The sequence below is a fragment of the Heterocephalus glaber genome, unplaced genomic scaffold (assembly GCF_053883595.1).
Source record: "Heterocephalus glaber isolate CG9 unplaced genomic scaffold, H.glaber_assembly_v1.0 deba00001555, whole genome shotgun sequence".
Classification (NCBI taxonomy): Eukaryota; Metazoa; Chordata; class Mammalia; order Rodentia; family Bathyergidae; genus Heterocephalus; species Heterocephalus glaber.
In genome coordinates, this window is record NW_028258346.1 from 13,392,716 (window position 1) to 13,464,804 (window position 72,089).

Sequence of the window (72,089 nt, forward strand, 5' to 3'; positions counted from 1 at the left end):
ACTCAAGGTAAATGAAAAAGAAAGTAAGCTAGCATTCTTATTGGAGTTTTGCATTTGGAGAAAAATAAACATATAAAGAAGGTAATAAGATCTGCCTGAGTTTCTACTTTGCCAAGAAAATTTGCCATCCCGATTGAGATATATTTCATAATTCTGGAATTTTTAAAGTAAAATCGCACACTAAATAATTGTGGTTGAATGTGGTTCCATCATTCAGAGCTTTTTATAAACACATACAGATACGTAAAGTACATTAACCATGACTGTATTTATTCATTTCAGAAAAAACATTTCTTTACGTCATATCATTTGGAAATATGAAAACATCCAGACAAAGTTAATTTTGTTATCTGATTTCTAAAATGTAGATTTCAAAAATGCACATGTGATTTCACCACAAAGAGCCAGGATGCAAAAGCAGATTTAAATGGAGAGAATGAAAAATTTTGGCAGAGTCATTTAGTAATATTTATCTTTACTGTTACTCATCAGAAGAGAGGATTTTGTACAAAGCTCACAGTCAAGAAATCCCTTTCCTATTCTTAATCCTAGCTTTACCAGAACAGATCATTGCTGAAGAACTTGTTTTCACTTTCCCTTGATGCCCATAGGTCATGAATTAAATACCCACCAGGATAAAAGTGGAGGGTGACATTTATTCCAAATAGTTTTTAAAGCATGGTGATTTTCAGGCCTTGGCAATTATGGACCCAAAATCTTTAATATCTTTAGAACCATTTGTATATGAGAGTTCTCCTTTTGTATCAAGAGAAGATTATCCAAACAGTCAATATTGCCAGTATGTTTTCTGCAGATGATATTGGACTGCCAAATGTTCTGACCAAGTTCTAACACCGTGGAGGGCAAATAAGTCTGAGAGAGATCTGCTGTTCATAGGCAGAGGGGAAAATCCATACCAGGAAGTTGCACCTTGAATATCTTTTGCTATGAAATTGACATTTTGGTCACTATTCTTTGTCTTCTTTAACACGTTCTGTTTTCACTCCACGTGAAATGATGATCTTCATTTTTGAATCATCTGGATGAGTGGTCTAAGCTTTGGCGTGTGTGGTTTAAAGGCATTCATCACAGCATGGGGAGAAAATAGTAAAACTTCTATTTAGATTCATTCTCGTCTAAAAAGTAAGAAAAATAAGTCAGTATTTAGTACACAGGTTGGCATTGGCATGGGCTTATAGTGCATAAGTAAATGTACATTTATGAGGAATATTGTGTTAGTTAGTTTTCTATTGCTGTAACAAATACATAAAATAAGAACTTACAGAGAAAAAAGGTTCATTGTTTCGGAGATTTCAGTCCCTGGTCAGGCAAATACATCCCTTTTAGTTCTGTAGCATAGAGAGAGAGCTGAGCATAACTGTAGTCTGTGGGGGCAGCAAAGGCATCCACCTCATAGGCTGAATATGAAAGAGCTGAGGAGAGCAAATTCCCATAAGCCCTTGGAGGCCACACTGCCAATGACCAGGAGGCTCCTAGGCCCCACTCAGTGGCCCCACTACCTCTCAATACTGCCATCTCAAGACCAAGCCTATAACCCACAGGCCTTTGTGGGACAGTCCATGTACAAACAATAACAAAAATATACTCAAATATTCACCCCACTAAGTTTATTGGTACATTTCAAGTATAAAATACAGTTACATTCATCATTGGGATCTTGTACCTTTACATGAGTGTCTTGGTTCTTATTTTATTCCCCTTCCCCTGCCCTCCCTTCACCCCTTCCACCCTTCCCTATTTGCAAAGACTTTGTTTCCATTTTTTTCCTTTTCTCATATTTTTTTATTTTCCCTTCTTTCCTTTTCCCTACCCCTCCCATTTCCCTTGCTCCTTTAGAACTTTACTTCCTATTATACAATATCAATTATACATTTTTAAAATTACAATATCAAGATCTAGGAGACACTACCACAGATTTTACAGAATTTAAAAGGATATAGAAAGCATACTACAAAAAATCTGTTTTGAAATAAATTTGACAACTTGTATGAAGTACCTTGGAAGACAAATTAATGAAACTGACTCTGGAGGAAATATAAAATTTGAATAGCACCTATTAAAGAAAGTATATTCCTAGCTTGAAAATCTACCTATATGACAACAATAGGGTCACATACATTTTAACTGGTAAATTATATCAAACATTTAAAGCAGAAAGTAAAGGAACACTTCTCCCCTCATTTTAGGAAATCAACATTGTGCTAATCCTCAAACTGGATAAAGATAATAGAAGAAAAAAGTATGAACATAGAAATTTGTTTAACAAAACAAACTATTAGAAATCAGATCTGGCAGGATGTAGAAAGTGGTTTTATTATAAGGATGGAAGTGTTGGTTCAGCATTGGAAGATCCACCCCCACAAATACTCAAATATTTTTATTACAAAGGCACAGAACAAATAAAGGACATTCATCTTTATCAGTAATTAACCCTGCTATGTAAGAAAGTGGACCTGAGAAAATGAGCAAAACCTCCCTGCTACAACCTCATTCTATGAAAGAAGAAGTTTATTTCTGGTGGATCGCTCGTAAAAGACTGTCTTTCAAGAAGGTTGTTTGTGACGCAATATTTTGTGCCTGAGTGGGAAAAGTTCTGGCTTTGTTTCTGCAAAGACTTTTATTATAGTCTCCAAAATGAGCTCTACCCTAAGGTTTGTGCATTTGTGGACTCCTCTTCTACACAGACTAGCACTGACATGTAGAACCCATAGAATATAGAACAAATTACAGTGTGCAACTTACAAAGCTCAGCTATGGAAGGCATTGAGACTTCTACTTTGCTTACTTGGACCATATTTTCTGGGAAATCCAGTGGCTATGTCATGAATACACCAAAGTGAGCCTACAATGAGGAACTAAGACTTCCTAGAACATCTAGTAAGGAACACAGGCCTCCTGGCAACAGTGAACCAGTAACTGACACCTCCTGCCAGTAGCTGTTGAGCAATCCACCGTGGAAGGGAATCCACCATGCCCAGTCAAATCCTTAGCTGAGAGTGGACCTCCCCAAGGCCTTGGCCACAACCTCAGGAAAGACCCTGAGCCAGACCATCTGGCTTTGCTACTCCCAAATTACTGACTCGCAGAAACTCTGAGCTAATAAAGGTTTATGGCTTTTAGCTGCTAAGTTTTAGCATAATTTGTGAGTCAGCAGCATGTAATTAATGCAGTTGTGTTCAATAATTACTCTTCCTGTACAGAATTTGAATACGCATATAAAACACAAAATAGACCATCGGAAAACAAGGATGAACTTAGATCCCCTTCTCTAACATTTGACATTTCAACATTCCTAAAATCCTAAGAAGGAAAATTAATGATTAAGCTTAAGGGAGATAATTCATTTCTTTCTAGAATCTCAAAGAACAGAGTCAAATTATCATGGTAAGTTTACGATTTGTTCATTCTCCCAACATTTGCCAAAATGTTCATATAATAAAATTTCTGCTCTTCTGATGTATCCCAAAGGAATAACTCCCTAGTTTTACTATATTAGTCAATGAAAGTAATACAAATTTAGTTTCTGCCTCTCTGAGGCCTATTTATATTGTCAGTTTTCTATCTTTTAATCCCTTTTTGAACTTGAAGGAAAACTGCTATACTATATGACTGCATCAATCTCATATTCCCACAGAAGTTAAATATAGTTTCATTTATCCCACTGTCACATGGTCTAAAAATTACTAATTAGTTTCCAAACATTGATATCCTCTCTGAGAGAACCAAATGAATCTTGGAGAAACAATGCTTTTGCTTTCCCTTTGTTGTTCCACAGAGTGACTAGAAATACATTCTGCCCACAATAATGTCCAAATCGATAAATGTGGTCAAGTAATGAAGTGAAATAACAGTAGACTCTGGTAAGGAATTATGCTAATATCTAATAAAGTTGAATAAAGTAAATCACCACAAATAAAACTGTGTAGTGGGTAAAATTCTGAACACAACAGCATAATATTGCACCACTAATGTCTTGGTTGTTTCCACATTGGCATTATACTATAGTGTCAGTATCAATCTCTGCCAGATTAACTTGTTATCATCAAAGTTTATAGATATATCAAATAGCTGTTTGCCTTTATAACAAGGATAGAGTGAAATACAAAGGTCAATTCCTTAAGTATCAATAAATATCGTTTATTTAGGAGCAGCAGTGTTGTGAAGTGTCCTACTTACATTTGAATTACCAAGTTTTTGAAGAGACCCACACTATCCACAAGAGATCCTCACCTTCAGCTGCACATTTGAACCACAGGTCATTAGAGCCAAAATTTCACAGGGGTCCTCCTCTATTACTGGCCTAAAATCAATAAAGAGACAAGGACAAATCAATTGAGCCAATATTTCTTGTTTTGTAATATTAAAACAAAGGGATCCATGCACACTGGTTAGTGTGGGTGCTGTATTGGGCCCTATGAGAACTTAATGAAAAGGCAGAATGGAGGACGATAAAGAGAGAAACAGATTCTTGCAGAAATGGAGAGCTGAAAGCATACTAGAGACATGTGAGCTGAGTCTTGGTTCTTGGACTTGCCATTCTGAGTTCCATTCCACATGAAATTTGATTGTATTTCAATAACTGTTCCTCTGAATCTTTGCAATAACTCCCATGTGCTTTAAACTGAGAATGTTTGCATAGGTTTTTATTCCTTTATCAAACAAAAAGCTTTGTCTATAATGTTCCTTTGAGTTAAATATAGAAGTGAATAAAAATATAAAATGAGTAACTATCATTAAAAGTGAATGCAGCTACTTGAGAAGAAAAAAATGAAATAAATTGTCACCTAATCCTCATGTCTCATGAAACTTTACTATAATGTCATCGCAAATTCAACACAGGCGGATAGATGATAGATAAATTAGATAGATAAATAATTAATTTATAATTCTAGTCATCAACCTAGACTACTATCCTAAAAATCCAGATTGCCTTTTGGGCCTATCTACCTAATTTCTAATGATACTTATATTAAACAAATTGTAATTACAGTTGATTATTCCTCCTTGATCACATATGCTCCAATTTTTTTCTATCTTGGGTGACCTCATTGCCTTATCCAAGATGAAATCTAAAAATCACGCTTGACCTCTTTTACTCCCTGTTTTATCTACTATTTCCCTAAAACCTGCCCTCTAACCTCAACATTTTCCTGCTATGCACTCTCTTCTCCAAGCACTACTACTTTAGGTCATCATTTTATCTTTTGATGTCAACAAAGTAGAGATAAATATCCTTGCTTACCTACTTTTAGGTGTACATTAGATTAGAAAAACAGCTACTACTTATTAGGACTTGACTAGTGAAAACTGGAGGTAGCATAAGTGTTATTTATTCATTGTTTCTTCTAAAATTTACCCCCTCTCTTTCTCTCTAAAATCATTCACTGTCTCCACTAAGATTTTGGGTCATTATTTCTTCTACCATTCCTCATTTGTACTGTCAATTCACTCTTAAATATTTCCTTTTGTTTCTCATCTTTGTTGCTCAACTTCTAAACTTGATGCAATTTCTTTTTTATTCCTTCATAATGTCAACTTTCACATACAAGACTATCCCAACACTCTGGTGTTGACTTTCTTTCCCACAGCTATTTTTTCCTCAGCCACATATTCTTTATTACATTCATTTTAATATCCCACTTTCTCACCATTACTCCCTTATTTCCATTCATCCTTGCTACTGCACCAACTCTAAAATTATTTTAGCAATATTGAGACCTTCATTGATCCTCATAAGATTCCAACTCTCTTATTCCCTTCCTCATTTTTCTTTTTACCTGGCATAGGTCATATTCTATATCATGGTAACTGCTTTTTTGGTAGACGCACTAATTGGCTTTTATTTCCTACCATCTCACTGGGTTTGCAAAATCCAAAGTCATAGAGATATGCAATTATTTTGGTTGTTGGCTGGTTGGTTTTGTTTCTTAAATCAGAAAAAAAATGTATTACCCTTTGGAAAGAATGAAAAGACAGAAAGAAAGAAAGAAAGAAAGAAAGAAAGAAAGAAAGAAAGAAAGAAAGAAAGAAAGAAAGAAAGGAAGAAAGGAAGAAAAGGGAGAAAAGGAAGACAGTATGAAATACTTTTCTCTGTACATTGTGTTTTACCTTAGAGTATAAAAAGAATTCATCTGTTAAGCTCAAATGAGCCCTTAGGGCTACAAATAAACTTGTTTTTTTCTAATCCACTCAATTTCCTATTATCCTAGATAGCTATTTCATATTTCCTCTTGTCTCTTAGAAACTTCAACAGTCCTCTCCACTTACCCAGCTTAGAAAGAAAAAAATACAACCAGGAGAGCAGCTCCACTTGCATGTCTGTAAGTCCACCTGCATCTGACTGTGCACATTTTGTCTTTCCTGCCACCTAGAATGAACACTATGACCGTGTACCGCCTAAGACTCACCACCTCCCTGTGTACTGGCATCTGATAAACACAAACCTAGGGATTCTCAATTCTTTTCTTACTGGACCTCTCTGCAATTTAGACTCTACTTCTTGAAACCACTCTCATCTTGTTTTGGGGGTTTTCATATTGTGTTTGTATTCAGACTTCATTAGTGACTCCCAATTATTCCATCTTCCACACCAAACACTCTATGGCCATTTTCCAAACATTCAGTTCCCGTAGGATGTCTTCTCTCTTATAGTCAACCACTAGCTAAATTTTCACTCATTATTAATTACATGTTTATGATTCCCAAATCTGTATCTCCAAGTTTGACATAGGTCCCTAAATCATGACTTACATAATCACTGTTTCACTCAACATATTCACTTAGTTATCTAGTTGGCATCTCAAATTCGTTATACAGAAAATCAGTCTCCCTACTCATCCTAAAATATTATTCTTATTCTACTTTAATTTTTTCTGACTACAGTAAATAAGTTGCATCTCTCTTGTTCATTTGGTGAAGATGTTGGGAATAATTAATAATTCCTATCAATTTCTCTTAATATATAATCTAAACTATCTTTTAAGTTAGTGAAAACTCTAAAATAAATTCAAAATTTGTTAATAGTCTATTAAACAATATTCCTCACTTCTTCCTTTGCTATCCATCATTTATTCTCCAACAAGCAAGCAGAGGTAATCTTTGAGAAATAATCACATAATTCTCATACTCCAAAGCCTGCATTGGGTTTCCCATTTCACTGTGAATAAAACTAAATTTCTACAGTGACCTACAAGGCCCAACACAATTAATGCCCCCTCCCCTCTGTGCTCTCATTGACCTCTGACTTCTGAAAGGGCTGAACATACTCCCTCCTCACCAACAAGCTTTGGCACTTGTTCTTTCTTCTCTTGAGTTTTTCCACACACATCTGCACTGATAGTTTGTCCTCTTCCTTATAGCTTTTACTTACTCAGATATCAACAGAGGAGACCTGGCCTGACCACTTTATGTACAAAGACAAACTTAGGCATATCTCATCCTACAGCCAAGTTATTTGGCACTGCATCTAATATATAATCCTGGTATGTATTAATTAATGAATACTTATTGAATTAAATGAAGAGTTAATGAATAGACTCAAGAATGACACAGCTATTCAGGTATTAGCACTTCATAAAAAATTTTACCTGTAAACTCAACAACATTTTGATGAAGTAAGCAACCTCAAATTTACCTCTACAGGAAGGAAATACAAAAAAGTTTTTACAAAAGTGTTTACTTCTATCAAGTCTGGTAATATAGACCAACAGCCTAAGTAAAAATAATCCTACCAAACAGCAATGGAATGGACCTGGGTACAGGTTCCATTGATGATTTCATTTACTTCAAGGCCTAACTTCAAATTCTACATAAAATCTATCAAGATTGCAATTTATTCCAAATGAATTTTAGAAAAATAATGGCTAACGATGAGTCTGAGGATTAGAGAGGTAAAAACATAATTTATTTAGCAGCCAAACATAGATTTTTCTCTCCTCCTGTAAAACTTGAGGATCTCTAAAATATCCAGTGCATGAATAAAAGAATTTCCAGATTTCAGTAAAGAGAATATCCATGGACAAGCGTGAATTTCTTCAGATAACTAATGTGAATCTACTCCAACAAACATGGATTATCCAGTCTTCAAAATTCTAGATAATGATACAATACAGTTATCTTTATTGTGAAAAACTTTAAATAATATCAATAATGACCATTAAAAATAAGAAAAAGATGGGCAAGAGATTTAATTCAGTGGTTCCAGCGACTGCCTCACAAGCGCAAAGTCCCGAGTTGGATCCCCAGTACCCCTAAAAAAAGAATGAAAAAAGAAAAAAGAAACAAAATGGCCTTAGCTTGTGATTGAAGTATTTGCAAGGTGAGCCTTTCTTTTAGTTGTTTGCTATCAGTAGTATCGCTAACAAAACAATTAAAAGGTACAGAAGCTCCATCAAGTAGTATGAGGTGAGTTTGAGCAATTGTTCCACCAGTCTTTTTTTTTTTAATTTCTTTACCAGAATCAACTCTATAAGAATTCTTTCTGTTCAGGAAGAGAAAGCCAAGTGCCTATACATAGACACGTCAGCAAATATAAAAATGGTAATGCACAGGTAAATTTTCATCTGTAGGCTAATGGTGAATAAGTTCATTAAAATAAGCAAAGGAAAGCACAGGTTCGCTTTACTTATCATCTTGACAATAGTAAATGTATATGGTAAAATCTACGGAATGTTAACAGAATTCCTGGAACTGAGCTACACGTATTTTAAATATTTTCTCTCTTAATTTAATAAAATGATCTATTGCTAGGCGAGAACACAGAGGCTCAGTGATTTTAAGTAAATGGCCCCAAGATGCAGGGTTGGTGAATGGAAGACCTCGACTCACGGGGCCGTCTCTACAATCCGAGGCTTCTAAGCATGACACTGTGCCCCCAGTCTCCAGTTGGAGGTGAGCACTGACATACTCGTGGCAATTAAGTGAAACTACAAGGAAGTTAGGAGGTAAATTCCAGCAGCTGTCCCCATAATATCAGGATCCAAGGAATGGGGAAATTATATGTATTGTGACCTAGACAAAGGAGAACAATCAGGATAAAACTTTAAGGCAGTTATAGTCAGAAATAAATAATGCCCTCAAAGAGCAGTAGAGATGCCCTTGTCATCTTATCAAAGAGAGACAAGAAAACTCACTTTGAAGCACAGGGGAGAAACAGTAAAGAGGTTTAGGGACAGTTTCATAGAGGAACTGAGGTTTGAAGGATCAGAATCATTTTGACACCAATTCAAGAGAAGGAAAGGCATTCCCGAGAAATACAAACACCAGAGCAAATGTAGTTCTTGGTGAAGAACAACCCAGCAACATCAGGAAATTGGCGGTGGAGGTGGTAGTGGGCATGGGGGGTTGGTGTTCTCGAGAGAAATAATCTCAACCAGAAGGCTTGTTGAACTACCACATTTGCAAATCAATCAATGTACATAGAACCTTGCAAATCATACCCTAGATTTAAAATAAAACAATTATGAAATTTGTCCAAAGTATTAGAGGAGTCTCTAAGAAAAGCCACTTGACCTTGCATAGATTCCAGAATTTAAAAGTGATTTATTTTGATTGAATTGACAGAGATAAAAACAGAAGCAGAAAGCAGAAAAAAAGAAATTGGAAAAGAGAAAAACAGGAAATGAGACTAGCAGGCTTTTTTTTTTTTAAGCAGGCTTCTTTTTAAATGAAGTTATTCCTAAAATTTCTTTACATTTATAGCCTTTAATTCCTGTACAGTTTTTTAAGTTTTTATTTTTTTATTAGTATATGTTTGGAGTACAATATAAAAATTTCTGTACCCCAAAAATCTTATTATTTTTTGGCCTAAAGAAAAGCAATGTGATTATAAGGCAGAGTTAGAATTAAGAAGAGATTTTATTGTTTTTTTATGAGCTCTGGGTAAACATAGACAATTCTCTCTAAAGGTAAATATTTTTAAATCATGAATTATGGTAAGTCTTTCCTGACCTGAAATTTCCAAGTCTTTTGAAATTCATTAGTTGCTAACTATAACTCATCCAGAAATAAATTAACTATGGCTTTGAAATTTTCAGGACACTGGAGAGCCAAACACATCAGGATAGAATCTTTGTCCCATGCTGATGGGTAAAAGTAATCAAAAGTAAAAAGTACTTTACAATCTAGAATGGTTTTTATCACAAAAAGATAGCATTCTATACCCAAATCTGCCTTTGTTTGTTTTAATATTAATAATTAAAATTTCAATATTGCTGGGAATAGAATAGTAAGGGTTTTAGTTTATGTTGCTAAAAGGTGACACATAAACTAAACAATCAAGATTTGATTTGTAGAAGGGGGATATGCTGTCAACTGAACCTATACCAGTGCCAATGTTTATAATCCAATCAAGTGATTATACCAAGAATATTTCTTGCTGTTTGGAGTGACCACAAGAGATAGGTAGAATTGAGCATACAGAAGAAAGAACTTGTGCATACCAGTGAAAGCAGCAACATCAATAGTTACTTCATTTTCCTTCTCTGGTTATTAAGTTCCTACATGTTTTTCAGTGTCTACTGCTAGTTTCTGCCACTACACAGTAACTTTTCAAGGAGGAGCACTGTGACTCTCAAGTTACTATATTTAAACCACAATACCTAAATATAAATTGATATTCAGACAAAATTGATTAATTCCATAAATATTCTAAAGATACAAAATAAAAGGATTAGGGTGTACCTTCAGCAAGATGACAGAACAAGAAGCACCAGATTCTCCTTTCTCCCATGGCAACACCTACACAACAAAAAACACAGGCATCCCTTTTGTGAAAAAGCCAGACACCCGTGAAGAGCCTCCTGCATCCCAGGAACTATGAAACCAGCCACACTGAAATGACAAGGAAATTTTGTGGCACCCCACACCACAACCTCTGCCCTAGCCCAGTTCCACACGATCAGGAGAAAATTCCCCATTCCCAGATTCTTCCCAGGGAAAGAAAGAGAAGATTGAAAAGCAGGTGTAACATTTCAACTTTGGAGGAAAGAGCTCCCCGGGAGTGATTTCGATCTTGCCTTAGAAAAAGTCTAAATACCTCAGGGCTGTTCAGAACAAATAGAACAGCTCGGTGGTATGCTGTGCTCCAGAGCACTTACAGTACAGCAAAGGTCAAAGCAGTTTAGTAACTTCTCTCCCAAGAAAGAAAAAAAAGAAAGAGTATGTGTCTAACATTGTAGCTTTGTGTGGCGCTGCCCAAGGCACTAGATTCTGCTCCACCTGGGTCAGAGTGCGGGAGGACTTGCATAATCTGGATGGCTAGGGGCTGCTAGCAACAAAAAGCAAAGGAGTAACATGCTACTGCTGCTGCTTTGTCAAAAGTCAAAGAAGAAAATTTTGAAAGCAACAAGAGAGTGACTCTTTGCATACAAGCAAATTTGAATGCGACTATCAGTTGATTTCTTAGCAGAAACTTTGCAAAACTTGTGAGATGGTATACTCAAAGTGCTAAAAGAGTAAAAGTGTCAAATAAGAATATCATGCCCAGCAAAATGGTCTTTTAAAAATAAACAAAAGTTGAGGACATTTATCACCACTACATCAACGTTATAGGAAATGCAAGATAAAACCTAAACAGTAACAAAAACTGTGTGAAAGTATAAATCTGACTGTGGAGGTAAATATGTAAACAAATAGAGAATGCTGTGAATCAGTAATAGTAGTTGTAAATCAGTTTCATTCTGGTATAGAAGGTAAAAGACAAAAATATAAAATGTAACAATAATTTTTAAAATGTTAATAGGTACATAATATAAAAATACCGCAGTTAGGAAAGTTGAGGCAGAAGAATCACAAGTTTGAGTGTTGCCTGGACAACTTAGCAAGACCTTGCCTCAAAAAAAAAAATGTTTTTTAAGGCTAGGAATGCAACTTAAAGGTGGAGAATACCTGGGTTCAATTCCCAGTACTACCAAAAAAAAAAACAAAGAAAAAAACATGACTTTGGGATAGCAAATGCATAAAGAAGAAGGAGATTAAAAACGTAGTTTCATACATGTGGGGACAGTTACACGGGACTGAGTCCTTCACGTACGGGGTCTGACCTCATTTCCACATAGGTAGTAGATTCCAGAACACCCTGCAGCTGACCACTGGATGGTCAGTTTTCGTCGACATTCCACAGATAGGGAACATGGATACAACACAAGGACATTACATACATGTATGAAAATGTCACATGAAACCTATCATTTTGCACAATTAACATGCACTAATAATTAAAATAAAATGAAGAGTTGACTTGTGTGTGAGATGTGAAAAAGCACTTTTGGTCCATTTTCAATTTCCTATTAATTCATAATTTGGGGTAAATTTCATGTTATGTGGTTTTCTTACAGCATAATAAAAAAGCAATAAAATGACCTTAAAATCATGATGTGAATGAGTAAAATGAAAATAGATTTACTGTTCTTTTTTTTTGAACCCTAAAAAGAGAAAGGACTCCTCAAATTTTGAAACAATAAAATTAAGACAAAGAATGCCATGTGCATGACTGAATTACATTTTGGAAGTAATCATCAGGAAGTCAGGTGAAAAAAGATGAATAAGTCCAAGAAGACCTTCAACAAATACTTCTTGAAAAAGTCATGAAGAATCATACCAACACTAACAGAGGTGAAGTAAAGAAACAAACTTCCCAGCTCTTGAAAAGTTTTGCACTCAAAAGGGCTGAAGACCCAGCAGGAATTAAGCCTTCATCCCTGAAGCTAGGTCTGGTTAATATTTCATGGAGTCGCCTCTCTTCAGAAGCAACCAAATTAATTCAGAGGCTACACAGGTCTGAGAGCACAGCTTCTTCATATACACACTTGACAGAGCCCCGGCTTCCTGGCAAAGCTGTTGGAGCCCTGTCAACACAGAGGCATTGCCCTGGAAGATCGTGCAGCATCCTGCTGTGGGGGAACGAAGCAGGGAGCATACTTGGAGAGCAGCCCCGGGAAAAGGAATACATCCAACATACACCCCGGAATCCTGTCCATGCACAGCTAGAGTTCGCTTTCTAAAGTTCTTCACTTGTTTATTTGTTTGTTTGTTAAACCAGGAGATCTAGTTCCCTTTTCAAATAAAGTTCTCTTTGGAAATCCACTCTACGAAATAGGAAAAAATAGACTGACCTGGGATGGAACAAAATGGGGAGAGCAAAGCCTTGCCCACCTGCCTTGCTTTGTGTGTCCCCATAGTGGTTCTTACGTTGTTGCTGAGCTCTAGGGCTTTGCAGGACAGTTTGAAGAGGAGGATATGAGTGATTTCTATGAAGCATTCAAAAGGGTTTCTTTTAGATTTACAGTAAAAATTAATGTTTTCATATAAATAAAATTAAAGCTAGAAAACATACATGATAATTTTTAAGTAATGACATCGTTCCTGTCAGATAATCTGATAGGTAGCTGTGGAATGCAACACAAAAAAACCAGAATTAGCTATTTAATTTTACTCACAAAATATTTCATAGTATCTATGATCCACCAGCCCTGAACCAGGGGTGGGTCACATAGATTGCTTGAAGAGCCCAGTGTTCTTCAGATTTTGTGAGCAATATTGGTCACATTCATGAAACAGCCCAAGAATCTAAACATTCTGTAACAAACCAGCTTGATTAGCAGGAGTCTGCTTTTTTCCAGAAACTCCTCTCAAACTGTTTTAGAAATTCCCTGGGACACTTTCCCGTGTAGCTCCACCACATCTAGTTGTCCCCATCATTGCACTGGGAATCATACACTGCCGATGGCTTCAGGTGGCAACCTGAAAACCTGCTGGAAATGCTGGTCCCCCTAACCTACTCCCTAACACTCACTCAGACCCCAGCTGTGCCTAAGTCAAGTCCAGCCTCTGATGCTGCTGAAGAAAAGACACAGCTCTCATTGTTGGTGTCGTCAAAGCAGCAGATCTGTGTGATCCTGATCCTTTCTGTCCATAGGCCTGGGCTTCCCCTCACTGACCTTATGCAGAGCTATCTAATTACACAGGCAGTGATGGATCCAGACAGGGACAGGCAGAGTGAGCTCAGCTCCCATTTCACACTCAGTGGGGAGGCTGAGCTGTAACAGCACAACTCCATGCCACCAAAGGACCAGGTACCTTTAGTGGGGAGGAAATTCACTGAAAGGCTCCATCTGCTCCTGTATTAAACACCTGAGAAGCTGTTTCATATGGCAGGGAGAAGTGGAGAAAGGACGCAAGGGAAAAGAATTGGAATACGAATTACATGGAAGGAAAACCCTGAAGAAAGAAAAACCATTTAGAACATTGTACAACAGTTCAACTGAGAAACCATTTAGATGTAAACCTAGTAAGGATGGAATTTTAAAAAAGCTGAAATGTGGGTAATTAAACCCTTGGGAAATAGCAGTCAAATCAAGAAGAGCACATAGTTGATAGGCAAAACTTGCCAATGTGATCACATTACTGAGTCATGTTTTGTAGCCAAGACGATAAATAAGGCAAACAAATTTTTTTTTCAGAGATTACTGATAATGTTTTTGTGAATCTTGGAAGCTGCTCCTTTCTGGAAAGATTATGGTCGGTGCAGGCAGTGACTTTCAATGACTCTTTTGCTGTAAAATCAGCTGCCGGTTTGCTTGGAGCCTGGCTACTCGAACCACAGCCCGTGAATGAGCATCCTCTGGGAACCTGTTATAAATGCCGGCTCAAAAGACTCAGCTGACACCTCCTGAGCTGGGCCATTCACATGCACACTACAGATTGAGAAGCAGCACAGGTGAAGATTAAGAAGCAGGAAAACTTGAAAACGCACGTGTTTCCTCCAAAACACACGAAGGTTACCCCAGTCAGAAATCTCAAGTTAGTGTAACTCGCAGGTGAATCCAGCTCAGGAAAACTAATAAGACATCTAAACATAGCCTGAAAGCATCTGAACAAGACAGAGTTGAATGGCATTCAGCATTAAAATACAATGTAAAACTTAAATGCAAAAGGTGAAAGCTGATGTGCAAAGAACTACAGAAGTATACTCACAAAGGTAGCATTCACTAGGGCAAAATGATTTTAAGGAAACATGACTATCACTGCAGCCACACACACATACATAAGACATCACCACCAAGGTGACAAACAACATAGAAATGACAAGTAGATTTGGGTTTCCAATTCCTCCAGAGATCCTTGGGTTTCCAATTCCTCCAGAGATCCAAAATTGCCATCTGCATAATATTTGATGTAATTAGTTATAGATACAGTTAAGTAAGTCCATGTATCATTTACCTTTTGGAGTTCCTTTGAATTACTTTATTCTTTTCCAAAGGGAGAACCCAATTCATCTGCAGAATCTGGCTTAGTCTCCTATTTATTTTTCCTGGAGCAGTGTTTCTTAACCGTGATCCCTAGACAGATCACCTGCAGAACCTTATGAGAGTGCTTTTCAAAAACCTGTCTGCTGGATTCAACTCCAGATAATGATTCATAATCCCCATAGACCAAGCCTAAGAATGTACTTAATAAAATGTAGGTGATCTTCATTCAGTCACCTGTTTCATTTATTACATTGCATCTGGCATTGTAAAACGAACAATGTAAATACTCACTAACTGGATGTAGGAAAGAAAAGAACAGTCTTTCCTAGATAAAGTGATCAGGAAGGCCTCTCTGTGGAGGTGACTGGAGCACTAGGAACTCAGCCTAGATGCAGAGAAAACCCGTTTATTTTCAGCAGTAGCATCTGTGCAGTCCCCAGTGTACAGATGCTGCCTTTGGGGACCCATAGGAGCTGGGTTGATCTGCTGCTCAGTGTTACAGAAGTCAGCTCTGGACATTGTCGATGGATGTTAGGAGTCATCATTATGAATGTCTGGAACTGGGAAGAAGAAGATGGCAGAAGCAGACAACATCTGAAGTGACTACCCATTCAACACAATGAGACAACCAGCTGGCATCCTTAGAACTGTTTCAGGAAGTCCTGGAACTAAAGGGTCTATAAAGAACAAAGCAAAGAATTCGATTAGTAGCTCTCGCTTGATGCTCACCTTTCTCTCACTACCTCTCTGCTCATCTCCCTCCCTCAGTACATCGCCTGAAATAAGAATGCCACTGGATCTATGGGATATAAGCGGCTTCTTAAGGATCTCATCATTTGAGTAGAGGTGGGTTTGGGGAATATTCCATACAGATGCCTGAGTGTTATGACTTGTGTTTAGGTGTCCCCGCAAAGCCTCATGTGGATGAGGTGGGGCTTTCTTTTCCAAAGGTGGCTGAATCTGAAATGTGTGATGCTGAGATTAAGGGCCTGTGGTTACTAAACCACTACACTTGAGTGAGTGATTGGTTTGGCACCACCATAATCCCAGTGCTTGGTATATGTGCTGCTGAAGCGAGTGCTAATCCCAGTAGTTGGATGGGATAAAAAGGGCAGAAAGACGCTATTAAGCCCTCTTGGTTTTGCTCTCTTCTGCTACCTTGAACTGTTGTCCCTTGGCCATGCCACTCTGCCTTGGAGCCAGCCAATTATGGACTGAAACCTCTATGAACTGGGAGTTAATAAACCTTTTCCCATCTAACTTTGGGTGTAGTGTATTTGGTCTCAGCACCAAGAGAAAAGTAACTAACACACTGGACATTAGGTTTGTAGACTTAGACAAATAAGTACTCCTGACAGAGTGCCAAGGAGGTGAGCCTCTTGGGCCACCATACCACCACCCCAGAGCACAGAGGAGGTGGGCCATGAGGGTGCCAGCACCCCCCCTCCCCCACTGGATCCACACCGCAGAGTTGCAGGTGTCATAAAGGACATTGTTCTGAGCTTCAGAAGATAGAGTAGAAGTGAACAAGAGAAAGAGGGCCATTCTGAGGCCCATTGATGAAAATTAAAGCCCACTGGAAAAGTGAAGAAAACCTCTGCAATAAAGGCACACCAGACTACCTTAGTTGGGGGAGCAGCAGTGTGGACCAGAGAAGCATGGCTGCAAGCAGATCCCAGCCAGTTCTCTGCCCTGACCCCAGAGGCTGGGGAACATCAGCCCAAGCCAAGGGCCTGCCTGGAAAAGAGCTGCACAGGCACACAAGCAACAGCCAGAGGTTCACCCCAGTACCATCAGTAAGTGCATGAAACCCTAGCCAGAAGCTTGCTCACACAACAGAAATTGGGGTGCACAGCCCCCAGCCAAAGGCCCTCCCAGACAACAGCTACATAGGGGCCCTAGCCAGAGGCACACCTAGATACCATCCCAGGTGTGCACAGGCCCCAGCCAGAAGCCCACCCAGACAACAGGTCAGCTCAGGTATCCAGAAGGCCACCTTTCTGAACCCAGGAATTAGTGTACTGGTGAGCAGCAGAGAAAAGGCAGCTCTGTAGCTTGCTGAGAATTGCAGACCACTGAGTGAGCAAAAAGTTGCTTCAACAAAGGCACAGCAGGCTGCAGCTGTTGAAAGGAGAAGACATATAAACAAGTCTCAAAACCAGACTTCCAGATCACCTAAGGCAACCCCATAGGGAAATGAGATGGAACAATCTGATACTCAACCACCTGGACACCCTGAACTGGCAACAAAAGCAGATCTGGAAAAAATGAAATCAGAAACAATTTCTCAGATAACACCAGAGATTGTGCCCATAGTACAAGACATGATTAATAAATCTAGAAAGGAGCTCAGGAACATGATGGAATCCTAACATAGGAAACAAATGAATCCATAATAGAGATGCAAACTGATTTCCAGGAGATTAAAAACTCCATTGAAAGTTTACGTAGCAGAATAACCCAATGTGAGGGCAGAAATTCAGATATAGAAGAAAAGATTGGAATTAGTGACCAGGAAAAGAAAAATCTCTTTAAAATAGTAAGGGATCATGAGAAATCAATCCAGCAGCTACTAGACGATGCAAAGAAGAATAACATAATGCTAATCAGAGTCAGTGAAGAAAAAGGAGAGAGTGCAGATGACATTAAAAAAAAAAAAAACTGTTCACAGAAGTGAAGGCGGAAAACTTCCCAAGAAGGGGAAAAGAACTTGACATACAGATAAGGGAGGCATATAGGACTCCAACTAGCTGTGATCAAAAAAATCTTCACATAGCCATATAATAGTTAAGATTCCAGAAACCCAACAGAAGAACAAAATTCTAAAAGTAGCTAGAGAAAAGAAACAAATCACATACAAAGGAAAGCCCATCAGAATCACAGCAGACTTCACAATGCAAACCCTCAAGGCAAGAAGAGCTTAGAGTGATGTATTTCAAGCCCTAAAGGAAAACAGCCTCCAACCCAGATTGATGTACCCTGCAAAACTATCTTTCAAAATTGATGAAGAAATAAGATACTTCCATGACAGAGAGCACCTTAGGAACTTCATGAATACCAAACCAGCATTCCAAAAAATTTTAGGCAATATCCTAGAAACAGACAATGAGGATCATAAACCCAGGAAGCACAGCAGAATGAACCCATTGGGTGCAACAAGAAATTAAATGCAAAGGGGGAGAATCCAACAAAAAGAAAAAGTCATGACAATGATAAGTCAATATACATCAGTTATAACCATCAATGTTAATGGTCTCAATTCAACAATCAAAAGAAATAGATTGACAGAATAGGTCAAGAAGCAAGATCCAACAATATGCTGCATAAAAGAAACACACTTAATTTAAAAAGAAACTCATAGACTGAAAGTTAATGGGTGCAAAACAATACTCCATGTAACAGGAACCTGAAAAAAAACAGGAGTAGCTATCCTCTTTGCATATTAAATGGATGTCAAACCAAAATCTGAAATATTTCTGATCCCAAGAATTTCAGGTAAGGAACAGTCAACCTGTATGTACAAATCTATTGTGAACATATGTTTTCATTTGTCTTAAGTAAAAACTTAAGAACAGAACTGTTGGATCTTTACAGTAATACAAGAAATTTCTACATTGGTTTCCAAAATGGTTTTATCATTTTACATTTGCTTTAGCAGTATTAGAAAGTTCTAACTGGTTCACACCTAAGCTGACATTTGTTCTTTTAAAACTTTTAACTTCATCTCCCTAATGAGTGTATAATATGATCTTGTTATTGTACTGATTAGTATTTTTCTGATTCTAGTGTGGCACACCTTTCATTGTGCTGTACTGGCTCTTTATCATCTTCTTGTGCCTACTTTTTAATTGGGCTGTCTATTAATGAGCTGTAAGAGTTCTTTATATATTCTGGTCATAGGTTATATGTATTATAAATAGGTTCTGGTTAAGTACTACTTGTCATTTTCTTAATGATGTCTTTTAAAGTTCTAAATTTTGATGGAATTTCATTTATCAATTTTTTTCTTTTATACATCATGTTTTCTGTATCCTAGGAAATTCTTACTTACCCTAAATTCATGAACATTTTCCCTTATAATTTCTTCTTAAAGTTTTATAGTTTCAGTCTTTCATAGTTAGGTTCATAGATCCTTTCAAGTTATTTTTATGTATGGAAGTAAAGGGTTGAGGTTAATTTTTTACATACGGATACCAGGTGTTCTAGTACCATTTGTTGAAAATATTATCTTTTCCTCTTCTCTTGAGTTGAGTTTATGTTCTATAAAATGTTAATATTAAATAAACTTTCAAAAATCAGTGGACCATATATGTGTGGTTCTATTTCTAGATTCTCTGTTTTATTCTATTGATCTATATGTCTTTCCATAAGCCAATATTGCCTTGATTACTGTAGCTTTAGAAGAAGTCTTAAAATTAGGTAATAAATGTCTTCCAACACTGTTATTTTTTTCTTTTCCAGGTCCTTTGTACTCCTACATAACTTTTAAATTTCAATATCCAATTTTTCATTTATAGCAAGTATACATTGACCTGAATTTTGATATATACCTTGTGTTTTCTAATCCTGCTAAACTCAAATACAAGTTCTAGGGGCTCCTAGAGATTTCTTAGTATTTTCTCTGTAGATGATCATTTCATCTACATATAAGGATTTTACTTCTACCTTGTCAATCCTATGCTATTTGTTTATTTTTATTGCCAGACTATTTTGGTTTGGGCCTATGTTTCAAAATTTAATGGACAGACGAAGAGTAGGTATATCTGCCCTGGTTCCCCACTTTAGGGAGAAAGCATTGTATCTTTTCCACTCATATAAGGTATTTTTGCTGGAAGTATGGAGTACATGTCTTTTATCTGTTGAGAAGATTCTGTTCTACTTCTAGTCTCCTGATAGCTTTTACCACGAATAGCTATAGAATTTAGTCCAATACTTTTCCTGCAACTACTGATGGAATCATACATATGGCTTTTTCCTTTCCTTTGTTAAAATGATGACTTAGCAGGGATGGATCTTCCAATGCTGAACCAACACTGCCATCCCTATAATAAAACCACTTACTACATACTGCCAGATCTGACTTCTAATTGTTTTGTTAAACAAATTTTCATTCGTGTTCGTACTTTTCTATTATCTTTATCCAGTTTTAGTATTAGCACAATGTTCATTTCCTAAAATGAGGGGAGAAGTGTTCCTTCTTTTTTCTGCTTTAAATGTTTGATATAATTCATCAGTTAAAATGTATATGAGCCAGTTGTTGTCATATAGGTAGGTTTCAAGCTAGGAATATACTTTCTTTAATAGGTGCTATTCAAATTTTATATTTCTTCCAGAGTCAGTTTCATTAATTTGTCTTCCAAGGTACTTCATACAAGTTGTCAAATTTATTTCAAAAAAGATTTTTGTAATATGCTTTCTATATCCTTTTAAATTCTGTAAAATCTGTGGTAATGTCCTCTAAATCTTGATATTATAATTTAAAATAAATGTATAATTCATATTGTGTAATAGGAAGGAAAGGTCTAAAGGAGTAGAGGAAGTGGGAGGGGTAGGGGAAAGGAAAGAAGGGAAAAGAAAAAATATGAGAAAAGAAAAAAAATGGAAACAAAGTCTTTGTAAATAGGGAAGGGTGGAGGGGGTGAAGGGAGGGCAGGGGAATGGGGAAAAAATAAGAACCAGGATACGTCATGTAAAGGTACAAGATCCCAATGATGAATACAACTGTATTGTGTACCTAAAATGTACCAATAAACTTAATGGAAAAAAAATAAGTACTCCTAAGAAATAAAAATATTATAGACATGGAATATCAGCTTTCTCCTGCTAAGCTATATGGAAATTTTATTTGTGAGATTTTTATCTGCTACTGCCCAACTAAAGACAACACTTATGCCAAGTTCATTAGAAACTTTCAATACCTCTTTCAGGGAAATGTAGATGGTACTTACATGAATAATTAGTACATACTGCCCTAGAGCTACTTGAAAAAGTGTTAAAATGTCTACCCAAACTCTACAAGATCACATCCTAATCAAAAAGCTAAGGCTTACTCAACATTTTTTAATACAATAAAAGCATATGTTTCTTCTAATTTGATCTCGTTCAAACAGTGTGTTCTTCAACAGAGGGACATATCTGAGAATCGAAACGTAAGAAACATATGGCTTAGCCCCAAAGAAGTAGAAATTTTATGAAAGAAGAAAATGTGAATGCATCTGTTATAGAGAGTAAATGACAAAAGCAAAGTCACTTACATCAGTTTGTTTTATCTCTTTTATCACACAATGGGAGGAAGGTGATCTGAAATGGGTGGAGGATGTGGTTATGTAGTTAGATGGAACTGGTCAGAAAAGACCATGAGAGAAAGAGTTCTGTAGTGATTAAAATAACTGAAAATAATTATCCTATGTTTAAAATGACTATCCAGCAGGATCAGGATGCTAAAAATGTCATCCTAGGTAGAAAATAATTCCTGCCAAAGAGGAAGCACAGCATTATTATTAGAAACAAACAAATACCAGGTAGCTGGCACAAGCAGTATTTGAAATGAGTAAAGCAAAAAAGGTAAGATTTAAATCAGCAACATCGGCAGAGAGGATCGGTGGATTCTAATCCCAAATTTTATTGTGAAGATATGGACAAAATAATCCAGAAAGTGAGTAAGAAAGGTCATTCCTTTCTGAAAATGAGGCCCATTTTCAGTCTCTGTGGAGAGCAGGCAGTTTTCTAAGTAGTGAAAGGCCAGGGGAGGGGTAAAATAGCACGCATAGCATCTTGCTGTCTCTTCTACTTGGGTCCCTTGGAAATGGACAGGGGTTTTCTTTACGGTTTATTGAAGTACTGGTCCTTTTCGGGGGAGACTGAAGTAGCTTGCGTATTTATTGACTGGTATTGATCTCCTGTGTATTTTTAGTTTTGTGATGTTGGTGCTTGTGTTTTCTGATGGGAATGTGATTTTGTGTGACATTGATCACAAAAGAGTGCCTTTTCCATTCAAATGTAACAGTCTTTCCTGTTTTATCATACAAACAGAAAAACTATTCAATTTATTTATGATAAAATGGGAGTGGAATAGGAATTTCCTTGAAAATTTTAAGTTTACATCAAGTTAGAGGGACCCTAGAAAAAGTGATAAAGATGCAAATAAAATATTGGCTGCTGCTTATTTCTTTTCCCCTGTTGATCTATACTATTAAACTTGTATTTATTGCATAAAAAAAGAGAAAGGTTGTTCCTCTTTTACTGATAAACAAGTAAGACTATTATCATTATATTCTACTGAATACTAATTTTATTTATCAACCTGAAAAAATTAGAAAAGAATTGAAATTGTTTAATGAAATTTAAAGAAATGATATCTTAAATATAAGTTGGCCATCAAAGAAACAATGAGAGCACAGCAAAGTTGTGCATTTTAGTAAGCAAACAAGCCTGTAGCTAAAAATACTAAATTTTGCCACTATGAAGCATATTACTGAAAAGTGAGTAACTAAAATTTCTCTTCCTCCCTCTCTCTCTCTCTTTCTCTCTCTCTATGCAGAGAAAGAGAAAGAATTAATTTGAACAAAATTGACTTACATTTATATAAAATTTGGATGCTGAGTATGACAAAAAGCCAGCATTACATATCTGAAACTGTTGTTATTCAGAATTACGGGTCTACATATTTCTTTATTTCACAGACTTACAAACATTGTCATTTTCATATATAATTAATGTTTCTTAAAATACTTATGAGGTTGAAATTCTTGCCTAAATAGCTACTGAAATTACAAGAATTAATCAAAATATAGTGAGCAAAGCTCTAAATTGAACATATCAAAGTATGATTTCATTTCTACTGAATTTTATACTCGAGACAAAGGATAACTATTTCTAAGAATAAGAATACTTTTTAAAAAGATTTTAGGATCATTTATAGCAAAATAATAGTGAAAGCATAAACAGATGGGTTCTACGTACTCTTTTAGGGCTAGCCTAGAGAACAGGATACTGTGGAGGTACTATCCATGTAAGGAACAAACATCTAAACCCTTCTTCAAGGCTAAGCTACAGTTTAAGTTTGATAAAACGAAACAAGAATTTTTTGAACAGACATAGCTTCTTTTCAAGCATTAAAGCCCTAGTTAAAATTTCATTTCCAGGTGTGCTGCTGTTATTGTTATGTGAAGAATAAAGACCTTAGCAATTAAATGCCAGCTAGAAGAGGACAAGATTTTTTATTTGGATTTAGTGCATAGCAGAGTGACTGGTACACACTTGGTGCTCAATAAATACTTAAGTGATAATGCAGAGATACAAACAGAGTTCATACCCAGGTCTGCATCCATTTAAGTATTAAGCATACAGTTGACACTATTTGTTATTGATGAACTTGGATTTTCTCTAACACTAGCAGTATGTCTACATTTGCAGTTTGAGTCACTTCTCACACAAAAGCTTCCTGTTTCAGTTACTGTTTCCTTTCATTTATTCTCAATGTGTATACTCTGTACAAGATATACCTTTCATACAATAATCTCAGGAGTGAAACAGCAGACTAGACTATCAATAATCAAAGTTTGACCCCATTAAAAAAAAAATTCCCTGAGATTTCCTTCTGTTTCTCTGTCAATCTGCTGATACCACCTCTCCTCTTGACATACTAAGGATGCACTAACTCCCACGTACCTCCAGAGAGAAAATTTTAGAACTAATAAAGGATGTCAGGGTGCTTTCTGGAAATGAACAATTTTTTAAAAGCCAGTAGCATACATACTTAGTGGAGTAAACATAATTACAAAATTTAACAAAAGCAGAAAAAAAATTTTAAAGCATGGATAAACTGTAGAATTAAAGGAATACACTTCAGCAGTTTAAATAAAGAACTACTGTTATATGTACCAATATGATATAAAAATAGAATTTCAGAAAGTTTTTAAAGCATTCAGAGTAATACATTTACTAATGTTTATCAACAGATAAATTAATGGTATACACTATATATCCATATCCATGTAACAGTAAAGATGACTGAGTACTGTATTAAATTGAAACAGCAACTTTGAGGTAACTATTGGTTCTGATGAGGGGAAAATGAATTAGGAAAGGGATAAGAAAGGTATTATAAGTAGTATTTGTCATATTTTATGTCCTTTCAAGAATCCAATCTAAGTAAGAAATCAAAATGTGGCATTTATCATGAGTGTCTACGATATTGTTCTCTGTGCTTTTAATATGCATGAGACACATAAATTTTTAAAAGAATGGTGAGGGAATATATGGGGATAATCGTGATCATAGGACATCCCAGAACATGGAGGAGGAAGTGCTTTCAGAGGAAGATCTAGACTGTTGAGGGGGCCATTTGGTTGGGTGGTTAAAACCTCACTGCTTCACCAAGAACCTATAAGGCAGAGTGGCTAAAACTTTGGAGACTAATATAAGATGGGCAGGAGATTGAATTTTTATTTGATCACTGATTAGCCACAAGGATTTGGTCAATCTTAATTTCACCAAGCTCCCATATTTTCACCTCTAGATGCTAGTAATAACAGTTCCTACTCATAGAATTATTTTTAAGATCAAAAGAAATAATGTATATAAAGAACATATTATAAATATCAGTGACCTACTAATTTGCTTTACATCTCTCAGGTGAGAAAAAGTTGAATGAAATAACTTTGCACAAACGGTAAGTTCAATTCAACCGGGGCTCCTCTGGGCTTCCGAAGAATTCGCAGTATCATTAGGAAGGCAAAAGTGTGGGAGAAAGAGCTTGGAATAAAAAAGGGGGATCTCATGTCTTGGCTCCTCCACTAAAATTACTTAATCATTCTGTTTCCTTTCCAAAAGTGGAGATAATAAAACGTTTAAAAACTATTTTGTAAATACCAGATGAGATCAACTATGAAAGAATGACAGAAACAATGTCTTCCATAAAAGAGTTGCTCAGACAATCGCCATGGCCTTTGAAAAGATGAATGTGAGACTAAGTCACCAGAAGTCACGAGGAGCTCAACGTGGGTGGGGAAGAGCGGAGGCTTGTGCAGCTAAAGGCTGCAGCTTGTAAGAGTGTAAGATCTATTGCCTTTCTGAGCAGAGGATTATTCTAAAGGTGTCAAACTTCTCAAGTCTATTCCAAATTGCTTATTTATGGAAGTGACAAAATTCTTCCGGTGCTTTGCAAAGAAGCTCTTGAATTTTTGGCTCATTATCCTTGAAAATTTTCTTCATCAATCTTCTGAAACAGGATCCCTGCGGGCTTTGTTCCCCTATCTTATCTAGTTCTACAAACTAGTTTTATTATCATTTTCAATTTTAATCTGGACCTTTCCAAGTATATTTGCCTAAATTTCCATGCGCCATTGGTAAGGCAGGATACCGTTGTTAAAAAAAAGTCTGGATTGCACACCCGGGTGCTTGATTCGTCTGGAATCCTCCGCAAGAGCTGAGATAACCTCTTCTGGAGAGCTTATCTGGCTTGTTTTTACAAATCGAAAACAAGTTGCTGAACAAGGGTTTATCTCAACCAGGAGAGCTACTTAAACAATTTAGATAACTTCCTATTTGCCAACCAACTTTCTGTTATCAGGAAATACTATACGGAGTGGCTGAGTGTGTAAAAGAGGTAGAAATTTTCAGCACACATTTCTATTCCAGCCAGCAAGATGCTGTTTCAATAACAGACAAGTGTTGAAATGCTATTAAAAGTGTACAAAGTATCTGCCAGTCAAAAACACCAGAGCAAGCTGTCACAGATAGGCTCCTGGATCCACAGCACTGTGAATTTTTGTTTGCTTTTATCACAACTGGGAGTACAAAGAGCCACTTACCTGAGACCTGGGACAGTAGCCATTTTCATCTTCTGCTTTAATAGATGTATTTTGGAGGCATGTGCCTGAATGATGCTTTATTTATAGAGGCGTTTCCAGAAACCCTCCAAAATTCACCAGGCATACCTTTAGAATTCCTCAAGATAAAAAGCGCCCTGCAAAACTTGTGGGGGTGGAGAGGGACAGAAATTCCAGAGGCTTCAAAGGAAAGGACAAAATGTGCTACCAGAGTGTTTTTTGTAAGTGAAACTAATTTTCAGCGGTGGAATTGGTTGCAAAAAAATAAAAGTGATCTATGCCGCCGAAGAGGAAGTCATGCGGGAAATGTTTCCTGCACTACACTTTGGCGAGTGGAATCCTGCACTGCTAGGGAAATATCACAGAAGAACGTTATGGGGAGAGATAGAAATGTAAAGTAGAGAAGGCTAGAGCTGAGTGTGGACGGAAGCAGACGCTCTTGGATGGAGCTCGGCCGGAAGTTGAAAAAGGTCGCCTCAGACCTGGCAACTTCTGAACAATAGGCCTCATTAGCGATGAATTGAACCTTCTGCCAGTCACAGGAACAAGAAGCTGGGGGAAATACTTAAGAATAAAAACAAACAAGTCCTCTGTGCATGGCCAACTGTGGATAGGCCCGCTATGCTTCTGGGGAACTTGATCTACACAAAGGGATTCTGCACCTTCTGAAACAGCATCCTAATTTGAAGACAGCCAGGAGTAAATTTGAAAACAAAGACGAACCTCTTGCCTTGGATATATTTCTAAAATAAGACTGACAAAACAGAGAAAAGATTAAAGTAGTGGGGTCGAAAATGGCTAAATCATTTACTAACAGAAAAGCTGGCAGAAAAATGTGACTTTTAGAAAAACTCAAATCTGTGTGCTGTGAAATATCTGTGAAAGGCTTTGGCCTGTGTAAAGCCATCCTAAGTGTCTTACATGGGACAAAGAATCCTCAGCTCGAGTTCACTTTCAAATCCAGGAATGGCTCAAGTAGTGTGGACCAGAAAGAAGGGTGTAACCTGAAACATTTTACTTCACTCCTTGAGACTCACTTTCTTTATTTTATTTTTATTTTATTGGTACGTTTTAGATATACAGAATGATCACATTCATCACAGGGAATTTGTAACTGTACACAATATATCTTGCCTCTTCTTTTTTCCCATATCCCTCCCCTCCCTTCAATTCCTCTTCCCCTCCTTATTTCCTTGTTTCCATTTTTCCTTCTAGTCTCTTTCTTCTTGTCCCTTCCTTCCTCTCCCCTTCCTCTCACCTGGTTCCCCTTCCCATTTAAACATTTTCTTCATTTCCCCATATCTGTTATACATTTTGGTCCTTATTTACACTTTCAGCTTCTCACACCAGAAAAACAATGCAGTATTTAAACATGGGTGTCTGATTTATTTCACTTAAGAGTCTGATCTCAAGGTGTATCCATTTACCTAGAAATGTCTCCAGCTTATCCTTCTTTATGGCAGAGTAGTACTCTGTTGTATAAAAAACCACATCTTTTTTATCCATTCATCAGTTGATGGGTGGTAGAGACCCCTGTAGTCAGGTTCCAGTACCCACTTGCCTCGTATACGACACAGGCCTGAGAAAAAGAATACACTAAGAGCCAAAACTAAGAGAGAGAAAGCGGGATGACCAATGCCAGTGTAATCCACAAAGGTGCTGGACTGTGCCAGGCACTGACTTTTATTGGAAACCATTTGGGGTGAAGGCAAGTGTGTTTTTTATGGAGATTAATGTAAACAAGGGTCATAAAGGACAAGACACAGCATTCTAGAATTAAGAATGGAATAGACCAAATATAAGGTTGTAATTAGAACATTGTCCTTCTAGTCTGAAGGTTTTAGTTGTGGGAATGAAATTTGAGTGCGAGTTACTCTGACCTCAGCATGTAGGTTTTGGTCAGATTCACTTCTGCAAACAAGCCAACTGTGGGGTTAACTCTTTACAGCCTGCCTTGGGCATAATCAATATTACAGTCCTGCAGATGGGCATTTGGGCTGTTTAAAAGATTTATCTATTACAAACTGCTGCTATAAACATGGATATGTATATATGGCTGTGGTGTGACGCTTTTAATTCTTTCAGTAAGATACCGAGAAGGGAAATAGCTGAGTCAAATGGAACCTCTAGTTTTAGTTTTCTGAGGAATCTCCACACTGATTTCCATAGTGGTTGCACCAGTCTGCACTCCCACCAGCAGTGGAGAAGGGTTCCTTTTTCTCCACATCCCTGTCAGCATTTGTTACTGGTTGATTTCTTGATAATAACCATTCTGTCTGGGGTGAGACGGAATCTCAGCATTGTTTTAATGGGCATCTCTCGAATAACAAGTGATGTTGAACAATTTTTCATATATTGATCTGCCATTTCTACTTCTTCTTCGGAGAATTGTCTATTCATCTCATACGCCCATTTTTGGACTGGGTCTTTAAACTGATTTTTTTTGTTGTTGTTCTTTGTATATTCTAGGTATTAGTCCTTTGTCTGAGGAATAGCTGGAAAAAAATTTTTTCCCACGCTGTGGGTTGTCTACAATCCAGTTTCATTCCCACTCTAAAACTGAAATGACATTAATTTCCTGAAGCTACTGTGATGATTTAACCAGGAGTATTGATAAGGACCATAGCACTTCCTTTGTGTGCAGTAGAGAGCCAATGATTTCAGTTGATCATTATTAATATTATTATCACTTTCATTAGCATCTTAACTAACCCTATGCATGGCTTAAGGAACTTTGCCTGAGTTCTAATGAAAGGACTTACAAAGTGAAGATAGCTATTTTATTAGTTCTAAAGATATTGAGCAGGATTCAGTGTCCACAGCCTTAATATTAATATGGAAGCAAGAAACAGTGCCATAAAGCTGGAGTAGTATCAAATCAAGGAAAGGCTGGATATGATGCCCCAGCCCCAAAATGATTGCAGAAAATCTCAAAACACAGCATTAAACATGGTGGACCTGCTTGCTGAGAGAATTACCCCTTTTCAGTTCCTTCAGTTTCTGATTAATGTCAGGAGCAAGCATGAATGGGTGCTAACAACTCTCCTATTTTAGCACCTAACACTTACTAATCTCTCTTCTACCAAACACAGAGTAGGCCTCAGGTCCAGACTCCTTACAGGCAATCACCTTTACCTAAAATGTTGTGACAAGGTCTTTTACATAGTGTTCATCCTTATGGCTGACTTTTAGTCAGAGTGATGTATTGTTTTTCCATCCAACATAGTGATAAAGCATTTGGTTTCAGAATATATATATGTGAGGATGCGTAAAAGGAATATTAAGTAAATTATTGTTCATTATTGACATTCCACACAAAAACCATAAAGATGCAAGTTGGCCCAACTGCTATCCCTGTTTCTAGCTATCTCACCTTTGTTTACCACCAAAAGAGTCTCGGGATATGTATGTTGTTATGGAACAACTCTTTGTGTGCTCTTCAAAGTCACATGCTTAAATTCTAACATTCAGTGAGGCAGTACTTGGCTAAGGAAGTAATTCATGTTGAATGAGTTTCTAAGGTTGGGCGTCATATCCAACAGGCTTAGAAAAGATATCAGAAATCTCGTACACATCCTCCCCCGCCATGCACAAAGGGAGCAGTCTGCAAGCCAGAAGAGAGAAACCCAATTGGCCAGATCTTGATTTGGACTTGGTGCCTCCAGAACCATCTCTTCTAGTCGCCAAAGTGGACTAAAACGTGTGGACACCTCGTAGCACACATCCAAGCTCTGTGTACACCCCCCACAAACAGCCCCCAATCCCCTTTGTGCCAAGAAGTGAATAGTCACAGTGGCAGCATCAGATACCATCAAAAGGACAGACTTAGGCTAAGGGCCCAGCAGGCCCTGAGTACCAAAATGTGGTCTGGAAGAGCAGGAATAGGCTCAGGATAATTGTCCAACCTGGGCCCCAAGAAACCCCAGCTTCAGTGGGGTGTGATTAAGGGAGTACAGTGAGGCCTCAAAAAATGCGGGCTTAGTCCCAGCCCTTACATTCAGAGACTCCACCCTGGTAGGTCCGTGATGCCTCAGGGAACTGGAAGTTTTCAGTCAGGATTTCTGATGCATCTGATGGGAGCATCTCATTCAGAAAACTGTCCTGAAGGGTAATTATTGTGTAGGAGTTAAGTGCATAACTAGATGTGCTTAAGTACATTCTAATCCAAAATATCTGGCCTCGAGTACTGCCTCTCATGTGTACTAGCCATAGATCTCCATACATGTTTCTTAATATATTTATGCCTAATTGCCTCACTTAAATTGGGATAAGTAGAAGTAACTAATTCATATGGTTGTTATGAGAATGAAACAAATAAGGATTGGTAGAGATAGACAGATAGATAGATAACATTTATGCCTAAAAAATGTTTTAAAAAATCAAGAAAAATTAGTAAACGTTCACTCCTGTTTAAAATAATCATGGCATCATTGTGGAAAAAAAGAAAACAAATTTATTTACCAAATCTATGAATAAATTTTGCCACTGGATAGGTAAAGATATTTAAATCAGTTTCTGATGTAAAGTTTTGGACACATGTGAAATTTAACATCATATATGTTCTTCCTATATTCATTATATTTCTCCTTCATTAACTCCCATAATTGAAACTTCGTTTGGAATATGAAGTAACATTGAGATGACAAAGAGTATAAAATTATTGTCTGTACATAGTGTGAAAGTCATTCCATCTCTGTTGTGTAAACTCTCATTAGTAAAGATGCAAAGTTGGTGTACGCCTTGGAGGATTTCCGATTTCTGGGATTACCAAACCCTTCTGTGAAAGGCAACACTACTGCTTATTTCCATCATGCTAAATTCCTGATGACCTCCTCTTCTACCCTATGAAAAAAGACATGCTTATTCTTACAGACTAAGTGAATGCTTACTGAGAACATGGAGCTAGTACAGCCTACAGGCTAATGAAATAATATTGCAGATCTCACATTTCCATGTGGCGGAACAGGAATAGAAGAAATCCTACTAAAGCTGGTACTGACATTCCCAGATGTGCAGCCATTAACACATGCTAAAACAGGCTCTTTAAAAAGTCTGTGCATTTTACTCAAAAGGAATATAAAGTACCATTCCCTAAAGTAGCCACTAATGTTCAGTCCTCCTTAACTCAGGAGTTAGCAGAGCAGCAAGCAATGTTCTGGAACATTTATACTGTCATGAATGCCACGGATAGGAAAGAAGCAAGACAATGTAAGACAGCATGGAAGTTTTATTCTTTATTGGTTCTTTTGAGCACTTGCAGGATCATAAGATACTGATTTATAGTAGGATTAACCCAAAGTAGCTTACGTATCACTGAAGGGCTTCATTGAAAGCCTGTTTATCCATTATTGTTTACTGCTAGCCAACATATTTCCTGGTGATGAGGAGGGGACTCTTGTCAAAAATCTAGGGGAGAAAGCAGCATAAATCTACTCTCTACCAGTCCTGGTTAACTACTGAATGCAGTACCTGCCTGGACAAGGGGCATATGTCTTGCTTAAAATGACTCCTTTGGAGGTTAATGAAGAATGTGATATCATCCAATATTTGGAATGCATTGAAATGCAGTTCAAATATTTTCCTAATAAGAGTCAGAAGTTACTGATTTTTACAGGAGAATGAAGCCCCACATAGTGGCCCATAATACCACAGGATCCCTCCATGTTTACCGCAGCAATTATAAGCACAATACTGAGTGCAAGATATGTTTTGATTTCAGCTGTGGTTTTTCAACACTTACTGAAGATACGAAACAGTATTTTTTACCACAGCTTCTTTGACCAGGTTTCTTGGTGCACTGTTCATTCTTCAAGACAACATTGCATTCATAAATCAGTATGTGTATGTGTGAAAATATAGAAATTTGCTGAGAAGTTCACATTAGGCCAAAAATAAATGCCTTACTGATCGTTGCACTGCAAAAATGCTTACTGCCATAGCTGGTCCATGGTGGGTTTTTAATTAAATATTGAACTGAGAGTGTGAACCTCCACTCAATAGTGAAAGAGTTCACACATCTTCCAGGAAGATGTTGGCTCCTACCACTTCTTTTATTTTTATCAAAACAATTTTACTTCTCTTCCAGGGCTACAGCTCAGTGACAAAGCACTTGGTTAGTATGCTAGAGGTCCAGAGTTTAATACCTAGTATTTCAAAAAATAAAAATAAAATAGTTTACTAAAAATTAAAATAGCTCAACAAAATAAAATAAGTTACTACCTTATCAATAGATTCATCAGATACAAAGGTTCCTATTTGCATGGTAATCCAAGTGCATTGATGGCTCCTTAAAATTCACCCCTTTTAGTGTTTCTGTATTTTGCCATATAAGGCTATTGGCTCTATTTCTTAATCAGAACCTGGTGATATGACTTGCTTTTGCTATGTAAATGTTTATTACTATTCATCACCAATTATTTGTGGTTGTATGTTACACAGCATTAGCTACCTGATGGAAAGAGTATGTTTAGTTCTTCTACATTTCACCTGTGCTCTAAATCTTCTGGAAGATGGAATTCACCTTTTTGCTTTAAATCAGGAAAAACAGAAATTTGGCATCTACTCACATTACTTTTCCCTCCTTAGAGTTTGGTATAGTACTATCTCTTTTGAACCTCAAAATACCCATGCCACTTTTTAGAAAATACACATTGAAGCATCCCATTATATCATGAACATGAAATAGGACATTGGTGGAGTCTGAATGTGCCCATCAACATTCTGGTACTGAGAAATTAACCCCTAGGGGAACAATGTTGTGAAATGAGGGCCAGTGTGTAGGTAATGAGGACTCTGGCCTGGTGAGTGGGTGACTGTCACCACCGCACAGAGGTCTTGCTGGGGTGTGTTTGTCATTCCACTCTCCCTGGTCTGAGGATGCAGTGTCCTTCCCCTTGCCGCCATGTGAGAATGGAACACAAAGACCCTCACCAGAGATCAGCATCTTGAACTTACCGTCATACCCTTCAGAACTGTCAGAAATAAACTTTTGTTCTTTGCAAGTTACCGGGTCTCAGATATTTTGTGCCAACAGAAACACTTACCCTTTCTTCTCAGGCATGCAGCAGAACTTTCTGGGGACAGCAAATGCTCACTTTTCACAGGAAATCCCTGCAGAATTAACTGCACAAGCTGACAAAGCAGCGCCGGCTGTTCCTACAAGCGTCAGGTACTGCAGCTCTGTTCTTGTGCTGATCATAACCTCTACAAGGTCTCCTAAGCCTAGCAAAGACATTTTGGCATCTCACCAAAGAGTTCAGAAGCATCTTCTACTTAGTACATATGAGTAGAACAGACTCTCAGTTCCTTGAAGGTGTAATTGGACATTTTTTTGGTCTGTTTATCCCAAGTATTGAGGAGTACTTGGTGAAATAGGTACTAAATATTCTCCAAATGAATGGCTAGAGGGTTATATACATGTTCCTCTCTGGAGGAATGCCTAAAATAGCCCGGCTAACTATCATGGGCAGGAAAATATGAAAAGAGGCAAAGATCTGAAATCTTCTGCAGAAGATGGGGCATTTTGCCAATGTACTTTCCTCCAGGCCTGCCGGTTTCAGCAAAAATCAGTTGTGTCACAGCTTGTCTTGTCAATCTGCGTTTAGACAGGTTAGTGACTGTGATTTGTATCCCTTTCGGCTATTTTTTACTAAAAGTCTAGATTTTATCAAGAATCACAGCAGACCCTGCCTCTAAAATCAGAAAAGATTGTGACTTCCTTACCCATTCATTCTTCCACTTATTTATTAATATGTTGAAACCATTTGTGTTCTTCATGCATTCTCCAAGAATGTTCAATAAATTATACTGTGAGATATTTAAACAAGTCATTGTAATTTTGATAGTAAATGCAAGACCCAGGGGGTAGTGGGAATTTTTCTGTATTGTCTAACTTCTCCTCAAGTGGACTTAGGAACTCTTTATAGAGGACATGAGATTTCTGCTGCAACTTCCAGAAGGATAAGGAGTTAATTCACTTCAACACTGGGGAGTCCATGTATCATGGGACATATAAATGAAGCAGAGAAAGAGAAAGACATGTTTGTTTCCCTTGTGTGGCTCATCAACTAATGATGGAATGACACACAAAATTTTAACTATGAAATATTTTGTCAAATATAAAAATAATATTAGAAAATCAACAAACCTACTAAAAGTGATGCAGAAGATAAGAGGAATTTATTTATTCATCTCTCTGCCATTTAACAGGTACTTTTCCTGGGACATTGTGTAAATAAAATCCTGCCAAACGAATAAGTGAAGGTCACAAAATCTTTATTATAAAGGAAAATATTTATTGAATTCAGTAGTATATTATTGGCTAATCCAACTGTAAAAATGGCCCACTGATAGCGACCTGAAAAGATAGAATTATTAGGAGACACTTCCCTAGAACTCGGACTTTTAGGAAATAGCTTACAAGGCAACACAATGTATTGTCTCTCTATGTACACACGGGGGTTGAATGGGATAGGTTGTTTGAGAGGATAACAATAGTCCAACTGAAAAAGAGAAGCAACTCTAGGTATTTCAAGATGAAAAAAGTCTGCATAGGAGATTGAATACAACAGTAAACGAACAGCTACAAATTCCAGTAGGGTATTGGGAGGGTGTCCCATAGTTAGTTATGACAGGTGCCTTACAATTCCAGAAAACAGAGTAAACAGGGAAACTGGAGCTGCCTTTTAGAACCTGGAAACAGTTCCAACATGTCTGGTGAGAAATGAGGCTTCCCTGGAAAGCTCTCAACATAGCAGGAGCCACAGAGGCAGTGCTAGCGACAATATCTAAAGCACAGAGAGATGAAGACTCCTCTGGCCAAATGGGGTGTTCATTAAAAATTGCTAACCCAGAGTATTTATCAACTTCTGTGGGGTAATGACTTGCAGGATGGTTGTTTTCCAACTACTAAGGATTAATAATTCAGTTGAAAACTTATGATTGTGCAATATGATTTCTGCAGCCATTATGAGCTAGCTCCAGCTCACCTTGCTTCTGGAGCTTCTTTACTAAGAGTCCATGAATGAAACAGGAGCCTGAGAAGTGCATTTACCTATGACACAAAATTGAAAGGGACCTGGGAGCAAACCAAGATCAGGACACAAGCTTTCTCAAAATGTTCACGAATTCTATCTAATTTTCTTGCACAAAAGAGCCAAAGATCAATAGAACTCAACCATCTGCCAACCTCTGTTATTAAATCCAAGACAGATGCAAGCCTATAAATTGTGGAGCCCTGTCCTGGATAAGACAAAAACAGCAGTAAGCTACACAAGTACAATCTCTACCTTGGGGGTTCCTGTGGGCTGTGCCTTACTATCTGCAGGGAATTGTTCCAGGACCCTTCTCCACAGTTATCAAAATCCACAGATGGTTGAGTTCTTTATACATGCGACAAAACATCTGCACCTGACCTAGGCACATTCTTCCTCCATATGCTTTAAATCATCTCTAGATTACTTAGGGTCCCTAATAGATTGCAAGTGCTTCTTAGATAGTTAATTTGCTGTACAGTTTAGGGAATAATAACAATTTTTAGAAGTCTATAAATGTTCAATATAGAAGCAATGTTTTTTCCAGAATATTTTAAATCCATAGCTCTTGAATATAAGGATGCAGAACTCAATGATAAAGAAAGCCACTTGCCCTTCAATTAAAGGACGAAACTAAACCAAAACCCCCCACAGAACAGTAAAATTGATTCATGACTTAATATAGCAGTAAAGGATAAAAAGAGTTTTTTTAAAGAATCTGTAAAAAGGAGGGCAAGCAGCATTTTTTGTAGAAGTAGAATTCAAGGTAAGACTTAACAGACAAAAAGTCACTGGACAGAGGTGGTGAACTGTACTCATTCAGCTTGGCTAAGCTGGAAACTACGTTTCCCACAATTCCTTCTCTAGTACCAGATTAGAACTGTGACCTGAGATCCGAAAAGCTAAATGAAGCAGTAGTTATCATTCACTGAAGGTTTTCATGGGAGAGGTTCTTTTCTGGCCGTATCTATTTTGGGGTTCTAAATGCCTCATTTACATGAGTATCCATTTCAATCTCTGCATGTGGGAAGTTTTCTGAAGTGATTTTGGTGAATAAATCATTTATGCCTTTAGCTTTCTTCTCAAGTCCTTCTTTGACAGGTGCTATTTATATCTAGAGGTCTCCGGAGACCACTCAGAGGTGGGGCTTTTGGAAGGTGATTGGAATATGGGAGTGGTCTGGTCAGAAGAGCTGGGTCACTGTAGGCATGGCCTGGAAAGGTTATCCACACCTCCAAACAAGGCCATAGCTACACAAAGGCAAGAGCTTCATACGGCCAGCTCCCTCTTAGTGGGCTTACCTTGCCAGCTGGATATTCTTGGCTTCTCAGAAAGGCCATGACCTCTGATCTCCATTGCTTTATTCCAGACCTTCATCACCGTAGCACTTTGTAAATATGTCATAACTCTTACAATAAGTCTCCTATCCTATACGGCTCAGTGACTGTGCTCCTGTCACAGAATGCTAGGTCAACATCCTGCTAGGTCAAGAGCACATGAATACTGATTCTAGATAGAAAGAAGAGTATTCCCACAGCCTCATGCTTGATGTCTCTGAGGTACTTATATAGGACTAGTGTTTTAGGACTGTCCTATATGAGTGAGAGGCATGGGTCTGGCCAAATTAAATAAGCAGGAGACAAAATTTCTTAGGCCTTAAAGCCATACTTAAGATTCTGCTGCCTAAGGGTGACAAGTTTTTGAAGCGGAAGAGTGATATACAATATTCTTTAGGTTAAAAATTATTATTCTAGTTATCAAATGGAGAGCACTAGAGAGAAGAACAATAAGAAGCAGGGGTCTACATGGGCATATTTGTGCTACAGCGAAGGTACAGGAGGCAGAGAGAAGTTAGTAGATCCTATCTGAAGTTATGCTAGCCAAATTAGGTGATTTAATTACTGCAGTGGCATACTGATTCCTTCATGATAAAGCTTAAGTGTTCAAGCTTAATTTCACTAAAATTATAATCTCTACAGCTTTCTTAAAAAAAACCAGCTTGTAACTACTAACTCTGTGCATAATATATACAGTAAAATAGTCAGCAAGTTCTGTTAAATAACCTAGACAATGATAATAAAACATTTACAATAATAGTAATAGAAAATTTAAAATATTAACATATAATTCTTAATATAAGCCAACTGTAGTACTACTACAGTACTACTATTAAGAATAATAGTGATAGAAAAAAATGAAATAATAGCATACCTAGTGCTTGTTTCCTATAAGTCAGGCATCGTTTGTTGTTGCTGCTTGATGATTTTTGTAGAGTTTTTTTCTCCTGTTGCTATTCTTTTCGTCTTTGTTTTGTTGTTCATCACTGGACCTACAGCATCATGTTAAGGGTATGCTCTGCTGTTGAACCACACCCCAGCCCTTAGGCATAATATTAAATTATACAGCAGATGGTTTCCCAAGATGGGATCTATAAATTCTATTCTCTTCTGTGTTCACAGGACACTCCTCAAATCGAGAGGTGGATAATTTCTCACCCTGTCTTGTATTTAAAGTGGTCTTGTTACTTCCTTTGTTAACAGAATACAGCAGAAGTGAGGCTATGTCAGTTCTGGACATGGCCCAGAAAGTCAGCTTTTATCCTCTTGAAAGCCACTGCCATGGAAGAAGTCTGACTGCCGTGACTTCAGCATGGTGAAAGGAAGCCCATGCTAGCCATGTGAGGAGGCCAACAAGAGAGACATACATACACACAGACAGACAGACAGAGCAAGAAATGTTCTGCTTGCCTCTAGCAATTCCTGCTGAGGCTCCTGAATTCTGAGTGGCAAAACCATCTTGGACAGTCCAGCTGCAGCAGAACAACCACACTGCCAAACTTAACCCAGATTCAGGATTGTAAGAGATGATAAGTTGTTGTTGTTCTAAGTCACTAATTTTGGTGGTGGCTCTTTATCGACAACATAAAACTTGGAAAACCAGTGTTAATATAATTTACTTCACACAGCAACCCCATCAACAATTACTATTATTATTCTCATTGCACAGTTAAGAAAACTGAGGCACTGGGAAGTTAGGGTAGCAAATGGCATAGGAAGAATGTGAATCAAGTCAGGCTGGCTTCAATGTCTTTGCTTTTCATCTCTACATGCTACTAATTCCAATAAAACATTCATGTGACCTGGCTACAGCAGTCAGAGATCACTGGACATCACAGTCTCACAGCTTCCTTCTCTGAATAGAGCCAAATGAGAATAACCTTCTGGAGTGTACCTGCCATACACATTTTATTCTTTGTGAGTGCTGTCATGAGGACTATGCAACTTTCTGTTCTGCATGTGTTCAATGCAAATCTGGCTAAGGGACCCCCTGAAAACACAAAAATAAAAATAAAATTTCAAGGAATGCATTGCTCTAGATTCATCTGGTGTTGGCCTTTTGGTTGTCAATAAGGATTGATCAGGGTTCAGAAAGTGTAGGGAGCAGCGATTTCTTTTCTGACTCATGTGATTGCTAAAGTGATACTCCACCTTTATATCCCAAGAGAAACATTTTGGTTTTATAGCTACAGAGGCTTTTAATGGTGATACACATGGACTGCCATGATGTCCATGATTTATGCACTGTACCAAAAGCTTTTCAAATGTGACTCAATCTCAAGTTATTCTTTCCATCAAAAACATCAAGGGTATAGAACACCCTGGCTAGGGAATACATTAAATTGAGACTGATTCATTCTATTTCCAACTTTTTGAAGGTAAAAACTTGTCTTGGGTTGCTATTTACGCTGGTATTAAACATTTCCTTCTGTATTTTTCTTTAGATTTTCAGGAATCTATATCATGTACATTTTACCTCTTAAAATATTTCAAAAATCTGTGTCAGTAGGATCATGCCTCCTCTTCATTCACTTATTCTAGAGAACAAAGACATTCTGTCTGAAGTTAAAGTAATAATGGATTAAATTCTGACCAAGGTTCCTCTTTAAACAGCTGGAATCTGAAAACAGGTAGTACTGTTGATTTTGTTTTTAATAGCCATGATTTTCCCCTAACCTCTCCTGGGAAACACTTTGAAAGGAATTGAGGTTTTCCACTTACTCTCAATTGAGCAGTTTACTTCAGCTCTGCTTTCATGTCTTAAAACTATCTGGGGGATTATTTTTATGCTAACCTAAAATGTTCAGTACTGAAATAATGTATGAACTTCTTACTTGATCATCTACATTCAATGTTTAATAAATATTTATTAATACTTTCATCTTAGGAAAATCTCTATGAGTAAAAGAGAGAAAAAAGCTAGATATATAAAGACTACAATATTCTGAACTTACAGTTTGGTAAAAGTTGATTGCTATGGAATCTGAATGCATGACTAACAATACAATATTCATTGCTCCATAACAGCAGGAAAGCTAAGCACGAAGAAACTTAGGAAAACATAGAAGTCAGAAGTAGATAATGTATTGTCATATTGGTGCATTTAGTTATTCAAAATAATTGAAATGTATGTAAATGTTAACATTTGCTCTAGATTCTTAAGCCAATCGAGACTAAATTTTTGGAAGAGATTTTAAAGATTTAGGTGTTGTATCTTACAGTGATAATACCTCTATTTTTTGTTTTAAATACTTATTTTTTCTGCCTATTATGTCACTATAGTTCCCAAATTGTACATCAAGTGCTTAGAATAGTTCTTTGTTTGGGAAACGTGTGTGTGTGTGTGTGTGTGTGTATGTGTGTGCTAAGATTTGTCAGATAATGTTTGGTAGTGTGTGTTTGCTTTTTTTCCTCTATGAATGCTTTAGTTCTGAATGTTCTGATGCAAAATTTTCCAGCAATTTTCTCTGAAACTCTAATTAAGTAACTTAATTATATTTTACCTACTTTTCTTGAAAAAGTTATTACTTTACTTGAATAAGAAAAAAATATTAACCTAAATGACATTGTTACCTACAGAAATTATTCAGAGATTATTTTCAAGCAATCTGAAAGATACCTTCCATATTTGTTTCCAGTCCGAATATTTCTGAGACTTTGAGAACACTTAACCATTCAGAGAGAATGAGTTCAACTGATAAGTGTGAAATAATTTTCTAAATAATTCATTCCAAAATGTTGCTTGTATACTTAAAGCATTAGACCAATCAAGTATTTTTAATAAGAATTTGTTATTGAGAGTAACATATAACAAATAGAACTATCAAATAAAATTCTTTATCCATCATGACATTTTATTTGTATTTAAATTATATATATTGCCATTGCTGCCCTTGTATTTTTTCTATTGTTTTATTTTTATCCATAAAAGAATCACATTTGGATGCATTTGCAGTTACTATTGGAATTATTTTGAAATTTAGTTCTAAGCACATGTTGATATTATAGCCATTATTTACTGCAGTAAAGAAGCCTTACATGACATCTCACAAATCTCCACTTTCCAAATGGAAGATCAAAATTCAGGTAAGATGTTTAGTTTCTTTCAGGCCAAAAACTATGTTATTATTCTTGCCCTATCATAAGAATTGTTAATATAGCTAATTACACATTCACATTGTTTTCAGGTTTTCCTTTTTAAAAAAATTTATATGTAATCTCTTTTAAGGAATTATTCACAATGCCAAAGAGTAATTAAACTTCAGATACTTTTGTGAATACTTAGGGTTGGAAATTATTCTCCTGGTACTCATGAAATAGTTTCCCAGCAGGATCTCCTTATTATTCTGCAGTTAATGAATAAATAGTGCCATAAGATCAAGGAAAACTTAAAATGTGTGTGTTGAAATAAGTTGCTTTTAGAAAAGCCCAGATAGTGCTTTGTGAAAAGCTAACTTCTAATTTGTACAGAAATCAGCAGAGTCCCAGAGGCTATGTGAAAATCCCCACAGTGCTTTCTGAAAAAGACTTAAGCACAGCAATTATTGAATTGTTTGTGGTTATGGTGTAGTTAACCTCCCCTTGGTGTATCCTTAAGCACAGCTAGAAATTTGACAGAGCAAAGATTTCTCTTCCTTTCTTACCTAACACCTTTGCTTTGATACCTCTATGTTATGGGAACTGCAGCTTTTTTTTTAATAGTAAGGAAAAGGAGTAATACTAAATACATCCAGTAACCCATTCAGTATAAGTACCACTTAATCAGAATATCCCCAAACAACTGTCGCAGCCAACGACAAGGGGTCCTGTCTATAAACAGTGGCATATAAGTGTTGGCACAAGTTCAGGGTCAAAGTGATTTTTGGAAACTCTGAAATTTCAGTCTCAGTTCAATAATGTCTTCACCTGTACATGCATTCCTAATCAAAGTTTCAAAATCAAAGGTTTCTAGAAGAGAACTGACAACAAGATAAGGCTTGGGGAGATCATCTTAAGGCAAAACATATTTATTGTAGGGAAAAAGAAACATGTTTCACATTGAAGGGAAAGTCACTGTTAATAGTTTGTAGATGATTGCCACATTTTCTCTCTCATATAACAAAATAGATAATGGTGCTTATTTATTTATTTGCTTATTCATTCCAAAATTAGAATCATAAAACAACTGATTTCCTACTAACAATATTAAATAGTAAAATTTCCCATGCCAATTAATACAGTCCTACAATGCCATTTTAATAGACCTACAATACTCTATAATATGCTGAACATTAGTGTTTTGTCCATCTTTTCACTCATTTGGACAATGCAGTTTTGTATAACTCTGCATCTAAATCCTTGTATATATTCTTAATTATTTCTTCAGGGTAAATTCGTAGAAATGAAATTATTGTTTCCAGTGAGCAAGGATTTTTTTCCTAATAAATAGATTGAACATTAAAAGTATTACAACCTTAGACCAAAGCCCTCATTTTCAGCCTTGCTAGTGATTTTTCAGTACCTTTGTGGCTTAATTGGAGGTACATAAAATTTTTAATATTTGGTTTCTCCTTGGAAAAGCAACATTAAGTGCCTTTTAACTTATTCAAAACCTAGTTTGAGCAAGTCAGAAAACATCACAAATAGTTTCAGCAATTAAATATGGCACATTGATATGTAAGCAGTGGTAGGTTCACATTATGAAAAGCTTTGAAATAAATCACAATTACATGGTGCTGTAAATGTATCCACTAAGTGTAGAAGCACAATTAGGCATCTAATTATATAGGAAAACGCAATCATATCCCGAGTAAAGACTAAGCCACAAAACCTATTCCTACTTGAGCCATTTTGCTACACAAACCCAGGGGCTCGTCGGTGGTTTTACTGCTTTTAGGACTTTCCAGAAATTTGCCTATTTTTACTTTACACCTCTCTCCTCAACAGCCAATCCATCTGATCTTCTTGGACATACTATCTACATTAGATTCCTTTTATAAACGTCCTTGAGTTTTTTTAGACCATATGTCCACATGGGTTACTTATTCAATTCGTGTCAGTCAAGCACTGCCAAAAAAATCCTTTAAAATTTTACACCTCGTGCAAAACATCTCTCTGACTAAGAAACGAGAGAGGAGTAGCAGAGAATTCTTGATATCAATGGATTCATCCTCCAAATGGTCACAGTGCAACATGTCCTCTGTTTAACTGGTCACCACAGAGCCTAAATTCCCACAACTTTATGCAAGTATAAAAGACATACAAAGCATAGGAGCATGTCGGCCTCTTCATTTTAACCAAGGTGAAAAGGGTGGGTGTGAAATCTGCGGAGGATGTAGGAGAACATGGTCAGACAGCATATGTAGACACACGATGCTTGTGATCACGTACTTCCAGTCTATAGCAGTTCCATAACCTGGTGAAGTCCATGAAATTTTGTTTTTTATTGTTTTCAGTGAGAGTGATGGAAAGAGGACTAAGCATTTAGACAGATTTAAAATCTATCTACCGTGTTCCTCCTCTTTTTTCATTATTACATCAGAGGGGTGCAGCCACTATCAAAGCTTCAGCCCAGGCCTGACCTCCCCAGCACCTGGCAACATATGACATAACTTCTTCAAGACATCTAAATAATCCGTGTAGATTTAATTTTTATCAAAGTGCAAAAATGAAGGTACAGAAGAATGTTACTTTCTACATGACAATAAACATTTTCAAGTATCCATGCAGTGTGATTTTTATTTCTTGTACTGTTTGATGGAATTTCCAATAAGATGGGAGTATCCATTTCTTTGGACTAAGGGTGGAAGTCAACTAAAATTGTTCCAAAAATTAAATCGATATTTGTATATAAGACTTCCAAAAAGGCTCTAAAAAGCCATTGCATTATAATAGTCAAATATGAAGTGTTTTTATACATAAGAACCAGAGATGTATGTGAGAGAGAAAGGGATTGATTTTAAATTTCAATTAAGTTGATTTAGAAAACAGTTATAGTTTCGCTGTAGAGTATAGTAGAAAGAGGATCAGAAAATAATTTAGGGGCAACTTCTGCCACGCAGAAAAAAAAAATCTTTCCCTGGAATTTTTTTTTTCTTTTTGAGGAACCTACCAAGGAAAACAGAGATTGAGCTATAGGAGTAGGTCTCAGAAATAGAAGCCAGTTGAAGAAGAACTGTAGTGGGTCCAGAATTACAAAAAATGCCAGTAGAAATCACCTAAATAGTTTGAGGATACAAAGGTAATGGGGGTTTTGCTCTATTTTTCAGTAGAACATTGGGAGGAAATAGTGCATAGTACACTAGAAATTACACATTTTTTTTGAAATGTAGTTGAGAAATCTAAATACCATATAGATTTGACATTATACCATCTTTTTTAAAATAATGCATGAACTAGGTAGTTGGTTTATCATCAAAAATGTTAAAATGGAACATTTTTCAAACTACGTTTTTATTCAATTTCTCTATAGAATGTAATATGGTATAATTTAACATTATGCTTGAAAAGTATCTTATTAATCAACTTATATGCTTCACTGTAACAAAAATATAAATATAAATTTCACTTTCACTTTGACTTCTTGAAATCAGAAATCTCCAAGTTTAAAAAATAGAAAAAGTGTTATCAATAGGAAGCCAGTTGAACTAGGGCATCACCATATATAGTGGAATACTATCTATCTCAGTGCACTGTCTCTATACATGAAGATACAGTACAGGAAAATAAGTATAGAGTAGTATGTTAAGAGGGAGTATAGGGCTGGGGATTTAGCTCAGCCACACCATGCCTGCCTCGAAAGCACAAGGTCCTGAGTTCAATCCCCGGTATCAAAAAAAAAAAAGGAGCATAAAATAATAATTTACATATTCACTTTCATATTCAAAAGAAAAAGTGAACTTTAAAATATTATTAAGTAAATATGGATAGTAATCAAGTCTGGAAATAGAGTTACATACTAGAAAAATAAGGTAAGAATGGGAGAAGAATGTTCACTAAACAACAATTTATATGTCCTGGTATTTGAACAGTGTGAATATTTTAATATGTGTCTACAAAATTACTACTAATATACCATGACAAAACCCTCTGAATATTACAAATTTTCATAAATAATTAAAGACCCTAAAAGTATATTTCAATAAAAACCACATTATTAATGAGATAAATGGGGGTGATTTTTTTCTCTATTTGAATAAAATATTATTTATCACCAGGCTATAGCAGGAATAATTCTATCTCTGCTTTATTGTTAGTTTATTTTCTGAGAAAGTCCTATGAAATATGAATATATAGAAAAGGAAGGGGTTTTGCATGGTGATTTCATGTACTTTTAAAATTTCATCTCTTTTTAAGTTTTATATCAAAATCTGACTATAAAATTTAATTATTAATAAGATGATATCTACATTATCTCTTCCTTACAATTAGATACAGATAAGTAGATAGGCAGATAAATGGATGGATGGATGGATGGATGGATGGATAGATGGATAGATAAATAGATGGATGATGGATGGATAGATGATGGATGGATGGATAGATAAATAAATAGATGAGTGATGGATGGATGGATAGATGGATGAAGGATGGATAGATAGATGAAGGATGGATGGATAGATAGATAGATAGACAGACAGACAGATAGGCAGGCAGACAGAGATGGGTGAGGCAGAGAACCTGGCCAGGAGTTTGTCATCTAGACGAATCATGAAGCAGTGAGTATCTCTTACCAAAGCTAAAGCTGTGTAGTTTTTACCAAATTTCCATTCAGAAGCAATGTATTCTTTGACAATAGTCAAGGATGGGACTGGATGGAGCTTTGAATACATAAAAAATGATTACTCCCACTGCCTCACCTTGGGCTTTCTTAATTCAGAGCATCCCGTTAAGAACAAAGTACATTGTTTATTCTATCCCTCTTCATTCTTACACACATCTAAGAGAAAATCTAGGAAACTCTGCCACACGAAACAAAGCTTCATGGACCTCAGGAAAACTAACCACTTGAGTCAGGCCCCTAGATGGTTTTGACAGTAAGGGGCAGAGCACCAAAGTGACATTCAACACGATGTGGCTTAGCTTTATAAAGCGGGAGAAGGAGTAACTGTGCAAAGAGAGGTAGAAAAGGCAGGATACCAACTGCAGGAGAGTCCACAGGTGGCTTTCAGGGAATAAAGTATGGCAGATGAGACAGGAAAAATGGATTCCTTTAAAACTTCCCTTTCAAGCCTTCCTTCTGCACATTCTTCATGGCACATAGCTGGGGACAGATCCCCTGTTCAGTGGCTGCTGCCCCAGAGAACACCAGGAGACCATGAGATACTGGAAGTATTCCTTTGCCTCACAGAGAAAGGGAAGGAAGAAAAGGTAAACATCTGAATACTTACTCAAAGTTCACTAATCTTCTCTATAATGAACATCGAGTTGTGCTTTGCTGGCAGTAGAAGTGGATTGTGGACACCTGAGCAGCAGGAGTTGGCTTTTATTTCTTTATACTCAAGTCATAATGATTAAAGTCCTCACCACTGCAGGATATGCCAAAAATAGACATGGGGAAGGATTTTACTCAGGAAAATGAGTCTCAGAAGATAGGGGTCTCCAAGGCAATTCGACCACGTCTAATCTACGGTGCTGAGAGTGGAGGGAAGCAGGATTTCAACAATTTAAAAGGCAGATTTTCTTTTCTTTTAATTTCCCAAAGAAAATATGGCACCATCCTTTCCCAAAATTTACCCATTAAAAAAAGAGACATTATTACTGACCTATGAGTTCAGTGTCCACATCTTCAACTCTCTGGCCTCCTCCTCACTTCATGGCTCTGCTCCCAAGTCTCTTTCATAGAGTCTTTGGATTCTATGGGACACAACTTGGACTACATTGATTTTTTTTTTTTTATGAATTGTGAGATAAAACTTGCAGTACCGCTACCATTTAGAACACACTGAAACCTCAAAATAAATTTTTTTTTAATGGTACTAGGGATGGAACTCAGGGCCTTTGCATTATGCAACATCCCCGGTTTTATTTATTTATGTATTTATTGAGACAGATTCTTGCTAAGTTGCTAAGTCCTCCAGACCAGGCTCAAATTCATAGTGCTGCTGTCTGAGCCTCCCAGAGTGCAGGGATTATAGGCAGGCAACACCACACCCAGCTAAAATAACTAAATTTTCATATGTAACCAACACAGCACTAAAAGAGCTAGTGAATTGTCAGGCTGGGTTGGGTATTTATGAGTTATAAAAATAACTTTTTTTAACTTTTAAATTTTATTTTATTGGTACATTTTAGGTATACAATATAATGGCATTCATCATTGGGAATCTGCACCTTTATATAGTCTCTCTTGCTTCTCATTTTTCCCCCTTCCCCTGCCCTCCCTTCAGTCCCTCCATCCCTCCCTACTTACAAAGACTTTGTTTCCATTTTTCCATTTTCTCATATTAATCGCATTCCCTTCTTTCCTTTCCCCTACCCCTCCCACTTCCCCTTCCCCTTTGCCCCTTTTCTTCCTATTTCACATTATCTATTATACCTTTTAGTCCTTATTTACACTATCATTTTCTCACACTAGAGAAACTATTCAGTATTTACACATGTGTGTCCTGTTTATTTCACTTAAGACTATTGCCTCAATGTGCATCCATTTAGCTATAAATGTCTTTAATTTCTCATTTTTTATGGCTGAGTGGTACTTCATTTTGTAAAAAAAAAAAAAACACGTTTTCTTGATCCAGTCTCCAGTTGACAGGCATTTGGGCTGTTTCCAAGTTTTAGCTATCACAAATTGTGCTGCTATGAACATGGGTGCACATATATCACTGTGGTATGATTCTTTTAATTCTTTGGGGAAGATCCCCAGCAGGGGAATAGCTGGGTCAAATGGGACCTCTAGTCCTAGTTCTTTGAGGTATCTCCATACTGATTTCCACAGTGGTTGCACCAGTCTACACTCCCACCAGCAGTGGAGCAGGGTTCTTCTTTCCCCACACCCCCGCCAACATTTGTTATTGGTTGATTTCATGATAGCAGCCATTCTTTCTGGGGTGAGGTGGACTCTCAGTGTCATTTTCATTTGCATCTCTCAAATGTATAAATAACTTTAATAATAAAAACATAGATTGCTACTAGATCTCCCAGGATCTCAAGCCATCTATGATCATCTACTTTACAGGACTGTTAAAGAAAGTAGTGATGATTCTTGCCAAGCACTTACTACATACTATGTGCCTGATACATAATTAAGACTCAGCAAATAATAAATATATTGATGGAGATAAACAAAATTTATGCGCTTTTAATTAAATTATTTTTAGCATATCTTCCACATTTTGGTTCTCATCTTCCTGTCATAAACCAACCAAACCACCAAACCTCTTAAATGGCTTTATCTTTGGATAGAAGGAAATATAAGACATGTAAGTGCATATTTTTAAATATTTAAATAGGGGAAATGATCTTAGCACAGATGGCCTTGCCAGAGAGGGGGGTTTTTGACCAATCTCAGACACTTTGAACATTGTAGCTGACTTGTGAGGTCTTGGTCAGGGTGAAGCTTCAAATGCAAGAGAGGACGGTGGACCAGGGCTCAGACTGCGGAGAAGCACATTCTAAATACCTGCAAAAAAGAAGAGAAACTACCACAATCTACAGCACAAGGTAATTATTATCTTTCAAATTAACAGCAAAACATTAAACTACCTTCCATATTTTTTAAGAAATAAAGTAAGTCATATTAGAAATGCCATAATCCAAAAGTACTTCATTTTTTAAAAAGCTTAGCACTTAAAGGATTGGCTTTCCTTTGTCCAGAAAATCCATTTATGAATATTGCACATTGACTCAAAAATTAGAACTTATGGTAGCATAGTGCTGAAAAGTCATACACAGTCATATTCCTTGAATTCAACTCCTACCTACTCCCATTCTTAGGTATCTGACTTTAACTTACTTTTGACACTATTCTTCTGTATAACAGGATTGATAATAAGAAAAATAATTCATGTTTGTTATGAGAATAAGTGAAGGTTAATGTTCAGTACAATTCCTAGGACAGAGTAAAGATTCAATAGCACAGTATTGTATATTACTACTAACATTACTACCACTGCTCCTGTAATATGGTGACAGTGCTAGAAATAACACTAGTGGTAGCACTGTACTAGTATCACATATAGGCATTTCAATATTTCAGGAGTTTTATTTCCCTAACTGTGTTACGATTTCTTTCAGAGTGCTGTCCATTTATCACTGTTTAGAAACGTGTCATAACTCTTATCAGAACTGTGGACTTGTGGTAAATATTCGGTGAGTATTTCTTGATTGATTGCTGTGTATATGCCTTACACTTGGCTAAACATGCATTCATTTACATTTCACCTCAACAACTTAAAAACTAACCCACCTTCACATCTAATATCTCCGTTTACTCAACTCTGGGCCACAAACAACTAATTAGAGATGATACGGGTAGGCTTGAGTTTTGACGGATACTCATCTATGAATTCTAATCCAACCGACTGCTTCATTCATCTACATCGGAACCACATGCCAGGGAAATACATGCAAATTAAATCATATAGTTTGGTTAAAGAGACTCAGAAAAATGGACCTTCCCAATTATTACTTATGAAGTCAAAATGTAGAGAAAAGGTTTTATTGATGCTTTCATTTACACTGAGCTTTGTTTACATTATAAATACTAAAGAAACAGTATGTTCCCCCCAGGGCATTCACAGGTATAGCATTCGCCAAGAAAACATGTCATTACTTGTGGTAATGTGTTCAACATTTTTCAAAGTAATACAGATGAAAACATTTCAGTTAAAAATAAATTTGAATTCTGATGTCCATGCAAATACCATTTTGGGCTCACAAATTATTTCCTGAGAATACTCTCTGTGAAATAATTTATAAGGATTCAGATTGTGTTTCAAAAGAAATATAACCAATAGGGATTTAATTAATTTCATCATCACGTTCTTATGCTTCTCTCACTCCTGTCTCTCCTATCACCACCCCCCCCAAATAAATGCCCTGTTCAAATCCCTCATCTCACACGCTGCTTCCTTTGAACCCAAATAAAGATGAGATGACTGTACTTCTGGGATCATGAGACTAGTGATGGCCAACAGACCATGTCCCAGAGAAGACTATGTTTTTTTCATCTGCTATTTCTTATCGTTCTCTATTTTTATATGAAGCATTATAAGTAGAAATCTGGTTAGCTGCATGTACCACAGGAACGTGAATAATCTTATTAAAGTGTGTGAATCCTGTTAGGAATGTTATACATTACTAACCCCTCTATTTTTGTCTTCATTTTCCCACCTAAAACATGAATTTAATCTAAGAATATACTTGATAAACACCTGGTTAGATTAAAATAGAATCTAAGTAGTAAAGCATTTGCTAAATTCCCCAGCAAAAAAATTGGTATTAAACACTTAGTATTTTATTTATCCTTATTTTCCTTTTTACTCATTACTCCCATAATACTGGCCTCCCTCGGGTTCCCCAGAACTCTGAGTTCTGTTCTCATTCTGTAAATCTGAAATATTCTGAATCTTCTAACACTCCATGTCCTCCATTAATTCTATGTTAATGTGTACGTGCCCTTAAATGAGCTCATTTGTGACTTACTGAAAAACCATTTCTGACAACTGAATCTAGGACCACCATAATGAATTCTAAATCTTCCTCCTACTTTTTTTAATAACACTAGTGGAACTGCAATTTAACTGGCATCATGTTTACTAATTGTCACTCTGTTCTCCATCATTTATATGGATGGATGGGCTTGTTCGGTATTTTCTTCTGCTTAATATAATCCCATATGATAAGTATACATAGCTATGCATTACATATACACATGTTGTCATGAGATTCTCTATATATTTGATGCTACCTAATACCTAGAACAAAATATCAAGATTTGCAAGTAAGCCTGCCTCCGTGTGATTTGTTACACCATCAACACAAAGAGAAATGTTTAACCCATACACATTAGCCATATGAAAAGCCTAAACAAAACAATAGAAGAGAAAAAGGCACGAAAAAGAGTTCTTTCTTCTCACATTAAGCCTTGGAGAAGAGCCCAAAGGACACTGCTGATGTGATTGATAAACACTTCCTATGGTTTGGGCAACAACACTACTGTTTGAAGCACACTAGAGAAATTAAACTGCACGAAGCTGTGGCTCTCAAACTGGGCGGTATAGGGAGCGAGCATAATTGCAACAGAATGTTTATTGCAGGTCACAAGTAGGCCTACATGAAGGTAGCCAGAATGGAACTGTTTTCCAGTCCACGAGGACTTTTAGAAACAGTGACCCTAACATTCAAGGTAGACCCCTGATGCACATGGCATGGTGCCCAATGAGAGAAGGTGAAGAATCCATACTGCAAAAACTTTGAATGGCTATTTGAGAAGGGAAGGTTGGCAAAAGTAATGAGTGATTTATGAGAGAATGAATTAAGTGAAAAATTCCCCATCTCTCACATCTCCTTCCTACTCTTGACCCCCTCTAGTTCTGAAAATAAAAGCAGTAGCAGTCTAGTGGTGAGAAGGTGGAAGAGGAAAGACAAAAAAACTAAAATGCACCCCCAAAAAATCTCTTTCCAAAACACTACAGGTTCCAGGCTGAAGCAGCACCTAGCAGAGGAAACGTTCATGTCCTATTGAGCGCAGAGATCTATTGTCACATGAGATTGAAAACAATAGCTACACAGACTTTTGGGGACTGCAGATGGCAGGAGATTTCTTATTGTGTGAAAGGGACTAGGCCATGGGCTGAGGATTTAGCTCAGTGGTGCTATTGCTTGTCTTGCAAGCGCAAGGTCCCAAGTTCGATCCCCAGCACCACCCCCCCCCCCAAAAAGTGACCAGGACAGTAGCAGATGCCTCTCAAAATTTCATTCAAGGGCTGAGTATTAATAAGACCAAAAGAGGGTTGGTTGAGCAGTCATAAGGTGAGGAAGGAAAGTTATTTTCTATGAAGTTGCAATCTATATATAGAGAGAGACATGCTCTTTCACTATAATGTTTACTCTTGAATGAATGAGAGAATGAACATAAATAGCCTATTTTCAATATTCATTTTAACAATTTATTGATGAACAGAGGTAATGCACAGGATTTTAAACAGTAATCAGCTTTCCCTTTGTGCTTTAAAATTATGTATAAAAATTAGCTAAATGGATTATTTTTCTTATGTTATAAAAATAGAATAGATCTTTATAGTTTACTACATTAATGGCATTGAAAATTTGCAAGACATTAAAATGTATGCTTGTAAGCAAAATTAACAACTTGGCTCTCTAACTTTTGTCTAGTTTATTATCCATGGTACACTATATAGATCTAGAAAACTATTCCAGCCTTCATTAAAGTTTTAAACAATTATGAAATAGCAATAACCACCAGATGGCTTAAATATTTTATGCAACATCTTTAATCACCACTTTATAATTTACAGTATTGATTGTATAATCATTACAGATGTGCATTAATAATTAAGATATATTATCTTATTATACATATATATTATAGATGCATTTAAATTCTTTGCTTGCAATGTGAATAATAGATTTTATTTTATGACTGCTCCACACATTACAATTTTATTGTAAACTTATGTTTCATGCTTAGCTTTCCAAGCCAGATTATTATTGCTAGCTCAATAATTTAAGATTGTGATACCTACCCTTCCAATCATAAGATAATCTACCTTTGATATTTGTTAAGACTATTTTGCACGTGTCCTAATGTCCCTTCCACATACAAGCATTGCAGTGTTTTGTTTTCCTGTGAAGCATAAAGGCAAGCATAGTTATGTGCCTTGCTTAGGCCAAAGAAAAATGAGTGAAATTGACATAGAATGTCTAAGTAAAACGTCTACAAGTCCCTTGCCCTTGGAACCATGTGGCAAGGTGCACCCTAACTCTAACAATCATAGCAATGCACATATGTCATCCTCCATCAGTGAGAAGTAAAAGTCCTTATGCTCAGACAGAGCAGTTAGGACACTGTTAATTATTACCGTGTAGTTTAGATCAGGAAGGGGCCACACATTTTGTGTGAAGGGCCAGATAATAAGTATTTTTGGCTGCATAGGTCAAAAGATCTTGGTGGAAATTACTCAACCTTGCCGCTATATGTGAATTGAAGGGGGGTGTGCAGGAATATGCATAAGTACATTCAATAAGCTTTATTTACAAAACTGTCAATGTCGATAAAGTAGGTTTTGTGTGAGTCGATGGTCTGTCAATCCTGGTCCGGCCTATCTCTACTGATAGAGTCTCTCAGTGGAGAAAGTACAGGAAGTGAAAATCAGATCACATGTTTTGATTGACTACACTGATGTTTTACATTTTAGAATTTAAACTAATATTTTCAAAGCACGTTTGAGATTCTTTCTAGCTTTCACTTTCCATATATTTTCTAAATGGTATTATGACTGTGTTTACATGAAATAAAAAGTTAACATGGTTCCACCCTCTTGTGATGAAATATTCAAATATGTCTCCTTTCTCCAGGGTAAGGTCTAAGCCTCAGTGTTTTACATTCAATTATACAATTGTAGACAGTGGACTATTGCAATATGTCAGTCATCAAGTATGATTGGATAGTGACAAATACTAATTTGCTTAAACAGAATTGGCAAAGAGAAAATTCTCAGTTCAACAGGAAATCTTTTTCTTAAAACTCAGTAGTGTTACATAAATGAAGAAACAGCTAAAGATGGTCAAGGATATGTTTAGCATATTTACTTGGATACCACTGCAGATAGCTTGAAAACAAAGCTGAGTGCTATAAAACAAAACAAAACAAAATCAGGACATTTTTCTCTGCATGTAAGTTTCTTTATGTGTCACCCGCCAAATTAAATTTGGAGGTTAGTGAATGTTAGGGTCCCTATGGCTGTCAATTGTTGTATACATTAACACTTGAATACCTAAGAATGCACATGCACATATTCACATACAAGCAGAGGTATTTAGAGTGAAGCAGTTTAAAAGAAAAAAAAAGACTTTAAGAAGCCTAATTTCTCTCCAATTGAACTACGACATATCCTCTAAGTGATTTCGCTCAATAAATAAAATCTTATTTGTGACTTACAATGATTTTTATCTTAATAAAATGCATTTTTATTTCTAATTCTTTTTCCTGAATAACCTATAATGAACATTTATAATAAATGAAATAAAAAGTTTAAAAACGTCTGAAGTACTACAGTGTTAATGTAATACTTTTCTACGTATTTCAAGGAACATACTACATTTTGACTGTTAGCTGTTATAACTATAGAAATGTAATTATGTTTCATTCTGTGCAACTCAATGATTGGACTTTTGATGAGAGAAATTAAATACATTTCTTTGGGATCACTTCTGTTCACCTAAAACCCTGTTAGCCTTGGGATTATAGCATACAAAATTCTCATTCTTCTTATAGTGTTGATTAATTTTCCGGCCTGTAAGAATAATCACTTAATTAAAATTTTTTATTCATGTATTATTTTTAAAATTAGGTCAATTTATAAACTAAATGTTTCCCAAAGTTCTTAATTTTTATGCTAGTGGGTGTGAGCAGAGGGTGGCAAAAGCAATTTAAAGCATTGGGGTTTGCTCCTTGGGTGTGTGTGTGTGTGTGTGTGTGTGCGCACACTCGTGCACTCATGTGCACATAAATGTAAGCCCTCTGAGCATGTAAAATATGCACTTTGTTTGATTGTTTAGATTTGCCTTGAAAAAAATATTTAGATTTTAGTATTAAACCCATCAACATTGTGGGTTTTAAGGGAAAAGGCGCCCAGTCTTTCATGTGCAGTACTCCCCTAAATAATTAAAGATTTAAGAATTCTTGGTTTGGTTTTTACCACATAGATACATTTATTCCACTCATTAGCAGAACATCATATAACACAGCCCAAACGAACAAAATGCAAAGAATGTCCTCCCAGCAGGAGCCCTGGAACATGAAACGGTTTCTATCACGGAGTTGTTGTGAGGGCTCATTTGGTGCCTCCTTGTGTGCTCCAGTCGTTAAAATTGTGTGCCTAACTCTCGGGCCTGATCTTACAGATTTGCTTATGGTTTTGCTATATACCAAGGTGAAAAGATAAAAAATAAAGCCCTAGAGTGGATGATTCTTGTTTTACTTTCTTTTGATATTTTCTCCTATGGGCTCAATTTATTATTAAACTTAAATTACCTACAAGGAGGTCTTGAAATGTTAACTCTTCCTTCTTATGTTTTAGAAAAATCTTCCCTCTGAAGAGATGAAAAGCCCTCATTATTTTGATTTAGATAATCGTGTATTTATTATGAAAACTACTCTTTTTAAACAAAGCCTTATAGGTAGTAGATCATATAAAACTATGTGATTGATATTAATAAAATATTATATAAATACACGATTTTGTTGTAGTCAGCAGGATTTGACAAGGGAATACACTAAATACTGAACATATAATTTCTAACATTACTTTTTGATAATTACCCAAAGAGTCAAATGCAAAGGAGTGAGAGAGATTAACTGCACACTAGAAGCTCAGAGGATTCAGCTGAGGGCCTGGATCCCAGCAGTTTCCTGGACAAGTCCTCCTCAAGTCCAGCCAGTGGCCTAGAGCCCACAGCACTGTCTCATGCTGGTCCATATTGAGGATCTGCAGCTGAAAGGCTCAAAGGCCAATGGTAGAAGCCAGAAAACCTACGCTGGTGAGATGAAGAATTTGTGCGAGCAGACTGAGGGATCCACATTGGAGCCAGGAAGAGATGCTCATGGTGAAGATCAGAGCTCCCCTGATGAAAACAGCAGCCATTCCCAGTGACAGCAAGGCCCTGAGCTCCTCCTCTGAAGGGAGCAGCCTAGTTCACATCAGGAAAACCATCTGCAGCAAGCTTCTCCTAGAAAATCAACAGGGCAAGATCTTCCCCTCCAGTTTTCTTTTTGTGGCTATTGGTAACAATTTTCAGGTGGATCCTCCACGCCCAGACCACACTGACTCAGTTCACCTGGGCATTACAAGTTGACTGTTAGTCAATCCACTACAGGTATTAATTTAAAATCACATATCCAAGCCCATAGTTTCTTTTAGATTTCTGCTGTACATATGTAACATATGTACTTTCTCTAACTTTTCTTCCTAAAAGTTTCTGCTTGTATTAAATTATAAAGTATATTATAAGGTGTTTATGCTTATACAAGTGGAAGCTTAGGGCCTCCTTGTACTTCAGTGATGACAACTTAATAATACTAGTGTAGTAAATTTTTAGTTAATACTTACATAAATTCAATCAACTCCACTAGTTCAATCTCTATGGCTTCTCCTTTTCTAGATTCATTCATTCATCTATTGGTTGAAGGATTTTATTGTCAATTCTTTTCAAAAAAGATGCAGAAAGGCTTTTAATTCCTACATTTGAAATCACTTGACTCTTACTCTTTATGCCTGTGTGCAAAAACAATAGAAAATTCTTTGGTGAAACTTTTTCCTCCTCTAAAAAATTTATATGGGTTACTCTGGTATCTTGTGCTACTGAGTACTGCACATGTGGATTACTTTAAGTTTTTCCTATTGATCTGTTTTGGGTTTTTTCCGTATAATTCTTTCTTTTTTACTAAAATTAAATAACTTTACACACTATGTCTTGGCTTCCTTTTATTCTGCAGATTCAAGTTCTCCTTCATTTCAAGAATATTTTCTCTGAGACACTTTCATTGTTATCTGTGTATTTTTTCTACGGCCTTTTTTAACCAATTATAGTTTCTAATTTATTTGCCATATTGATATCATTTCTATCATTTTTTTTCTCCTTTTAAGTGTTGTTTCATGTGAATTCTCTTGCCAATCTTTAGTTGTGCTCATTTTACTATATCAAATAGTATTTTCTTTCTGCCTTGGTTTATGTTTCCTTTCTGTTTCCTTCTTAAATTCTGCCACTACTTTTTCTTTCCATTTTAAAAAATATTTTTATTGTAGTTCCTTCATCCTTGAATTCTTCTATCTCTTTGAGCTGTTAAATTTAAAGTAAATTTCATCATCTACAGTTTAAGAATATGTAATATTTTTTACAAGATAATAGCTTCTGTGTCCATGAATAAATCCTTTCATACTGTATATTTTAATTCCTTATGTGCCTTTTCTGCCCTTTTCCTTATGTTCTTTGCTTCTGTTATTTTACTGCTTTGCAGTTAGGTAGTACCCAGAGAAGACCACTGTACATATTTCAAACAGATAACAATGTTCTTGTATTAGAAGGGCTCAATGAATGGTAGCAATGCTCCACAGAGACCAGGAACTAGAGGAAGCCACCCCAGCCACTGGTCTCGTGAAGCATACAGGACAACATAGTGTCACAAGGAGCCCATAACTGTGCCTACCCCTAAGACCGCTGGAGCAGCTCTGCCACTTCTGCAACTTCAGGCCCCCTGCCCCTGCCAGTACAGCTCCTACAAACACCTTTGCTGCATGAGGACCAGTTACCTGCAGAGTGACACTTACCAGGACAAAAATAACATGAGGAAATGACTTCTTTCCTCTTGCCTTTTTACCTCCTGTCAGTACCTCCTACTGGAAGATCCTAACGGAAACCCAACAGACAAGTGAGTTGGTGAAATGTAATTTTGGGGGTTTCAGTCCTGGGAAATACAAGAGCCAGTTTGGAAGGGCTGAGCATAGTTGAGATCCAAAGGACCAAGACAGCAAATGCATAATACTCACACTTTTTCCCTCATGATTAATGCATATGTTTGAGCGTAATGCAGCAAGAGAGCCCACGCAAGTGTGTATTACGACGCTGATCCAGGATCTCCCAATCCTTCTGTTTCAAAATTTTTTCACCAAAACTACTGTTTCTTTTTTCCCTCTGTTTCCCTTTTGCTTTGCTTTTCTCCAAAGAGGTCAGTGTATCTCAGTTGGAACCACTTACATCACAAGCACTCGTTGGACATTGGCGCTAACTCCCTCTTCCTCCCTTCTCCATTTCCTTCTGCTAAAAGAATGTCAAGGGGGCAGAAAACACTATACCTCACCAAATATCTGTACCACTGGCCCCCAGTTGGGATGGAAGCCGTGTGGCTGTCATGGAGACTGGACTATTAGCAGGAGTGTGTACAGCCCTTTCCCCAGAGGGCAAAAATGAAATTGAAAAGTTCTCTGAGGTGTATCAAATTTTTATAAGGAAAGTAAAAAGCGAATTCACTTATAATTCAGGGTTTCCCATTGTTAACTACCTTGACTTTTCAGAGACCTCGCTCACTGTTCAGACACTGACTATTCAGAGAAAATGATGTGCCAGCTCCAAGCGTGTTGTCTCTTCTGGGACCGCCATTTTTCTATTCAGAGTTACAACTGGGTTCTACAGGATTCGTTTTCCTGGATCTTTCAGGTCACTCATATACTTAGATTTTATTTTTCTTATACATAGATCCTTGTAGACTTTTAAAGATAATCTTAGAAAAATATTTTTCTTGTTTTAGGTTTGAGGAGAAAAAAAACCTGTCAACTCTTCATATCTCCCTTCCTTCACATTCAAATTTAATGATACGGTGTTAGCAACTATGTTTTTCATGTTGGGTGTTGGAATTTGAGCTACCCCTACGTGTTACTGAAGATATCATTTTCTCCATTTTTGTCCTATTTGTTTTTCAGAAAAATTTTGGTGAATGTAAAGGAAATTTTTCCTCTACCATTGATAATTCTCTTCTGTAATTCAGTACCAAGCATGTTGTACAATCACAGTGGAAGCCATATCTGCCTATACGCCTTTCCTTGTTCTTTTCCCGCTACCCATCCCTGAAATAAATCCACACCAAAATAGACTGACTAAACATGCAAATGTCATTCAACCAAAAGCCACAATGAAATCATGCATAAAAGAAGGGCATGAAGTTATTTGAGCAAGTGAATAAACAAAATACATTTAGGAAATTGAGTAAAATATATTTTTGATATTTTTAAATTTTTTCCGATCTTAACAGCATTCAAATACATTATGTTTCATAAACTTTTTTGATATGGTCACTGTTCAGAGGTTAGGACTGTATTTCTTCCTCTCTAGCTCCAGGTCCCTTTCTTGTATGAACATATATCTGGCATCCTTTCAAAAATATACAGAGAGAGAAGTAGACAGTACAAGTTCTCTAAGGGCAACATAACTACAAATACAGCTATAAATAGGTAAGAGTTGTCTAAACTACATTCTCCTCTAGATAAAGTGAGTCTTTTTAATCTTGTAATTGCAGTGGGTGTGCCTATTATGGGGAGCAGTTCTTCCCTGATCACCCCAGTTAAGTAGAAGGTAGCTTGCATACAAAGTACAGCTTTGAAGGTAGGACTTGTACCATCTTTGTAAGGTACGGGCTATCTTTTTTATTACATGAGATGTTTGTTTGGGAGTCAAATTCAGAGTTTCACACCAAAGCTTGCATTACTTTTTAGAGAATGAATAAGAGAATCATCATTTTAGAAACACACTAAAATGCATACTCTCAAATGCACATTTCCTAAACAAAAGCATACTACTATTTGCTGAAGTAATTACTAGTTCAAGTTGGGTGGTCTTAAGCTTTTTATGTAAAAGTTCCAAGCAACTCTGATTCTGTACATCAAAAAGCATTTGGTGTGGGCATATACACACATAGATGGATAACTAATTAGCATTATATATGAAGCCACAATGGTGTGCATTCTTTTATAATGAAAGGCACAATTCACTGTTTTAAAAAGGAACAAAAATAAACAAACACAATAAAGACATTTATCCCTAAGTTTAACTTCTTTGTGTAATTTGACTAAAGTCCAAGGCTGCTTTTGTTTTGTTCCTAAATGCCCATGGGCTTCTTGAATAAAGTTAATAACAGTTTTTGAAAATGTGGTTAAGTTCCTTTATGATAATACGTAATGCAAGAAAGTATCAAATTGAGCTTGTGTTGTTATATTCATGAACAGATAATGAAAATATTTCTAACTCTTTGTTGGTTTAATGAATTTGCTTCTAAAAATCACTAAGATGCATTCTAAGTTAAAGATATTAGCCTGACTGAGAAGAATTGAGAAGGGATGGTAAAATGAGTCATTTCCAAAGATGTTATGAGACAATTTTCTTTCATATTCTTGTCTTTCATATACTCCCTATTCAAATGTCTGGAAGATAGCTTAGAAAATTCAACCCTAAAGTGTTTCGACTCCTATCAATAGAATTTTTTTGTTGATTAGTTTTTGGATTGATTTCTACAATCCTAGAATTTATGAAAGTAGCAATACGTAAAGCAAATCAATGAAATCCTGGATATAGGATTTAGCTCAGTGGTTTCGCCGCCTGCTGCGCAAGCTCAAGGACCCGAGTTTGATCCATGGTATCAAAAAAAAAAAAAGAAAGAAAAAAAGAAATTCTGGCTATATATATAGAAATATTTCCTGGGACAGTTAGTTTTTCTATGACCTGTTAGCATCTGAGACTCTTCAGCAAATGTGTAGATCATGCCTCTGTATAATGAACTGGTCTCCACTTACTGATTTGCTTATTTAATGGAAGCCTATTGTTCTTCCTGGCAAATGAAATACAGTACATCAAAAAATATTTGTTGAGTCTAGCTAAGCATTGACCCTCTCTGGACTTTAGCCACTTTGCAATAACAAATGCAACAGGGGAAAATGGACAGAATCACATATTTGAACCATTAATGTTAAAAGGAAACTTAGAGATTTTGAGTTCAATCCATTCATTTTACATAAAAGAAAGCTGAAACCTTAAAAAAGAGTGGCTTGCCAAAAAGTTTGCACAAATACTTATAAACTGGACCAGGACCAGAGCTCAAGTTTTGGACTCCACATCTGATAATCTTTCTTCCAGCTGGTGAACATAGCAAGAAGAGGAATGAATACCACTTTTGCAACCTTTGGTTCTATACAGTTGCATACAGATAGGTTTACAGCCTCTTCCGCATTTTAAAGAATGAACTTCTGTGATCAAAATTAACATTACAAAAAAACTGGTTATTTTTCAGTTTTGAAGATATCATAAATATTTCAAAAAGGAATATACCTTCATATAGTTACAATTCAGAATTCTGTATTGGAAACTATTATTATTAAATGATTGTTTAGTCCTCAGACTCTTCAATTCATCGTGGCTTCCAGTGTTATAGATCAAAACAATAATAAACAAAATATAACTGTTTAAATGGTTTTAAACTCTTTCATAAATATATATATATAAACATGACAAATTTTCATTTTTTGACTTGAGCAATAGTGCTATTATATATATTTTATCAACTTCACTACATCCACAAGGTATTCAGGTGAATGCAGAATGTGACGTATATTCTATTAATACAAAAAATGAGATTTTAACTTTTCAGTGTCTTGTTACATGTGCGGGGCACAGTGAGCTTCACAGAGAACAGTTGTCTAATATCGATGACTGCAACCTATATGTCCCACTTCCTCCGCTGTGGATACAAAGTAAGGTCTTATTTCATGTAATATCGTAATTAGAAGACCTAAGGCACCAGCTTAGATGCTTGCTGAGTCTTCCTATCGTTATCTTTCCTGGGATGCAGTCAGCAGTGGCCAGTAGATGCTTATGAAGTCCTGACCACTGTCACTATGTTAGAAAAAAAGAACAATCTTATCTATTTACCAGAGGTACCCACGAGTTACTCGTGTTAAATCTAGAGCTGCAGTTGTCTTCACATTCTTGTCTACTTCTTGTACATTCTTCTACATTCTTGATGGGCATAATTATACAAGAATTGGTGTTGCCATCTTTATCCTCTCCTGGAAGATGTAATGTCACCTGATTAATTTGCCTAAAAGCACCGAATTAATAGCACAGTAAAGCTTTCTTCTACTACAAAATAAAAATCAAAGCAACAAATCCATTGAGTGACTGAGGAAAATGCCACTGTCACACTCCTCAACAGTAATTTCTCAGTGAGCACTCTTTATGGACACAGGTGGCAGAGCTTCTTATCCCAGAGCAAAATATAACTTGGATTCTTCAACTTGCAGACCTAAGCTGCCAATATGAGGGCCCTTTCTGCTTACTTACGACCTCCTCATGAGGTCAACATGGCTGGAGAATGTGGAGTCTTGATTCCGGCCTCAGGATATTCCTGCACTTCCTCGTTAAAGTTAGACTTTGGGGTGAAACCCTCACCATCAACCAGATGCCTCCTTCCTCCCTCACACAAACTTATTCCTTATTCTTTCTTCCCTTTAGGCGACTCAAAGATGCCATTCCACGTTCCTCCCTTTTCCTTCCCACCATACTTTCTCTCTTTCTTTTTTCCCATTGGGTCATTCACAACAGTAGGTAAAGATAGTATGTCAATTAATTTTTCATCTCTCTACCCTATTTCCTCCACCATCTACATATCAATGTGCATGTTCTTTATGGCAGAAAGAGGTGGATTCAAGAATTTTCCAAGCAAAGTCTTCTCTCTGTGGTGCTTTAATGTCCTCATTCTAGGATTATGTGTGGTTTCCATATTTAAAAGCAATTTTGCTTTTCTTTTAAAAAGGAAAATATATGTCAGCCAAATTATCAGGTTCTGGGCTATACAAACAACAAAAAACACTTTATCAGATAATTTATCCCATATGGACCTATAAAATTAGTTGTTGGAAAAAACAGCAAGCATTCACAAATATGCTTATCTCTGGTGCTTCCTTGGAAATAAAATGGGCAAGAGATGTTGACATATCTGCCAATACCACTATCCCATCAACCCCAAGCTCTATTCTTTACTTTCTTTATTCATTAACAAATTTTATTGAGAACCCATTATGTGCTTGACTTTACAATGTCCCTTGAGCATACAAAGATACAGATGGCTCCAATCCTGAAAGATATCATAGCTTAGACAAAAACAGACATTTAAGTATGCATCACTAGTTACAAACAAACCATTCCAGGAGTAAGGAGGTGATACTAGCAGTATAGTGGACTTTGACGAGTAAGAGTAGAAGTAGTAGAGAAGACAGCAGCATTAGCAAATGCAAAGAAAAAGGATGATTGGGACACAAAACATGTAAGTTTTAAGTATAGAGACTGGAGAAGGAATAACCAAATAAATTTGAAAAGAAAAATACAAACCACATCTTTACAGCTTTGTATACTATGCAAGTTTGAGTTTTATTCCATAGACCAGTCATTCATAAATGAATAAAGGCTCTAGGGAGAAAATAGGAGAATCATATAGTACCCCTTTTCCAAATACACATGGTTACCATATGTGTTTTGGAAAATGCCTCAGATGATTGATACAGCATCTCCTCCTTTCCAACTGACTTGAAAAATCACTGCTAAGGATTATCAGTAGCAATTGAAGAATTCTGAGCAAGGAAATGAATAAAGAATTTTGCCTAATATCCAGATGTGTATGGTTTCCATGGACACAGAGGACCATTCTTGTGCAGTGCCCACCTTGTAACCAATCCCCAGGATAGAGTCAATCCCACCATATTAAACCCAAAAAATTCAAGTATTTTGTGGAAAATTTCATAGGGAAGTACAGAAAATAATTTTCTCCATACAATAGAAACTTGATAAACATTTCACCTTAGATATCTCTGTTCCTTTGCAAGGCTATTTTCTCATTCTTCCATTTTCTACCTTAGTTTCTAAAAGTAAACCCCTCTATTTTCCTGAGCTATTTAATATCTTAGACATAACTTGAACACATTCCTTAGAAAAGCTAAGTCCCACAAGCCAAAATATATTTTTCTTCAAAGTGTTCCCTCACTCTCACTTCTCTATTCAAGTTGTTTACTCACTTACTCAAATCTCTTTAAAAGAAGGAGCTCAAAATGGTGGAATTTCTCTTTATTTGGTGTAATTATTCCTTCATTCATTTTATAAGTACATCTTGCATGCCTACCTTAACTCACAGCTGCTAATCTAATCATCTTCCTGTCACTCTCCAAGTCAGAAAAGTGTCTTCATAACAGTGAAAGATAATCAGAAAAAGACATAATTAACATTTTTCAATTATGAAAGCACTATACTGTGAGCTTCTGGAAAAGCTTTTTCCAAAGAACAGTCTTAGCTATTACATATATTTTTCTTACTGAAAATGTTGAGACTTCTCTCTAACAACTCTCCTACCTTCCAGCCTAGAGATAGGAAATGAAATGAATATCATTTTTGCCCTATAATTCTGTCACACAAATAACAGACTTCCCTTCTAATTATGCACAGGCTTACTGTGGCTTTAAAAAATTAATTCCTTTCTACATGTAGGAAGATTTATCAAATTAAAGAAGCAAATTTCATTTTGTAATTCTTATAATTATTCTACATCCCCAAAACATAATAACTTTGTAAATGTTCCAAAGCAAAGGTATCTATCTAACTGTGTCTTCTTTTTACCATGCATAGGTGGTTGAAATTCTCCTCATGCCTTGTTTCACATGTTGCCCTGCCATTTTTGAAACTAATCTGTTGAGCCTTAGACTCAGACATGGGGAGAAATTGCATTTACTCTGAACTGTTTCCTGGTGAAATTGTTTAGCCCTCCAACGATAAGAAATTACAGGAGGACATTGAATTACTCTCTACTCAAAGCTGAAGTTCCAGTTGGGAATATTTTCCTCAGAAATGTATCAATCTGAAGAATTTCACATTAATATATTTTATTTATTTAAGTCACAGGTTTAAATAATAGACCAAACCTATCCTTAAGACAAACCATACCTTTTAAAACTCCCTCAGACACAGACTATTTCAGTGGAGTTGTCTGGTTGCTTTTTTGGGGTTTGTTTTTTCATGTTATGGAATTGTTTGAAGATAGCAGCTTTGAGTAATGGTGAATAGCTCAGAAAATTAGATTATTTAAAAGTAAATTTTTATTGTGTTATTAATGTTTATTGAGTTATTGTTACTGTCTTTAAAATATTATAGAAAATGAAGAATTCTAAAGCATACATTTTGACATTAAGCAAAGAAAAAGCATTAAAAAAGAAACCAAACATTTTCACTAAAACAACTTAGGATCGGTTGAAGACTTATTCTCCCTTGTTCAGTGTTTAAGTATGTATGCTGAGAGCTGAGAGAAGTTATTTAAAATTTATTTTAAGCAAAAACCTGATGGGGCATGTAAATTGCTTTATTAAGTACTATAAACTTTTATCTGTGAAATATACACATAACATATGTATGATTTCAAGATTTAGAAATAAAAGCACAGGAAACCAGTTAAATTTTAATTTCAGATAAACAACGTACAGTTTGTAGTATAAGTACATGCCATGAAACATTTGCAGCATTCTTACACTAAAAAATAATTTGTTATCACCTGTATTTTTTCTGGCACTTTTAAGTCCATGTCAGCCAGTAGAATAAAACATTTTAGATTAGAGAAAAAAATTATTGGAAAAATGCAAACCTTACGCTACTTTGATGTTTGCTGAGTCACTTATAAATGAAGAATTCATTCTGCTCAGACCCTTCCATAACATGTTTGTGATTAATTTTAAAAGTCTGGACCTGGAAATCCAACTGTTCTCATGGTTCATGGATTTTGAGCAACCAGGGCACAATAGACTTCTGTACCTGTTTTCAACCCAAAACACTGACTAACATGGAAAATCTGGTCAGTCTAACCTCCTGGTCTTCACTTTCTGTTATGGTTATTCATAGCCACATATGTCTCTGAGTGTTACTGAAAACAGTTCTGTTTCAATAGCAGTGTTAGATTAACCACTTTCAAAGCTCATTTCCACTTCACCCATTGTTCCTTGTATGCCAAGTTAGTCCTTGTCTTACCTTCAGTCCGTCCCACTTTGTTTCTCTCTCCTGTGCTATCTTCCACTTACCTGGATGACAAGTCACACAGGTGAGTTAAGACATTCATTCCATCCACCCATTCTCAATTATTCCTAATAACAGTGTTTTTGTCTTTTTTATGTTTCTAGCACTGTATCATCCAATCAAATAAAGATTACACTATAAAAGATTACAAATAAAAAATACACAAATACACTGACTGGGATGCACACACAAACAGGAACACACTGCTCCCTTCTTTCTCTAGCAGTTGGGCAGTTTGCGGAGAGAGTATCTATGAAGTGTCGATGAGTTTTGTCAAAATCAAGAAGGAAGGAAGAGGGCCAGTGACAGAGTTAGAGTGGATTCCTGTAGAGGTTTTGTGGAATATTTATAAATAATTTGAATCCTTTCTTGGCTATGGGGAATAAGTTTTTTTTAATTACCATACCACTTCAAGATTATACCAAATACAGGCCCAAACAGAAACCAAGTGGTGTATTAATGACACAACTAGTTCAGTAAAACAAAGCAGAAAAAATGATGAAGGACTTCATACTCATGTATAAAGGATCTTGAGTTATATCGTGGATGAAATGGGGAACATAATACATCATTATTCAAAAACAAATCCAAATGCCTCTGTTTAAAGAACAAACTCCGAAGTCTAATAGTTGGAGCTTTGACGGGGCTAAGACTGACCTTTAAAACCATAACTTCAGGTACATCTGAAATATTCTTCTCCACACCAATTAAGCTACTCATTATTCAAAAAATACATGCTTCTTCCTCCATATTTTGCCATGGTTTTGATGTGCTAAGCACGTATAAGTGCACACCTGCACACAAACACACTTACACACAGGGTTTCTTTATTTAAACTCAACTGAAATCCTCTCTTTGCATCACAAAAAGTTGTTAGTAATGAGAAGTAGTCCATTAAAGCAAAGTTTCAACAACTAATACCCAAATTCCTCTTAGGAAAGGATGCGTTTTTTAAAAAAAACTAGCTGGACAAGCTGCTTGGTAATGGAAGATAAAATTTGAACAGCATGGGTTAAGAAAATAGCAAAAGATAAAACCTTACTTGCTCCATAGAGATATTCCTTTGAGGCATTTCCCCTTTCCCTAGCCTTACGTACTTCTCCCATGTGCTCCAGAGTCTGCCAGGCTGCTCTTAGCATAACATCCATCAACAGTGTCACAACGGTCAGTCCACTGAGCCACCACACTCCTCACTAGACAGCGGAACAGGCACTCTGGGCCCAGGACTACATGATGGTTTCTAGTATTCCTGCAGAACCTTGTACATAGTAGGTGCTTAAAGGACACTCCATGAAACAATGAGCAAAGAAGCCCACTGGGAGTGTGTACAGTTTTCATGATTGTCCTTACTAGAATACAGGAGGATCACTAATTCCTTGCAACCAAAACAGTAACCTGAAAACATTAATAGAGCATAGAAAATTACCCAATACACTTCCTTAGATAGTTCATGTGTCAGATGGATAGCTTATTACCAACCCAAAACTTGTCACAAAGGAGAGTTAATGACCTCTGTTGGCATAAATAGATCATGACGATAAATTAACTTTGAATCACTAAGGTTGTTAGTAATAGGAGTGGGGCCTCTATAAAATTGTACCTGAGGCAACAGGATGCTAAAGATGTCACCAAGTTGGCCTTTAGGTATCAGAGGGATAATCGAATGGAGACTGTGCTCTGAACTTTAAGTGACACTAGAGACCCACATCAGTGACAGTCAGACAAAAAGTCAAGAGCACTGAGATAAATATTCCCTCATCTCTTTAAGATTTTCATCAAAGCAGCCAGAGTCCCAGTCCTGCTAAGTGAATATGATAATCACTCCTAATGGTCTGTAAATAATAAAAGCAGTCAATGTTAGGTACTTTCAAAAAATTTCAGCAGTCTGTTCACCCTTTTGGGGCTTTAGATTTTTCTATCTTTCATTTCTAAAATCATTCATTCATTCATTCATTCATTCAATTAGGCAATGGGTACTGACTAACTACTATGTTTTAAGCACTTGTGCTGCATATATGATGGTGAACAATACAAACTGGGTTTTTTCCCTCATTATACCTCCAGTCTAACAGGAAAGACAGACACTGGACAAGTAGTTGAAAATGTGATAAAAAATTCTGAAGGGACAGTGAAGGAGATGTGGGGAGCTTAGAGTAGTGTCATCGAGACTTACATCTTATTTTAGTTTTAGAAGAAGGAAGTAAGATGAATAGCAATGGGAAACTTGGGTGGTTCACCTATGATAAGTAGAAAAGGAGTTATGCTAAATAGGCGCTGCATTCCTGTCCTACAGTTTAAAGGTTTTAAACAAGAAGAGAACTTGTGACCCCCAAGTGGATAACTTAGTCTCCAAATGTTCAGGAGCAAAGGAACAAGTAGGGCAAGCATTAGAACCCCAAATACTTATTTAAAAAAAAATTTAGACTCAATAAGGTTACATAATGAGCCCCAGGATTACATAGGTCATAAATGGCGGAGCTAGGACTCAAATCCAAGTGTTAAGAACTCCGAAAGAATTCTCCTTGTACTTCTAACTTCTACTATACAACTGACAGGAAAGGCAAGTGACCTTTCCAATACTATCTTGATTTTATCTCACTATATTTTTATTGTTTTTGGAAGGAGCTGCCGTGGTTGTAGGTTTCAGAGTCTTGCAAATGGAGGTGAGGTTATAGAAAACCCCAAGCCAAGGAACTTTGAAATGAAGGAAGGAAGCCCGTGCACGGAAACAGGCTGGTGAGAAGAATAATCTTCCTTCCGGCAGAGAGCCGGAAGTCCACTCCTCTGTGCTTCTCCTGCCTCCGTGAGCAGTGGTGGCCCAGGGAAGTGACACAGAGAAAAAGCGGAAGATGTCAAGTTCCCTTGTTGTTTCTGTTAAAATTTTTTGATGTTCTTCGATATAGAAACCTAGTCTTTGTGACTCAGAACCACTTGTCCGAGGCAGGTTTCCCGGCACTTTCCCTCCGTGCCCTGGCTTCCGGTTCTGCTTGGAGACTCTAGCGCACCTGAGCCTGCACGGAAGTGAGAGTCAGTTCTCTGGATGGCCTGGGTCATCACTCACCTCCCACTGTGGACCAGTACAGCCCTTCACGGTCCTCTAGGTCGCTGGATGCTTAACTCTTCAGCCTGGATGACCTCTGTTTGCCACCCAGACTCTGCTTCCCAACATCAAAAGGAAACAAAGCATCACCAGTTAAAGAAGCGACTTTCTTCACTCCTCTTAGTACCAAAGGTGATGCCCAGTCTTCTTTGTGTAGTGGGGAAATGGTGGGATCTTTTGTTTCTTGGTTAATGTTTAACCTTTCCTTAGTATCTCTTCCTTAACTGAGTGTTAACATTTCCTCTTTGATCTTTTGGCTTCCTTTTTGAAGAGGAGCCCAGCTTCTGCCCACCCAATTTCCATCCTTTTTCCAGCAGTGTTAAGCTGTTTGTTGGCCTTAAAAGCGACTCCTTGCAATATCCGCACCTCTTCAGCAGTGTGCCCCACGAGACTGCCACATTACGCTTGTCACCTTTCTGATTAACACCTCCAGCGCTCCTTCCCAGTTTTAAGTGCTCGAGAGAGCTTTGTTCCAGGGAAAGAGTTATGCTTTTGTGAAACTTCTCCCTGAAGTATACTTTACTGGCCATCTTTCACCACATTTCATTTAACAGCAAACGTTATTGATCCAATAGAAATTCAGATGAGAAAATCATATGAAACCTCCACATTGAGCATTTTGAGGAACTAACTAAATTATTTCAAACCATAAAGCATTACCTGTTACACTGAAGCAAAACTGTAGAAAAACTGTACATTCATTGACTGCTATTTGTGTTTTCACCAAGTGTTTTCACAGGCATTATTTTATAACCCGGTGCAACAGACAGGCTAGAAAAGAGGAGGAGGCTAAGAGAGAAAACAGTTGAGGGACTTAATCATGTCCAAGGCTGAAATTCCCATGTCAGTTATGAAACAACTGAAAACTGGAGATGCGAATTGGCAAAGGGCTGCTGCCTCAGAGTCCTAATTACTGTCCCCACCTACTGCCCTGGCCCCTCCCTAGGGAGCCCTGTCCTTCCACAAAGCCTAGTGCACTAGGGTGTGTGTGCAGTGTTTTGTACAACAGTTTGTTCTGATTGTCAACATGCAGTATGGATCTGCCATTAAATGTGCAATATCATTCTAGGACTCCCTGAAGCTGTATTTTTACTTTCTTTGCAGATTAGATAAGTGCAAGTTAGACACACGGTGTAAATTCTGGCTGAAAAGTCCGTATAAATGTAAACTTAAAGTTAGGAATTTTCGAGAGGCTTTTTCCCTGTTTCCACCTTGCTGAAAGATTGAGAAGGACAGGTATGCAGAGAGCCTCTGCTGTGAGGATTTTTGTTTCTTAAAAGTGTGTTATGCCTCGAGTGTCTAAATTTTATGCAAGATCTGCCTTGTTATTTTCTACTTAATTTGGGCCCTTTCTCTTGTGACTCCTGTTAACTTATTATCAGGACAACTCGAGGACTAAAAAGCCAGCTATTGGTGCTACCCTGAAGCACATGCCAGACCTAGCACTTCCTTACCCGTCTGGACTTGGACATTCCTGGCCCCTGGTCTTTTCCTTCTCATTACTGCTGAAGCCATACTTTTACTAAAATTTAATCTTTAATCCAGAATATTTTTCAAGTGTTTGATACAGAAAGAGGCTTCCCTGAATACCACTTAGTCTTCTCTAATACCAGAAACAGAAATCTCTGACCCGTGATTTGTTGTTTCATTCTTTATTGGCTGCCAGACATGCCATACACAGATCTCAAGGAAAAATGAACTTGCAGAATTGGCACAGAAAAGTGCAGTAACATCTCACTGGAGAGCGTGGAAGTGGATTTCAGGGTGCACAGGGGCAGCAGGCAGTGAGGTTGGTGTCATCCACAAAGATGATGAGACCCTAAAGGCAGACAACAAGTCCAAGCAAAAAGCAAGTTTGCACATTTATTAACTAAGATATTTTTCCTTAGAAGAGAGCTTTTCAAAAAGGTTAGAACAGCAGCGGCCGTGGGAATTTTAGCTAAAGAGCACTGCAGCAAGTTGGGGGGTGGGGTGGTCGGTGGGCTCCAAGCCAAAAATGATTGGGAACCATGAGTATATGGAGGGAAAACGAACTCATTTAACTTAGGAAAATGGGGACAGTTTGATTTTTCCCCTTCGTGCCAGGGAATACATACTCCCTTCAGGGCCAAAGCAAAGCCATTCCCTTACCTTTCAGACAGATTTATTGTCAGCCAAAGGGAAAGACCCAGCTCCAGCTGCAAGGTAGTCTACTTGCCTGCCTATGAGGAGGTTTGTGCATAAAGCCGGAATTTCGTGTTCATTGCAAGGGGGAAAATTCTCTAAAGCACAGAGAAAGGCAGTGCTATGAGGAAACCATCTCAGACCATGGAAAGATGTGAGAAACACGGGAAAAGAGAAATACTAAGGAACAACAGGGAGACGACTGCACCAAGAAATTCACTGTACGTTGAATACTCCTCAGTACTGCTTCATGCTGGAGTCCTCTGGAGCATAACAGAAAAAAGGATCCTAATGGCATAGCCAGCACTGTCTACGATAGGAAGAACTCTGGTGCATCAGGAGTGACAAATTAACAGCAATTCATTCATCCAAAAATATTTACTGAGCTCCTACAATATGCCAGGCAATGTTCTAACAAATTCTTCAGTGAACAGAAACAAATCATTGAAGATGATAAGTCGTATGTTTTCATACGCCCATCTTTGATTTCTATTCGTTTTTCTCCCCTTATACTTTACCATTTTCCCTTCTGGGCTTTCCCAAGCCTTTTGCCCTTCCCTATCCTGGATGTACTTAGGCCCTTGTGGATTCTGTGGCCAAAAACAGTGGTGTCGGGACCCCTCCCCCTCCGTGTGGCTGCAAGGAAAAGGAAGCACCCTCTCTCCACTCGCAGGGTCCGCCCCGTGCCCGCACACTCACATTCTCCCCAGAAGATGATTCAGGGAAACGGTTCTGGCACATTATCTCATTAGGCCTCCTGACACTAAGTGAAGAATGCAGCTGAAAAATAACTCTCCGTTTCACAGGAGAGAAATCTGGGGCATGCAGAGGTGAAATAACTTCTCTAAATCAAACAGGCAGCAATTGGGCCTGGGACAAGGACAGGGGTCTTTAAAATTCACATCACATTCTCCATCCCTTACATCGCACTGACTTTAGATTAAGTTTAAAGAATTCTGACAAAAACCAAGGATATACAAAGAGGAAACCATAACATTAAACAGGATTGCGATTTTAGAAGATTGCTGAATTTCAGATGTTGTCAACACTAATCCTCGATTGCAGAAAGTTAATCTTTCACTTAGAAATAAATGTTTTTTTGTAAAATTAATTCTTGTTTTCTTTGATTAGATAAAGCTGTAAGATTCTATTTTAAAATGTTTACATTCTGGATACTTCCTTTTCTCCCAATACTCATGGTACAGCAACGTAAAACATAAACCAGAAATGGTTTCACAATATTATGTTGCTATCCTAGGTTTTAAAACCCAAAGTTGGAAAATAAAATGCATGTAGGAAAAAGCAGAGGGAAACACATTTGTAAATAACCTGGAAACATGAAGAAAAGAGATCAAGCTGAAACTGAATATCCAGCTGTGTAAACACATTTAGATACTTTTAAAAAATCTCCAATTGATGGTATTCATAGGGCCTCGCCACTGCCAGAATCATATACTTCACATTAATTCTTCTGCAGCTCCACATCCTTTCCACACTGCATCAGTCTAAACTGTCTGGTTCAGATGGAACCACTCAAATTCCATGAATGG

General features: G+C 36.9%; 2 long non-coding RNA genes across 2 annotated transcripts; one reads left to right on the plus strand and one right to left on the minus strand.

Annotated features, from left to right (window-relative positions):
- Window positions 1-305: 305 nt before the first annotated feature.
- On the minus strand, window positions 306-10,874 carry LOC101701268 (uncharacterized). Its single transcript, XR_205481.3, has 3 exons — window positions 10,702-10,874; window positions 4,252-4,321; window positions 306-1,136 (listed from the first exon to the last, which is right to left on the minus strand). It is a non-coding gene; the product is annotated as an uncharacterized LOC101701268 (long non-coding RNA).
- A 10,956-nt stretch (window positions 10,875-21,830) lies between these two features.
- On the plus strand, window positions 21,831-56,098 carry LOC147824098 (uncharacterized). The gene is made up of 4 exons (XR_015442892.1): window positions 21,831-21,924; window positions 48,000-48,110; window positions 48,684-48,758; window positions 54,961-56,098. It is a non-coding gene; the product is annotated as an uncharacterized LOC147824098 (long non-coding RNA).
- Window positions 56,099-72,089: the final 15,991 nt, after the last annotated feature.